At 37.3% G+C, this 72,089-nt stretch overlaps 1 protein-coding gene across 6 annotated transcripts; it reads right to left on the bottom strand.

Annotated features, from left to right (window-relative positions):
* Nucleotides 1–19,808: 19,808 nt before the first annotated feature.
* On the bottom strand, nucleotides 19,809–64,567 carry GPR174 (G protein-coupled receptor 174). Of its 6 annotated transcripts, XM_088833871.1 has the most exons (5): nucleotides 64,155–64,567; nucleotides 45,599–45,691; nucleotides 35,208–35,249; nucleotides 27,406–27,462; nucleotides 19,809–24,457 (listed from the first exon to the last, which is right to left on the bottom strand). In XM_088833871.1, exon 5 carries the CDS (start codon nucleotides 23,910–23,912, stop codon nucleotides 22,911–22,913), a length of 1,002 nt encoding a protein of 333 aa, XP_088689997.1. In that variant the 5' UTR covers nucleotides 23,913–24,457; nucleotides 27,406–27,462; nucleotides 35,208–35,249; nucleotides 45,599–45,691; nucleotides 64,155–64,567; the 3' UTR covers nucleotides 19,809–22,910. The 6 variants fall into 6 exon arrangements, with proteins under 6 accessions (XP_088689997.1, XP_088689998.1, XP_088689996.1 ...); XM_088833872.1 differs by lacking the exon at nucleotides 27,406–27,462 and having other exon boundaries at nucleotides 45,595–45,691; XM_088833870.1 differs by lacking the exon at nucleotides 27,406–27,462.
* Nucleotides 64,568–72,089: the final 7,522 nt, after the last annotated feature.

The following is a 72,089-nucleotide window of genomic DNA, read 5'->3' as shown; positions in this document are numbered from 1 at the left end:
GACTCTGTGCGGCCCCATAGACCGCAGCCCACCAGGCTCCTCCATCCCTGGGATTCTCCAGGCAAGAACACTGAAGTGGGTTGCCATTTCCTTCTCCAATGCATGAAAGTGAAAAGTGAAAGTGAAGCCACTCAGTCGTGTCCGACTTGCAGTGACCCCACGGACTGCAGCCTACCACTATGAAAAATAACATTGGTAGTTTGATAAGGATTGCATTGAACTTATAGATTGCTTTGGATAGTTAGTAATTTTCATGATATTGATTATTAAAATCCATGTTATATCTCTCCATCGGTTTGTGTAGTCTTTGACTTCTTTCATCAGTCTCAGAGGTTTCTGCATATAGATATTTTGTCTTTTTAGGTAGATTTTTTTCCTAGGCATTTGATTATTTTTATTGCACTGGCAAATGGGATTGTTTCCTTAATTTCTCTTTCTGAATTTTTAGTTACTCTATGACATGTGGGATCTTCCTGTACCAGAGACTGAACCTGTCCCCTGCATTGACAGTTGGAGTCTTTACCAATGAGCCACCAGGGAAGCCCGATATGTATTTTTGGTGTATCTGTGCAGAGGAATGTGAACTTCACCTCTTACTCTGCCATCTTGAGGGTCTCCCCTTGAGTAGATTCTTTAAAATTAAATATAATTGAAATAGAGGTAATAGTTTCTGTAATTGATTGGTGATTTGCCTTAATGTGCTTGGTAAAACACAACCTTTGTCAGTCTCATTTATTTTTTTACATTATGGAATATTTTCTGAACTACAAAATCCAAATCTTGGACAACTTTGCTGTGATGACCTATGAAAATTTGCCTGAATACTTTCTAGGGATTTGAGAAACTTTAATTGAGAAGGAAATCAAAGGCAAACATAGTAGCTCTTTGCATTATTCTCCCTAAACTGATGAAGGTAGTTATCCATTTTATCATAAGGTGATAACTATGACATAGAAACTAAATTCTGAAATGCCTGTCTGGTGAGCTATGCCCGTACTGCTAAACTTTTCCCTGTTATTTTACAATCTAGAATAATTTTGTGGTGACCTAAAGACAGGGATATTTTTACCTTCATACACCATGGCATAAGACCTTTTACTAGCATTTCTAATCATTCAGACAATACAGATAATTTCATAAAACTATAATACTTTAATAATGGAAAGATCTGTAGAAATCATAGTCCAATTACCTGAGTTTATGCATTAAAAAACAGAGGTCCCAAAGACTTTTGAACCTCCTAAGATTATAGTAGAATGCTATTGATTATAATAATAACATAATAGAGTTCAGAAACATTAATTTGTCACAGGACAAAATACTGTATGAAAGGTAACTGAACTGTAGATAATAATTTAAAGACTTATGAATTTTACTTTGCTTTTCTGTAAAGGTGATGGTAAGAGGGGAAAAAAAAAGTGGGGCCTTAACCTAATTTGTTAAAATAAGCTTGTTTCTTACTACAGTGATCCAAATAACTAGCATAAATCTCCATTTTTGCTCAGACACATGCCTATAAAAATAGAGAAATGAGCTTTTACTCCTAATGAAACTTACCTTCAGAATCAAAGAATCAATCATATATTTCAGTGATATCATTTTTAAACCTCATTTTAGACTCATGCCTCTCTTTAAAAATAATAATAATATAAAGCAGACTCATGCCCTTCTTTGCATGTGTGCGAAGTCACTTCAGTCTTGTCTGATTCTGCAACCCTATGGACTATAGCCCACCAGGCTCTTCTGTCCATGGGATTCTCCAGGCAAGATCACTGGAGTGGGTTGTCATTTCCTTCCCCAGGGGAGCTGCTCAACCCAGGGATCAAACCTTTGTCTCCTGCATTGCAGGTAGATTCTTTACCACTGAGCCATATATATGTGTGTGTGTGTGTGTATGTATATACATATATATATATATATATATTACCTTGGAAATTAAACACAGAAATTTATCTATAAATGTACATAATTTTGACCATAAGTTACCTAGATGGTAAGCTCCCAATGCACAGCGAGTACCTGACACTAGTTGCTTGTCAAAAAATATTTGTTATTGGATGGATAAATAAAAAAAATTGTGACAGAAGAAACTGGTTTAAGATGTTCTGAGAAGCAAATATGAGGTAAAAGTTGAGACAGTACCATTAAGCTAAGCTGTTGTTATTTTCTTCATATCCCTAGTGCCTAACACAAATCAAGTTGCATGGTATTAATTCAATATTTCACTGTTAAATTACTGCAAGTATTCAGTTCAGTTCAGTTCAGTCGCTCAGTCGTGTCCGACTCCTTGCGACACCATGAATCACAGCATGCCAGGCCTCCCTGTCCATCACCAAATCCCGGAGTTCACTCAAACTCATGTCCATCGAACTGGTGATGCCATCCAGCCATCTCATTCTCTGTCGTCCCCTTCTCCTCCCGCCCCCAATCTCTCCCAGCATCAGAGTCCTTTCCAGTGAGTCAACTCGTCGCATGAGGTGGCCAAAGTATTGGAGTTTCAGTTTTAGCATCAGTCCTTCCAATGAACACCCAGGATTGATCTCCTTTAGAATGGACTGGTGGGATCTCCTTGCAGTCCAAGGGACTCTCAAGAGTCTTCCCCAACACCACAGTTCAAAAGTATCAATTCTTCGGCACTCAGCTTTCTTTCTAGTGCAACTTTCACATCCACACATGACCACTGGAAAAACCATAGCCTTGACTAGACGGACCTTGGTTGGCAAAGTAATGTCTCTGCCTTTTAATATGCTATCTAGGTTGGTCATAACTTTCCTTCCAAGGAGTAAGCATTAAGACAAGTTAATTTCTACAACTTTTCTATTCTAGTTAATGTTGAAGCTACAACACATTGTAGATCACTTTACTTATCATGTCTACTAGTTTGTTTTATTTTCATAGTCATACAGGAAAAGAAAAAAAATGCTTCAAAGGAAAAAAAATTGCAAATTATTTATATTAAGTATATTATATTATTAGAAACTACTTTTCTAAATTCACATGCTTCTCCAGCAGTTCTAATGATCCTTACTTACCATCTTGTCTCCAAAACCCATATTTCTTCCCTTACCTCTTCATATTTATGGCAGCAATTTTAGAAGACACTGTTTATTAATTCCCAGAGGTATCCGAAAATAATAGAAGTAAATAAAGTTAGTGACACAGGTTGTGATGAGTCTAACCAGTAGACAGGGAAATTTAAAAGGGCTCAACCCAGATTTCCATCTCTTATTCTGGCTACATTTTATTTCCCAAACTTCTCTTTAGTTATGAACTATTTAATCATATTGCTAATTAAAATTCTAATTGTATTTCCAAGGTTATTATATACAAGCTACTGATTTGCAGTAAACTATTGAAACTGAGAAGGACCCTATGGTCTTTTCCCCTCATGTCCTCAATCTGCCTTTTGTCTGTGGAAAAAAAATTTGGCCAAAGAATGAGTTTAATCACAGAAATGAGAACACGCAGAAACAAAGAAAAACAGTTAAAGCAGACCAAATGATAATAGTTTAGTCCTTGAGCATAGTCAAGGACTTAGTTCATCTCAAGGACTATAGATAATATTCTGAGCCATATCCTGTGAGCAATCTTATAGATAATAAAACCTCACCAGGTGGAAAAAATTAACTACATAATGACCTGCCGGGAGCCAGCGAGGGAAATCCTACCCATGACAAAGGTCAATTGGGGAAGAGGCCTGACGGGCAAAGGCTAATCAGGACTCGAGGAACCCCCTGGACTTACCCGAGCATCTACCCCAAAGAAAACCGGAGTCTGACTGCCTTACTATCTTACGCCTCTTACCAAGTCCTCTAATACTTACGGGGGCTTCCCCCCAACCACCTTTCTCTGAAAACATTAATTCAGAGCTGTAGTTAAAAAGTTCTCCTCGGCTTAATAGGAGTGTTCCAATCCAAGCCCCTCTGATAGTTTTCTAACTTGCCTGACAAGATTGTTCAGGCTCTTACAACTACGAATGTGACTGTTTACAGCCTCCCAGCCATGCAAGGACAGAAAGCCTAATATTGTAAAATACAGGAATTTGTTGAAGAAGTTAAAATCATTAGAATAGTACTAAAAATGATTTCATTGTTGATTCAATGCTTGCTGCAAAGTTTCCATATTTTCTATCTATTGTATCCTTGGAAATATATTAATCACATATAGAGAAAATAAATAGTAGCCTTTGACTTAACCACATCAGATCTTAAGTTAATAAATTCTTTTCTTGTAGCTCACTACACACTTGCCTTATAGGAATGTAACCTTGTCATGTATCTTTGGAGAATAGCGCCTGATTTTAGGAAAATCACCTTGAAAGAATATAAGCCTTTTTCTAGCTGACTAGAGAGAGGGCCATAAACTGTTAGCAGGCCTCCTGGCCAGAAGATGATGTAAACCACCTAAAACTTTTGTATATCATGAGACATACAAAAATAAGCCCTGATCCTGATAAGGGTCAAGATTGCTGACCGTGCATGATTTTGGCGTGACTCTATACCTCCCTTTCTCTATTTTTTATGTGCACAACTTAGGGTATAAAAGCAGCACTGGAAAATAAAGTTTGGGGCCTTGCTCACTGAAGCTTGTTATCCCTGTGTCATTTTTTCTCCTTTTCTCCATTCTCCTTTTTCTGGTTGAGATCCTTGGAGCGCTGGGCCCTCTGCGTTTACTTATCTGTCTGGGCTTCTAAGATCCACTCGAGGGGGTGCCCAGGTGGGGTGCCTCCAGTGATTCAAAAGGGCGCCTGTGGCCTATGTAAACAGAGCAAACCCCGTGCTGGGGTTTTATTGGTTTCCTGCGTAAACCAAGGAATTATCAGCCTCTGTCTCTCTCTCTCTCTCTCTCTCTCTCTCGCTGACGCCAACACCGTTCATCCCGAGGATACCCTGGGTCCATATCGAGGGGTCCCCGATAATGACCAGACTTTAGAAATGAGATAAGCTGTCACAATACCAAAAATTAGCCTCAAGGAAATGGCAACAATCCAACCATCAAATTGAAGATTAAATGCTCCTGAAACAATCAAGTTGCTGCTGGCCAGACCACCAACGACCAATCTCAAGATACATATTTCTGCATGTAGCCACCTCCCTCAGCCTATAAATGCACTTGTTCCCTGATTGTTGGAGTGGGGGAGAAAAGTCAAACTTTTAAAAGGCATTCATCCTGCCCACTCTGGGTTGCCAGCATCCAAAATAAAGCAAACTTTCCATTCCACCATCCTGCCCTCTTTAATGGCTTTTGAGCAGTGATTAGCCGGATCCCACATTCAGTTACACTATCTCAGTTTAGAAGATTTGCTAGTAAATAACTGTCTTGCTTAACTCAGAGCCTAAATTGAGCAATGGCAGAGGTACTGATGGGAATTTCCCTACACCTATTAAGTCAAGGTCAGGCCCCAAATCCGGAACCCAATATAGTTTGTGTTATATAAGAAGGGATGATTGGAGTATTTTATACATATTCAGAAATAATAGACTAGAATTACAGTTGATAAATAGTTAGAATGTTCCATGATTCTTACCTTAAGTCCAGCAGTAATTGGATTTTTCAAAATGTTTTTTAAATACCTCTGCAAGGTCCCATGGGAGCAATTATCAGGTTGGATGGATTCACAGAGGACTAGAGAATTTCCTTCCCAGGCAACGTCTTTGAGGAAGTTCATTCTTTTTGTTTGAGTTTCTATTTAATATGGGGCTTCCCTGGTGGCTCAGTTGGTAAAGAGTCTGCTTGCGATGCAGGAGACCCGGGTTCTATCCCTGGGTTGGGAAGAGCGCTGGAGAAGGAAATGGCAACCCACTCCAGTATTCTTGCCTGGAGAATCCCGTGGACAGAGGAGCCTTCAGGCTATATAGTCTATGGGGTTGCAAGTGTCAGACACGACTGAGTGATTAAACCTAACCTAACCCTAACCCTGTTTAGTATTGTTAGGTACATTTATGATGCTCTTCTTGTCCTAATTCTCTAGAACACATTTTGCCTCAGTGTAGGCTTTACCATGCTTTTAAATCGTGTTTAAATGGATTTGGAATACAACCAAGTATGACAGCTTAAAACCAAGATGAACAGCTTGTTCTCATTGAGGAGATATTAAGTTTTTGGAGTATGCAAAATTCAAGTGTCACCCTATTTTGTAAGACTAACATTTTGATTCAGAGCTGTGTCTATTGCAAGAAAATAAATTTGGACTTTCAAAAACCACTGGGTCAACTGGTAATTTTAAGCTACTGATTACTGGTGAAACCATTGGCTTCATTTCATTTTTATTTTCTTTACTATATCTTTCAACTTAGTTACTGGAAATTATTAAATCAACTAGATCTTTCAATTTTTGTTTGCATTAGAAGGACTATTTATCTAAGAATATAGCAATTGTTCTAACAAGCTCTCTGCTAGCTGACACAAATAAGTTCATAGGGATGGTCTTGCTATTCAAAGTCGCATGTGGTTGAGAGTGAAAATATAGTAACATCTAGATTTCCAGTATTGCTCTGACACCAATTTTCTGACACAAAAAAAGTTATCCTACAGTTCAATTCTGATACAACACAAAGTTAACACAGATCCCACAAGAGCAAGTCCTTCATAAGACCACCAACACTTCAGAAGCTAATCACAAGTTTCATATATGTTCAAGTGATCCCACTTCTGTTCAACTGGCTACAAATTTGGGGCCTCCAACATTGCCCCTAGGCTAAATAATTCACTAGAATGATTTGGAATTCAGGAAAGTGTTCTGCTTACAGTTATTATTTTGTTATAAAATATACATATGTGTATCCAGATAAGGATACATGGGGCAAGGTCTGGGAGGGTTCAGAGTGCAAGAGTTTCTGTTCAAGGAGAGTCAGAGAGTGCCAGGTTCCCAGGATCTCAATATGTCCGCTAACAAGGAATCTCCTCCAAATCTCAAATTTCAGATTTTTTTTTCCAGTTTTAACTATGAAGGCATGGCTGATTAAGTTGCCAAGTTATTGAACTGAATCTGCAGCCTCTCTTCCCATCCGGAACGTTAGTCTGACTCAGAGTTCCAACGTTCTGATCATATCATTGCTCTTTTCTGGTGACCCATCCCCCATTATGAAGCTATCTAGGTACTCCTTCATAAGTTACCTTATCAGCATAACAAATATACTAGTACTACTCTGCAAACCCCAAGAGTATTTGAAGTTCTGTGCAAGGAACAAGGAGAAGAAAACCATATATATATATATATATAGTCAAATAAACACAAGAAATGCATGCAATGCAAAAAAATAAGATGAATATGTTTCCTCTTAGATAAGTTTAATGGCACCAGAAGATCTTGCAAAGCCTTTATGATAAACAATAACTCTAAACTGTTTTTGTATGCTATAAAGCAAAAATTGTCTGTTGATACAGAATTTCAAACAATAGAATATGAGAAAAAAGAGTTCAACTTATTTACCCCCATTGTCTGTTTGCGTTTTCACAATATGTATTTTTATTGAGAAATACTTGACATATAACATTATGTAAGTTTAAAGTATAAAATATAGTGATTTGATACATTTAATTGCAATGTTATTGCCACTGTAGCATTAAAAAAAAATCTATTGTATCACGTGATTAACATTTCTTCATGTAGTAGGATGAAGATGTAATCTCTTAGCAAGTTTAATGTTTATAATACAGTTTTGTTGTTTGTAACCAATATACTATGTATAGGTCTCCAGGACTTGTTTATTTACTAGTTGCACTTATGTACATTTAAAAAACTTCTTTCCTGTTCCCCCACCTTGCAGCTCCTGGTTCTACCATTTTGCTGTCTGACTTAATTATTTTCATTTCTTTTTTAGATTCCACATACAAGAGAAGTCACATAGTATCAATCTTTTTCTGTGTTACTTAACATGATGTCTTTAAGGTCCATTCACATTGTTACAAATGGCAGAATTTCCATTTTTAATACCAGAATAGAATAACATATATGTAAGTATATATGTATGCCTTGCTCATTTTCTTCAGCATATAATACATACATATATATATATATATATATGAAAGAAACAATAGCAAAATGAAAAAGCAACCTGTAGAACTGGAGAAAAATTTTACAGACAATGAATTGGATCAAGAGTTAATATCTAAAATTTATAAAGAACTCATTCAATCAATTCATTATAAAAAAAATCTGATTCAAAAATGGGAGGAGGAGATATACTTTTGTCCAAATGGCCAACAATAATACGAAATTGTTGTATATATATATATATATATATATATATATATATATATATATATACACATTCTTTATTGGCTCTTTTGTTGACAGACAAAAGTTATGTCCATATCTAGACTATAGTGAATAATGTTGCAATAAATATAAGACTGTGTATGTATCTTTGATAACCAATTATCATTTAATTTAAGTATATACCCAGTTGACACCACCCTTTTGGCAGAAAGTGAAGAGGAACTCAAGAGCCTCTTGATGAAAGTGAAAGAGGAGAGTGAAAAGGTTGGCTTAAAACTCAGCATTCAAAAAACTAAGATCATGGCATCTAGTCCCATCACTTCATGGCAAATAGATGAGGAAACAGTGGAAACAGTGACAGACGTTATTTTCTTGGGCTCCACAGAGAGTTGCTTGGACTGCAAGGCGATCCAATCAGTCCATCCTAAAGGAAATCAGTCCTGAATATTCATTAAAAGGACAGATGCTGAAGCTGAAGCTCCAATATTTTACCACCTGATGTGAATAATTGACTCTGGAAAAGACTCTGATGCTGGGAAAGAGTGAAGGCAGGAGGAAAAGGGGACAACGAGAATAAGATGGTTGGATGGCATCACCGACTCGATGGACATGAGTTTGAGTAAGCTCCAGGAATTGGTGATGGACAGGAAAGCCTGGCATGCTGCAGTCCATGGGGTCACATAGAGCTGGACACAACTGAATTACTGAACTGAACTGATATACCCAGAAGTGATCTTGCTGGATTATGTGGTAGTTCTGTTTTTAGTTTTTGAGGCATAGAAATGCTGTTCTCCATAGTAACTGAATCAGTTTAAAATCCCACCAACAGTGCACAAATATTTCCTTTTTTCCACATCCTTGATAATCAATACTTGTTTTTTCTTATCTTCATGGTAATCATTGTTTTTACAGGTCTGAGGTGATATCTCATCCTAGTTTTCATTTTCATTGCCCTCATGATTAGCAAAGCTAAGCACAATTTCATATTATTGTTGGCCATTTGGACAAAAGTATATCTCCTCCTCCCATTTTTGAATCAGATTTTTTTATAATGAATTGATTGAATGAGTTCTTTATAAATTTTAGATATTAACTCTTGATCCAATTCATTGTAAAAATTTTCTCCAGTTCTACAGGTTGCTTTTTCATTTTGCTATTGTTTCTTTCATATTGCAGAAAATTTTATTTGATGTAGTCCCATTTATTGATTTTTTTCTTTTGACTGTGATTTTGGTGCTGTACCCAAAAACATTTCCAAGACAAATGTCAAGGAGAGTCTTTCCCGTTTTCTTCTAAAATGTTTATGTTATCAGGCCTTATGTTTTAAGTCTTTGATCCATTTTGATTTAATACTTTTGAATGAGTTATATAAGGACCCAAACTCATTTTTCCTTCTGTTGGTTATCCAGTTTTCCAACCACCATTTCTTGAAGAAACTGTCCTTTCCCTATTCTATGCTCCGGGTTTCCTTATCAAATATTAGCTTACCATTTATGTAAGGGTCTAATTCTGGGCTTTTCAGGTCCATTGATTTATGTCTCTCTCTCTCTCTTTTTTTTTTTTTTTGCCAGTACCATATGACTTTAGTAGTTTATTTTTTTAATGGATATATCTTTCCTTTGCCTTTTTTAAAATTTATTTATTTTAATTGGAGGCTAATTACTTTACAATTTTGTATTGGTTTTGCCATACATTGACAGGAATCTTCCCCGGGTGTACATGTGTTCCCCATCTTGAGCACCCCTCCCACCTCCCTCCCCATGCCATCCCTCTGGTTCATCCCAGTACACCAGTCCCGAGCATCCTGTATCATGCATTGAACCTGGACTGGCAATTCATTTCACATATGATAATATACATGTTTCAATGTCATTCTCCCAAATCATCCCACCCTCGCCCTCTCCCAGAGTCCAAAAAACTCTTCTATACATCTGTGTCTCTTTTGCTGTCTCCTATACAGGTTTATCATTATCATCTTAATCAGGATGCATCATGACTTGGGTTTTCTGTTTCTTTCAGGAAGGTCTCAAATTTTTTTATTGCACAGATCTTTCACTTCCTTGGATAACTTTACTCTTAAATGTTTCATTGTGTTTGATGCTATTGTGAATAGGATATTTTTAAAACTTTATTGGAGGATAAGGAGAGGAGGGAAGGGGGAGGGGGTTTCAAGAAGGGGAACACATGTACACCCGGGGAGGATTCATGTCAATGTATGGCAAAACCAATAATATTGTAAAGTAAAATAAACAAATAAATAAAACTTTCTTTTTCTTTTTTTTTTTGATTTTTTTTTAATTGGAGGCAAATTATTTTACAATATTATATTGGTTGGTTTTGCCATATATTGACATGAATTCGCCCCGGGTTTACATAAATTCCCCCTCCTGAACCCCCCCTCCCACCTCCCTCCTCCCTTTATCCTCCCTCTGGGTCATCCCCGCATGCCAGCCCCGAGCATCCTGTAACATGCATTGACCCTGAACTAGTGATTCGTTTCACATATGACAACATACGTGTTTCAATGCCATTCTCCCAAATCATCCCACCCTCACCCTCTCCCACAGAGTATTTTTCAAATCTCTTATTGTTCACTTCAGTTCAGTTCAGTCGTTTAGTCGCATCTGACTCTTTGCGACCCCATAAATCACAGCACGCCAGGCCTCCCTGTCCATCATCAACACTCAGAGTTTTCCCAAACTCATGTCCATAGAGTTGGTGATGCTGATATCCAGCCATCTCATCCTCTGTCATCCCCTTCTCCTCCTGCCCCCAATCCCTCCCAGCATCAGGGTCTTTTCCAATGAGTCAACTCTTCACATCAGGTGGCCAAAGTATTGGAGTTTCACCTTTAGCATCAGTCCTTCCAATGAACACCCAGGACTGATCTGCTTTAGGATGGACTGGTTGGATCTCCTTGCAGTCCAAGGGACTCTCAAGAGACTTCTCCAACACCTCTGTTCAAAAGCATCAATTCTTTGGCGCTCAGATTTCTTCACAGCCCAACTCTCACATCCATAGATGACCACTGGGAAAACAATACCCTTGACTAGACTGACCTTGGTTGGCAAAGTAACGTCTCTGCTTTTTAATATGCTATCTAAGTTGGTCATAACTTTCCTTCCAAGGAGTACATGTCTTTTAATTTCATGGCTGCAATCACCATCTGCAGTGATTTTGAAGCCCCGCAAAATAAAGTCTGACACTGTTTCCACAATCACCTAATTTCTGTGTATTGATTTTACATCCTGCAAGTTTGCAAAATCCATTGATTATATCCAATATTCTTTTAGTTGATATTTGGGGATTTTCAACATAAACTCATATCATTAGCAAATAGTGACAATTTTGCTTCTTTCTTTCCATTTCAAATGCCTTTTGTAATATTTATTTATCTTAGCTGATTGCTCTAGCATGGATTTCTAGTACTATGTTGACTAAGAATGGAGAGAGAAGGCACCTTTATCTTGCTCCTCATCTTAGAGAAAATGCTTTCAATTTTTTCCACTGAATATAATGTTAGCTATGGGTCCATAGTTTATGATCTTTATTGTGTTAGGATGTGTCCTTTATCTACCCAATCTGTTGAGAATATTTATCATAAAAGAATTGTCTATTCTGTCAAATCTTTAATGCATCTATTGAGATGAACATATGAAATTTGTCTTTCATTCTAGTGATGTGGTGTATCGCATTTATTAGTCATGGTGCATAATTCTTTTAATGAGTTCTTAAATTTGGTTTGTTGATATTTTATTAAGAATTTTTTCAACTGTGTTCATCACTGATCTTGGCCTATTGTCTTCGTTTCTTGTAGTGTCATTATCTGGCTTTGTTATCTGGGTAATACTGACTCCATAGAATGAATTTGGAAGTGTTTCCTCCTCTTCAACTTTTTGGAAGATTTTGAAAAGTAGTGGTATTAATTTTTACACACATATAAAGCAACTTCCTTATCAGTATACAAACCAGTGGACACAGGTTATTTCTTTGTCACTGTTATTGTAAGTAATGCTGCTATTAACATGAGAGGGCAGATATCTTTTTGAGACACTGTTTTTATCTTCATTGGATATAGTCTAAGAAATAGAATTGCCAGGTCATATCATATCACAGTTCTGTTTTCGTGTTTTGTTTTTTTTTTCAGGCTCCTTCTACTGTTTTCTATAGTGACGGCACCAACTTACAATTTACTAATAGTGCACACGTGTTCCCTTTTCTCCACATCCATGCTAGCGTTTGTTTTCTCTTGTCCACTTAATGATAGCCATTCTAACAGGACTGAGGTGATATCTCATTGTGGTTTTAATTTGCTGTGTCCTTTTTTGGGCTCCAAAATCACTGTGGATGCTGATTGCAGCCGTGAATTTAAAAGACGCTTACTCCTTGAAAGGAAAGTTATGACCAACCTAGATAGCATATTACAAAGCAGAGACATTACTTTACCAGTCAAGGTCTGTCTAGTCAAGGCTATGGTTTTTCCAGTGGTCATGTATGGATGTGAGAGTTGGACTGTGAAGAAAGCTGATCACTGAAGAATTGGTGCTTTTGAACGTGGTGCTGGAGAAGACGCTTGAGAGTCCCTTGGACTGCAAGGAGATGCAACCAGTCCAATCTAAAAGAGATCAGTCCTGGGTGTTCATTGGAAGGACTGATGCTAAAGCTGAAACACCAATTCTTTGGCCACCTCATGCAAAGAGTTGACTCACTGGAAGAGACTCCGATGCTGGGAGGGATTGGGGGCAGGAGGAGAAGGGGACGACAGAGAATGAGATGGCTGGATGACATCACCGACTCGATGGACATGAGTTTTTGTGAACTCCCGGAGCTGGTGATGGACAGGGAGGCCTGGCGTGCTGTGATTAATGGGGTCATAAAGAGTCGGACATGACTGAGTGACTGAACTGAACTGAACTGAACTGAATGACTAGTAATGTTAAGCATCGTTTTATGTACCTAATAGCATTTCATATATCTTCTTTGGAGAAATATCTACTCAGGTTCTTAGCTCAATTTTTTTAAACTGGGATATTTCTGTCTCCTTCTTTTGCTTGTTTTTATTTGTATGTATTCTTTATATATTTTGTATATTAATCCCTTATCAGCTATGTGGTTTGCAGTTTTTTTTTTTTTCATTCTGCAGTTTCTTTTTTCAATTTGTTGGTGATCGGTTTTTCTGTGCATAATCGTTTTAGTTTAGTGTAATCCCACTTGTTTATTTTTATTTTATTGCTTCTATTTTAGGTGTCATAAAAAACATTACAAGACCCAGGTCAAAGGGCTTTATTCATGCTTTTTCAAGCAGTCTTGTTGTTTCAGGTCTTACATTTAATTCTTTTATACATTTTAGTTAATTTTTGCGAGTGCTGTAAGATATTGGTCCTGTTTCATTCTTATACATGTGAATATCCCAGGACCAATTAATAAAAAGACTATCATTTTTTCCAATGAGTATTCTCAACTTTCTTGTCAGATATCAATTGACTATATATAGTTGAATTTATTTATGTGCTTTTGATTCTCTTACACTCATCTATTTGTCTGTTTTATAATAGCACTGTATTCTTTTGATGACTATACCTTAAGAGTATAGCTTCAAATCTGTAAGTGTGATGACACCTGCCTTGTTCTTTTCTCAACATTTCCTTAGCTTTTCAGGGTTCTTTATCATTCCACATAAATTTTAGGAGATTTTTTTTCTAATTCTATAACTATTTAATTGGAATCTTGATAAGTATTGCATTGGAATCATAGATGCCTTTGGATAGTATAGGCATGTTAATAATATTAATTCCTCCAATCCCTGTACCCGGGTATCTTTCCGTTTCTTTGTTTTTTCTTCTATGTCTTGTATTTTTTAGATTAAAGATATTTTACCTCCTTAGGTAAAGATATTTCTGAGCACTCTTGGTGCTATTGTAAATATATATATATATATATATATATATATATATATATATATATATATATATCATTGCCAATAGAGATTATTTTGGTTATTTCCTTCAAATTTTAATGCCTTTTATTTCTTTTTTCTTTTGTGATTTTTCCAGCTAAGACTTTTAATACTATGTTGAATAGGTGTGGTGAGAATATTCACCTCTGTTTTGTACTTGACCTTATAGGAAAAGTTCTCAATCTTTCACCATTGAGTATGATGTTAGCTGTGCACTTGTCATATAAGGTCTTTATTCTATTGAGGTATGCTCCTTCTATGCCAAATTTATAAAGAGTCTTTATGATGAATGGTTATTAAATTTTGTTGAAATTTTTTTTTGCATCTATTGAGATTATCATATGACTCTTTCCTTTCATTCTGTTAAAGTGAGATATTACTTGATTCGCATATATATATATATATATATATATATATATTTATTTATTTATTTTTTCTATTGATTTCCTTCGCTAGACGCCAGATCTGGGATGGGCCACGTCTGTTTTCTGGCACTACTGAACTGAACTGAACTGAATTACTTTACAATATTGTGGTTTTGACCATACATTCACATGAATCAGCCATGAGTGTAAATGTGTTCCCCATCCTGACCCTCCTTCCCATCTCCTTCCCCATCTCATCCCTCAGGGTCATCCCAGTGCACCAGCCCTGGGCAGCCTGTCTCATGCATCGATCCTGGACTGGCGATCTATTTCACATATGATACTATACATATTTCAATGCTATTCTCTCAAATCATCCCACCCTCGCCTTCTCCCACAGAGTCCAGAAGTCTGTTCTTTGCATCTGTATCTCTTTTGCTGTCTCACGTATAGGGTCATCATTACCATCTTCCTAAATTCCATATATATGTGTTAATATACTGTATTGGTGTTTTTCTTTCTGACTTACTTCGCTCTGTACAATAGGCTCCAGTATCATCCACCTCATTAGAACTGATTCAAATGCATTCTTTTAAATAGCTGAGTAATATTCCATTGTGAATATGTACCACAGATATTTTATCCATCTGTCTGCCAATGGACATCCAGGCTGCTTCTATGTCCTGGCTATTGTAAACAGTGCTGCAATGAACATTGGTATACACGTCTCTTTCAATTCTGGTTTCCTTGGTGTGTATGCCTAGGAGTACAATTGTTAGGTCATATGGCAGTTCTATTTCCAGTTTCTCAAGGAATCTTCACACTCTTCTCCATAGTGTCTGTACTAGTTTGCATTCCCATCAACGTGTAAGAGGGTTCCTTTTTCTCTGCACCCTCTCCAGCATTTATTGTTTGTAGACTTTTTGATAGCAGCCATTCTGACCAGAGTACTTCATTGTGAATTTGATTTGCATTTCTCTGATAATGAGTGATACTGAGCATCTTTTCATGTGTTTGTTAGCCATCTGTATGTCTTCTTTGGAGAAATGTCTGTTTAGTTCTTTGGCCCATTTTTTGATTTGCATATATTGATGCATACTTGCATCTCTGGGATAAGTCCCATTTGATCATGGTGAATGATCTTTTTAATGCCCTACTGTTAGTATTTTATTGAAAATTTTTCCATTTATATTTTCTAGGGATATTGACCTATAATTTTTGTTTCTAGTAGTGGTCTGGTTTTGATATCAAGATAATGCTGAACTCATAAGGTGAGTTTGGGAGTGTTTCATTGTCTATGATTTTTTTTTTTAGAATAGTTTAAGAAATATTGGAGCTAATTTTTCTTTATATGTTTGTTAAAATTCATCTTTGAAGCAATATGATTCTACTCTTTTCTGAAAGACTTGTTTACTGATTCAATCTCCTTAGTAGTAAATGGTAGATCAAATTTTCTGTTTATTCTTGATTCAGTCTTATAAGTTGTATGTGTTTAAGAATTGCTTGATTTCTCCTAGGTGATCCTATTTGTTGACACATTGTTGCTCATGTTTCAAAGTTTTTGATTACTGACTCGATTCCTTGTGTTTTGGACAATCATTGTACGGTCTGTTCATATCATTTCTTTCTAGTTCAGTTTTGATGGGCTTTATGATTCTAGGAATTATCCATTTCTTCCATATTATCTACTTTTTTTTTTTACTTTGATGGCATATATCTTTTCATAGTGGTCTCATAAGCTTATGTATTTCGGTATGGTTAGCTATTGTTTCTTCTCTTTTTTATCTAATTGTATCCATTTGAGTCTTCCTTCATTTTTAGTCTCACTAAAAGTTTGTCAATTTTATTTGTTTGAAAAATCTACTCTTGGTTTCATTGACGTTCTCTCTCTTTTTTTATCTTCATTTTGTTATTTTACACTGTGATCTTTATTGTTTCCTTCTCTTTCCTAACTCTGGGCTTGCTTTGCTCTAATTTTATTAATTCCTTGAAGTGCAATTCTAGGTTGTTTGTTTGTGATACTTCTGGTTACTTAATATATGTATTTGCCACTATAAACTTTCCTCTCAGAACTGCTTTTGCGGTGTCCCATAGGTTTTGGTGATTTGTATTTCTATTTTCAAATGGTTTTAGATATTCTTTGATTTTCATTTTGATTTCTTCTTTTACCCATTGGTTGTTCTGAACTGTGTGGCTTTGTTTTCACATATTTGTAGATTTTTTCAGTTTTCCTGTTGATATCTGGTTTCATGTCAGAAATATGTGGTCAAACGAGATACTAAATATTATTATTTCTATCTTTTTACATTTGCTAAGATTTATTTTATGTCTTGTATGATCTATCCCTGAGAATGTCTTGTGTGTACTTGAGAAGAACATGCATTCTGCTGTTGTTGGATGGAATACTGTGTAGATGTCTTTTAGGTTCATTTGCTATAATGTATGGTTTAAATCCATTGTTTCTTTTCTTTTATTTTTTTATTTTAATTGGAGGCCAATTACTTTACATTATTGTATCGGTTTTGCCATACATTGACATGAATCTGCCCAAGGTGTACATGTGTTCCCCATCTTTTCTTTCTTGGTTTTCTGTCTGGATGGTTCATCCATCTTTGAAAGTGGGTTATTAGAGTTTCCTGGCTTCCCTGGTCATTCGGTGGTAAAGAATCTGCCTGCCAATGAAGGTTTGATCCCTGGGTTGGGAAGATTCCTTGGAGAAGAAAACGGCAACCCATTCCAGTATTTTTGCTTGGAAAATCCCATGGACAGAGGAGCCTGGTGGGCTACAGTCCATGGGGTCGCAAAAGAGTTGGCCATGACTTAGGGACTAAATAACAATGAATCAAATTCCCTGCTATTGTTTCATTGTTGTATGTTTCTCTCTTCAGAGCTATTGGTGTTTACTTAAAATATTTAGGTACCTCGATTTTTGGTGTGCACATATTTATGTTCACATCTTCTTGATGCATTAATTCTTTTAATGAAGCATATCTTAACTTCTCTGTCTCTTGTCCTTTCTTTACTTAAACTCAGTTTTGTCTGATATAAGTATAGCGACCCCACTTTCTTTTGGTTTCCACTTTCATATCTTTTTGCATCTCTTCATTTATTTATGTGTGTTCTTAAATCTGAAATGGGCCTCTTTTAGGCAGTATGTAGTTGGGTCTTGTTTTTCTTTTTTAAACTCATCCAGTCACTATGTGCCTTTTGATTGATAAGTTCAATCCATTTATATTTATACTAATTATTGTTAAGTAAGAACATACTTATAACATCTTATTAATAACTTTCTGACTATTTTGTGTTTCCATTGTTTTGTTTTCTCTCTGTCTCTACATACTTTCAAAAATTGGTTAGTTTCCATGGTGGTATTCTTTGTTTCCCCTTTGTTTGTCTTTTGTAGATCTATTCTAGGTTTCTGAGTAGTCCATTTTCAGTTAATAGCAACTTATCTTTGGACGACTATAATAGTTCCACCCTTTTACTCTTCTTTTTCATATAATTGATGTTACAGTTTACTTATTTTTATGCCATGTATTTGCTTATAATACAGTTTATTGTAGCTGTAGTTTTTTTTTTCTACTCTCTTTTTTTTTTAACTATAATTGAGCAATTAATGAAACATCCTAATATAGAGTTATGGTTTTCTGAATCTGGCTTTCATCTTTGCCAGTGTGTCATGTACTTTCACAGATTTTCCTGCCACTGATTAGTGTCTTTTCATTTCAGCTGGAAGAATTTTCAACATTTCTTGCAAGGCAGGTCTAGTGGTGGTGAACACCCTCAGCAATTGACTGTCTGGGGAAATATTTATTTCTTCCTCTTATCTGAAAGATACCATTGCCAGATAAAGATTTTTTGGTTGGCAATTTCTATCTTTCAGCATTTTGGATATATCATTTCACTCACTCCTGACCTTAGAGTTTCTGCTGATACTCCAGTATCTTCTTTTTTTTTTTTTTTTGCAAGAGCTTCAGAAGCAAAGCTGAGAGGAAGATACTGGGGTGAGAGTGATAGACCATATTATAGCCCACCCCTATGAAGGAGCAGTCACTCTATTATTCCTTGAAAATCTCCAAGAAGGCAAATTTAAACCCTTAAATAAGGGCTATGCCTATAGATGAATAAGAAAATTTTCAGTAAGGAGTTAGATGAAGAGAACCTAGCCAACAAAAAGTAGAAGAAATATGGTCTTGGAAAAATCAATAAGTGGTTAAGACTGAGAAAGTACTGCTAAATAAATGGTCTGTGTTCAAGAAAGTTACAGCTCCCATCCCACCCCTCAAACACACATCACATCCTTTAATTGTTGAGGAACAAATAAGTTGAAAGAGCCACACTTGAGAATTAATCTTTTACTTTTCCCCCCCTCAAAATATGGTACAGTGAAGGCAGTGGGGTCACTTCTGAATTGGCTTCAGGAAGGCACATAGGAGGAATGCACTTTATTTGAGGTAATTTAAAGTGTGGGCAAATACCATATTTAAATCCCACTATGTTCTTGAAGTCTACCAAAACGTCAGAAATTTCTTCCTAGGAAATCCTTTACCACTTCCTAGGAAAATTTTTCTGCAGCAGTCAAAATGTGTAATTTAGAACAACTTTGTTATTTCAGAAGACACTTGGGCCTCCTGAAAGCACTAGGAATATAGTGAGATGAGAGAGTTGCTAAAGTGGAAGAAAGATAACTAGGTTGAGAGGAGAGACAGAGACAATTGTCTTGACTTCACTTTTTGTTTTATTTCATTATGTTTATGGAGACAGAGACAACTGTCCTGACTTCACTTTTTGTTTTATTTCATTATGTTTATGGAAGTATGTTTTGCTAACAGCAGAAAGATACAGTGAATGATAGCTTTTCTTCTGCTAAACTATATGGAAAATCAAAATATTGGGTCTTAAAAACTCTTAAGACTAAATAGAAAACATTCCTTCTTTCCCCTCATCTTCTTTTTTTCCCAAAAGGCTATTCTATAACAAGTACAAGTATTTAAGTCATTAGAATAACTTGGTCAACAAGTGAGGATGAGGAATAATCTTAGCAGAGTGTGGATAGTAAAGATTTTGTTTATGGGAAGAGTGGAGAGCAAGTGGAGTTGGAGAAGTGGTTTATCTTTTTATTTGAGAATAGCATGCAACACTCCAGAGAGAAAGGGAGAGTAGAGCCTCAGAGAACTTACTATCCATGTAGGTGAGAACACTGACAAAGATTCTCAATTACATCAGTTTGCTGAAAAACTGGTTATATATACATGAAATTCTGGAGACAGAAATTTTTATGCAAATACAAAGATCATCTTTATTATGAAAATGTGTATTATAAATTATAAATATAAATACATTACAAAGCAACATTTTCACAGTGTATTGGGAATAAAAACAAAAAGATGACATAAAAATGAAGTTGCACAAGAGTTCCACTTATGCATCCTTTCAACCAACATAGTTTGTTCTGTTGTCCATAGGGCAGATGGTTCCTTTTCATGGAATTACAGGTTAATAGAATTAGTTGCTTAACCAAGTGACAATGAAAATGTATACACCATTTGAATATAATAATAATAACAATAATGAGAATAATAATAACATGGAAATCACTCCAGTCAGCCCCAGCTGCCTTGGAGGAGTCTGTACTGGCCTTAGAATAGTATGCCTGGAACAAAGTTGGACCAAAAGTAATTACTGAGGACTCTAGACTCTACATGCCTGGCTGCCTCTAGACCTTATTCTGGCTTGTGAATGTAGCCTGATAGTTGCCACTTAAAAGTAAAAAATAACTTGTATCTTTTTGCTCTGGCCTAAACTTAGTATAGGCCAGGTATTAGTATAATAAATAGGTATTTGTATATATGTATGTATGTATGTATATAGCATCCCCATCATGGTAAGTAAAGTAGGTGTTTACTTACCATATGTAATCTGAAAGGCACTGCTGTAAGACCCACTTTCTTCAAAATATCGTTCTTTCTAGTCTGTTTCAGTGTTTCTGCTCACTCCATTAAAACAAAATATTTACACTTTGAGATAAAATTCATCCCTAAGGCCTAGAATTCAGATATTCCTAGGCAAATTATTATTAAGCTAACATTAGTCCTTAGTAACCTTAGTGTGAATAGACTGATCAGTTACTGACTAGAACAAGGGAATAGAAGACAAAACATATTCATAGGGAAAGGGGGTTAATAAAGTAAATCACAACATTGAATACAAACTTAGATGGGCAAACCTGAAGAGAAGGTGTGGTTCTTAGCTAAGCAGCATAAGAATACTGGATACTTGTTATCTCTGTTCTTTTCTCAAATGACATAAATAATTTTCAAGGACTCCTGGACTGCTTCATAAATTGGCTTTAACCTCAACATTTCCTCTAAGAAGTTCAGTAATCTCCTGGAAATTTTTTTTTCCTCTTTAAGATTACAGGTATGTTTAGACTGAAATTAATACATTAATGAAATTAAATCACAGGTCTCCCCCAAATGACCCTAAAAGTGTAGTTCATGATAATCTAGAAACTAGTAAACACATATTATATAAACAAGTACCCACAAAATTATTACTTCTGATCCCATTACAACACTAAATTATCGTCAAACACAAATCACTTTAAAGCAAATAGACAAGACAAAGTTACAATTACTCATTTTAAAACACAATTTAACACTCTTTTTGAACTCATTTAGCACATCAAAATATGTACCTTACAATGAAAAATTAGGAGATAGATACATACACACAGTACAAAGTCAGTCTTCTAACAGGATAATATTTAATAACGAAGTACAAGCAAATCAGCACTTGTCTAGAGAAAACATTAGAAATGTTTCCATTCATCTAAGATATTAGAATTCACTTTGATTTCACTAATCCCCCCAAACATATTGCTATCATAACTGTGTGTCTAAAATAACTCCTTTCCTGTAAATATGATGGAGCTCTTCTTTGATTTTCACATTCCTTTCAGGACAGAATTATCTGTGTGTTATATACTGCACAGATTTTAATTAAAGCATGTTTTAAAAGTTAGAGCTGTTTGCCAAAATATTTTTCAAAGTATTCTAATATTTAAGACCTCAGGTTTTATTGCTACTCATATTCTGGATCTGTTTCTTGCATACTAGTTCTAAACAGGTATTAGTAGGCAAGGCATTTTAATAGGTGCCTGATGTTGCCAAAATTAATCTTCTGCACTTTTCTCAACAGGGGAAAAATAGACTTTCCCAGCTGCCTTGGAAGAGACTGTACTGGCCTTAGAATAGTATGACTGTAGCAAAGCTGGATCAAAAAAATTACTGAGGACTCTAGAGTCTACATGCCTGTCTGCCTCTAGACCTCACTCTGGCTTGTGAATGTAGTCTGATAGTTGCCACTTAAAAGTAAAAAATAACTTGTATCTTTTTCTCTTGCCTAAACTTAGTGCACTGCTTCTAGCACAGGCTCAGAAAGTGCAGTAACCTCTCAGGTACCTCAATATCACTCTAGAAGCATAGTGGACACTTTCTTTATTTGAAAGATATATACATCTTCAGAGGTTCTGTCTGGAAATAATTTAAGAGAATCAGAACTGTGATTATTACATATCTACTTTCTCCTGGACCTTTAAAGACAATGTGGGTTACATTATATGAACTTTGACAAGCTACCTGTCCTGGATGGATTAAATATGGCAATTTATACAGTCATAGAGAGTATGTGAATTAGTTTCTTGTTCTTATTTTAAACATATCAGAGGCCTGAGTTGAGATTTTCATTCTGTTAATAGGTGTGATAGATGATTTTTAATACTGATTCTTAAATGAAGGAAATAGCTATTTGAGTCTTAAAACTCAAGAGTATAATCACATATAGGAGATAAAAACAGTCCGTGTTTATAACACTGTTTCACAAAATAATACAGTGTCTATCCTACTTAAAGACAACTAAAATTTGATATTGGGATATAAACTGTGATTACTAGTATAAATAGACAACTACATTGTTTCTAAATACAAAGAAATTCAGTGTCCATTGTAACAAAACCAAGTGCTTAAAATGAGTTCAAGCTAATAGTCTCTCTGTGTCTTAGTTTCACAGATGAAACTACTGATTCCTGCTGAAAGCATGTGTATATAGTATGTCACTGAAATTTTAGAGCTTAAATCTTAAAGACAAGATGAAAATTACTACATGGGCATTTCAACATAGATGATAATGGAATATAATGCTCTAAATAGATTGTGTTATGAATACGTGAAATCTTCATATAGGTAAGATAGAGCATAACTGAAAAGCTTTGTGTGCTTGCTGTGATTACTTCCCAGTAGCTTGGAGTATTGCAAATATGTTCTAATATACTTCAGTCCATGTCCGTTTTTGTTTTTCTTTTTATAATTTAACATAATTCAGTTGACAAGATAGATGTGGTATGGTTGCTCACAAGTGATTTTGCATGGAGTTTTATGTTATCATGCAAATCTTGTCTTGAAAGCCGTCTTCTGAACTCATCAGTGGTAAAGTAGTATATGATTGGGTCAAGGCAGGAATTCAGACTAGCAAGACACAAGGCAACAGAATGAAATATTAGAATCACCCTTCTGGCTAGGCAGCTTTTAATTTCGTTGGACTTGACCAGGAAATCTAAAGGAAAACTGAAGTGATAAGGTGCAAAGCAAATTAGGAAAACTCCTGCACAGGTTAGAATCATCTTCAAGGCTTTCTTTTTCTCTCCAAGGTCTTGTGCAACAGGATATTTATCTTGCAGTGATAAAACTGTCTTCCAGGTGCAAAACAGGACGATCAGAAGAGGAGTGATAAACCCAATCAACTCGCCAATGGTCATCATGATAATAGACTGAGCTAGATTGACATTCCTAGTAGGAAGATCCACAAAGCATTTGGTTCTGTGGCTAGGGGTGTCATCATTGCTTCTGAGGAGAGGAAATAGCAGACAGGCAAGGCAGATTATCAACCAGCCAGAAATGCTGATGTATAGGTCATATTTCTGTTTACAGTCATGGAAGCGAAAGGGGTACAGAAGAAACCAAAATCTTCTCACACTGATGCAAACCAAGAAGTAGATGCTTGCATACATGTTGACATACTTTAGATAGAAACAAAACATGCAGAGGCCAGACCCGAATGGCCAGTCATGATTCAAATAGTAAAAGATCCTCAGGGGCAAGGAGAGGACTTGTAGCAAGTCAGCAATGGCCAGGTTTATCATGAATATCACAGCCCGTTTTGTTTCTTTCATATAGCCATAAAATACCCACAAGGCTAATATGTTCCCTATGAGACCTGGCACAAGAATGACAGTGTATGTCACAGCATAGATGAAGTATCGGAAATCTGTATTGTCTCTATTGATCCCAGCACATGTGTCATTAGCAGTCATGTTTGTTTCTAGAGAAGCTGCCTTTGCTAAATGGTGTTTAAAAATCTAAATTTACAATCTCATGCTGCTCTTTCTAAAAGATTGATCATAGATGGGCTAGAGAAACTGAATATAGAATAACCCCCTTTTATTGCATTGGTCAGAGCCTCTAGACATGATTTGGGGGCTTTTCAAAGAACTATCTGGAAGTTTGCTTTGAATTTGTCTGCATTAACTACATGGAAGTCTAATGTACAAGCACAGATGCAAAGCTGTTATAATTTCCCCTTCTTGTTACTCAGTTAAAAGGCTTTCTGAGACATCATGACTGTTGATCCTCTCCCATTTGGATCATGAATGTGCCATATAGAAGCTTTTCAAATTCCCATATGATGATGGTCATCTCTTTACTGGTATTTGGCAGGTTGTTTTTCTCTTTTTTTGGCTCACATAGAAGAAAGATTTACTCTAGTACTTAGTGTGTCTACAAATCTTCGGAGATGATTGACTTGGATGGGTCAGCTTCCTGGAGCTTTCTCAGTTATATGTTGAAAACAAAGTCAGAACTGCAAATGAAAAAAAAGTAAGTCAATTAGTGTCTTGGAAAAGTAATAAATTTTTAAAAAATAATTAAAATTTTAATCAGTTTTTAAATTTAATTAAAATTTAATTTAAAAAATCTCATTTTTACAAAAACAAAAAAGCTTATGTGTAGAAAAATCAATGGAAAGTTCTAACATGAGTAAGGGTGATAGATACAAGTTCCATAAGGCACTTTAGAATCACAAGAGAGTATAGCTAGAAGGAATCTGAAAGGTAGCCTAGCTCCTTACTACTCAAAATATGACACATGAAATCAGCATTACTTAAGAGTTTATTAGAAATGCAGAAGAATCTCAGGTCCCACCTGGGACCTGCTGCATAACAATCAGCAATTTAAGAAGAATCACAAGTGATTTTTAGGCATGTTAACATTTGAGAGGCTTGCATGTAGAACACAAATATCACTGATTGTCAGACTCACCTGGGGAAGTTAAAAAAAAAAATTGTATCTTTCCTTAGAATTCCTGGTGTCTCCCCCAGAAATTCTGAGTCAGTATTTAAGGCCTGACATTTGCATTTTTAAAAGGTCTTTATACGATTAAGATATAGCCAACCCAGCATTTGTCCTTGAGCCATCATTTAGGGGCCATTGATTTGGTTCAAATATTTCCCAGATGTCTGAAAATAAGTGGGCAACTAGCCTCTCTTTAAATACTTCCATTAACATGGGTTATTAAGACACTTTTCAATTATGCAAGACAACACCAGTATAAAGATTCAAAATTTCCAGAAAGTTGACCCAGTTAGGCCCACGACCTTTGTTACAAATTTTAACTTAGGGGCCTGAATAGTTACCTCAAGGCTGCTGAAATCCAGGAGGACGTAACTGACTTTAAAGATATGAGGGAAGAACAAAAATGAAATAGGAATTATGAAACATCCTGTTTTGGATTATCAAATCCATGTGACTTAAAGTAGGCTTGATTCAGCCCCTGAAGGAATTATTATTGTTATTATTTTGCCTCAGTTGCCTGGTAAGTAGAACAGCACATTTTGTTCAAGATATGGTGCATACTTTAATTAAACATCCTGATGAATGATATGAACTAGGCATTCAGATTGATGAGGTTAAATACTTCAGATTTCTCATATAAGGAAATAGAGAGATGGTGTCATAAAATACTGAGAAGGATAACTGTAAAAATAAAAGTTGATGCTGAAAGAGTGGTTAAAATTAGATTGTTTAGCCCCCAAACTGAAATATATATTTGAAATATTTTCACAAGTAGTGACTTTGATTATGTGGCAGGTGAAATTAGGTGGGAGACCAAAAAATCACAAATCCTGGTTCTTCAACCTCGTTTTAACTATTTATGTATAAAAGTCATGTGTGCGTGTATGCTTAATTGTGTCCAACTCTGCAACCCTATGGACTGTATCCAATCAGGCTCCTCTATCCATGGGATTCTACAGACAAGAATACTGGAGTGGCTTGCCATGCCCTTCTCCAGGGGATCTTCCCAACCCAGGAGTTTAACTTGCATCTCCTGTGTCAATGCATTGAAAATGGGTTCTTTATTCACTGAGCTACTGGAGAAGCCCATATATAGAAATCATCACCTGCTAATGCCACTGATTACAAATCAGAAGTCAAAAAATATATATCCAGTAACCTCTAAGGAACATTCAGCTTTCCTATCACAGTCAATGGCTTTTAAATCTACATGTCAATCCTGAGCAGTAGCTCTCTTCCCAAATATACAACACCTCTTCTTTTGGACATTTTGTCATCATCTCAGAATTCAACTTATGAAAATGAAGCAATAGGTCTTATTTATACAAAATCCATTTCCTTCAAGGATGTGTACAAATGCACTATTTCATACATTGCTAATGAACATTTTAGCTTCCAAGTGTGGAAAATTCGGAAAGAGATGGGAATACCAGACCACCTGACATGCCTCTTGAGAAACCTGTATGCAGGTCAGGAAGCAACAGTCAGAACTGTACGTGGAGCAACAGACTGGTTCCAAATAGGAAAAGAAGTACTTAAAGGCTGTATATTGTCACCTTGCTTATTTAACTTATATGCAGAGTACATCATGAAGAACGCTGGGCTGGAAGAAGCACAAGCTGGAGTCAAGATTGCTGGGAGAAATATCAATAATCTCAGATATGCAGATGACACCACCCTTATGGCAGAAAGTGAAGAGGAACTCAAAAGCCTCTTGATGAAAGGGAAAGAGGAGAGTGAAAAGGTTGGCTTGAAGCTCAACATTCAGAAAACAAAGATCATGGCATCTGGTCCCATCACTTCATGGGAAATAGATGGGGAAACAGTGGAAACCGTGTCAGACTTTATTTTTTTGGGCTCTGAAATCACTGCAGATGGTGACTGCAGCCATGAAATTAAAAGACGCTTACTCTTTGGAAGGAAAGTTATGGCCAACCTTGATAGTATATTAAAAAGCAGAGACATTACTTTGCCAACCAAGGTCCGTCTAGTCAAGGCTATGGTTTTTCCCGTGGTCATGTATGGATGTGAGAGTTGGACTGTGAAGAAAGCTGATCACCGAAGAATTGATGCTTTTGAACTGTGGTGCTGGAGAAGACTCTTGAGAGTCCCTTGTACCGCAAGGAGATCCAACCAGTCCATTCTAAAGGAGATCAATCCTGGGTGTTCATTGGAAGGACTGATGCTAAAGCTGAAACTGCAATACTTTGGCCACCTCATGTGACGAGTTGACTCACTGGAAAAGACTCTGATGCTGGGAAAGGTTGGGGGCGGGAGGAGAAGGGGACGACAGAGAATGAGATGGCTGGATGGCATCACCGACTCTGTGGACATGAGTTTGAGTGAGCTCCGCGAGTTGGTGATAGACAGAGAGGCCTGGCGTGCTGTGATTCATGGGGTCGCGGAGAGTCGGACACGACTGAGCAACTGAACTGAACTGAACTGAATTATACTTACCATCTTAAAATGTTGACAGATTTTTGCTCTTGAAGCTCTTATTTCTGGGAATTGATCCTGGATGAGGACATAAAGATAGATCCTCTTATAGGACCTATAGGTGCTATTATAGACTTTTGCATAATGTCTACAATAAACATTATATACATACTAAAATAAAATGAAATATGGCATATCTTGTCAGATCATGTTGTTGCTACATGATACATCTCCTAATGTATTTTCATCTCACTCAGAGAAAAAATAAAAGTTCTTACAACAAACAGCCTATGTCACCTATACGATCTGGCCCCTGGTCACTCTTCTGACCTCACCTTCTATGATTCTCCCCTTTAAACTTTGCTGCAGGAACTTTATCATTTTTGCTGTGAGGTGAACAGACCAATAATATTTTCGTCTCAAAGCATTTGAATTGGCAGTTTCCTGTGCCTAAAATGTTTTAACTTAGTTATGTATGTGCTTTACTTCCTTGCCTCATTCAGATATTTACCCAAGTAGAACATTTTCATGAGGCTTTCTTTCTCTTCTCATTTAAAACTACAGCTCACCTCTAACACTTCCTATCTCCCTTTAGTATTTATTTTACCCATTTCCAGGCATAACTAACATAGTCTTTGATTATCACTTATTTTGTTTTCATATATTTTCCCTACTAAAATGCAAAGTCCAAGAGAGCAAGGATTCTTGTATATTTTGTTTACTTGCCTTAAAACAGCACCAAGGACCGTGGAAAACACAAGTAAGTGCTCAGTATTTATTCAATGAAATACTTTCAGTAAATAAAATCATTTGACTATAAACATCAATGTATCTTATACAAAAATCATCATCCCTCAAAACTTCAAACCAGTTTTTACTCCTGACTTCTTCATTGCTGTTAAGCTCATCCATATTTTCCCAGGTTGTTTCAAAGTCTTGGAGGCATTGACTCTTTGTCATTTATTTTCCACTTCCAAACTGGTTCCTAAGGGGAAGATAGTGTACTATGGGGGGAAATAACTTATGTTTAGGAGTCAGAATTACTTGAGTTTAAATTCTTGCTCTTTCAATTAATAGCTGTGCAACTGTGGGTGTATCATTAAACTTCTCCAATTCTTTAATTTCTCATTGATAAATGAGAATAATCATAGTACCTAACTTAGAGAGTCAGTGTGAGAATTAAGCCACCTTATATAATTTATTTAGCATAGTGTATAGTACATAAGTGCTTAAAAACCAACATTCTTATTGTTACTACTTTCTTCAACTGCATTATTTTTCATGATCATATTATTCTTTAAATTGCATTGTTTTTACTCTAGTTCAGGGGCTTATTACTTAATTTACCTCTCTATCTCTTCCTTTATCTTTTTCCTTTAAATGAGATCTTTAAAAAGCACTAATGGCTTCCTTTTTCCCAACAAATTACAAAATACATAATCTGGCAATCAGTGGCTTCCTTAAATAGAGTGCCATCAACATTTAAAATTTTGTCTTCCAGTGTTCTCATGTGCCAAGAACTCCAGTCAAAGTGAGTTCCATACCTTTCAAATTGACTTTTTCTTCCTCAACAAATAGCTTTTGCTCATTCTGTTGCTTCAGCTTGGAGTATCTTTTTGTTTTTTTGTTTGTTTTGCATAGCAGTCCTACTTATTTATGAAGACCTCTCTCAAATTTCCAGCTCTTCGTGGAAACTTTAGTGTTTAACTCAACAATGTTATCCTAACTCCTTTTAAAATCCCCATTTATACTTCCATTAAAGCACATCCTTCTGCTTTTTGGTTAGTAACTCGTTTTATTTATGCCTCTGCTCCCCTTTTCTCCCCACTCTACCACAACAAGGCCAGAAAATTTTTGAAGTTTGGGGTTGAGTCTTATGTACTTCTGTATTTTCTGGAACACTTAGAACTATGACTTGAATGTATTGGGTTCATCCAGTATTTATTAAGCAAATAGCTATTCAGCATTTATCATTTGCCAGGCAATGTGCTAGCTACTTTCACTTTTGAAAATCTTCAAATAGCTTACAATATTTCCAGGAAACCTGTCCAGCAACTGTATCTAAGAGTTGACTACAGTTCAGTAAGCAAATACTTTTAGAAAGTCTTTACTTGGTTAATTCTTCTAGAGAGAATATTCCATCAGAATTTTTATTTTAGAAAGAAGTATTCTGTATACATACCATATCTAACCATGTTCCTAACTTCTCTTATCTCTGGCATCTATGACTTCCCAATAGGCCAGATACATGAAGGGAGAAAATATCTTTGTGTGGACAGACAAAGCAGTTATCTACAGTTACTATTTTACCAGAAAGTTTCACTTAGCCAAGTCTAAGTATTTCTTTTGAGATCTGAAGCACAGTTCCTCTTCAGCCGATTGTGCATCTTGTTCCTCTGCTCCAAGTAGTGCACTTTTAATTACTTGGAGAAAGAGGAAAGGTCATTACTCAATTTCACATCACCAGTTATAATGCCCAGTCATGTTGCTTTTTCTCAGATATCCTAGTTCAAAAACACTTCTCATCCTAGAGATCAGGGCATACCAACTGATATTTGGATTGGGGGACTGCAGAAAGTGTTGAAATCTGTACTGATAATTAAAACTTAATTTAGCCACTATCGACTTTCTTGTTTCCACCATTCATTAAAAATTGTATATTTTTCTTACACAGCTCTCATGTCTTAGAGTCTTGCTCTTATCCACATGATTTATAGGTGTCTATGTTTAGTCTTTACTTTTTTCCTAAGCAAATCTCAAAATATGGTCCCTGGGCAAACATGGTGTATATAACTTTTTATTTAAAATACAAGCAACCATTTTACAAAGTTCAATTCTACACATTACATTTAAAATATTTTCAGTTTTATAGAAGTGATGAGAAGATCACAAGCTTTTATGGTGGGAAAACTGTACGTATTTCCTGTTCTCAGTGCTGAAGTGCTGTGGGGATTTTTCTCAGCTCTTTTGAATGTTCACCTTGTGTCTCAGACCAGACATGAGCATTTGGGCAAGAAGGCTTTTTTTTTTTTTAAGTAAAGTTATAAGCTTCCAAGCTTCCACAAAATAAACTATGGTCCAAGATAATCAAGTCTTTCTGGCCCTTTTTTTTTTTTTTTTTCTTGTAGCTCTTTCTTTCAATTTTCTACTTGAGAATGTATCCAAACAAAGTATCCAATGCTTCACATGATTAATAGTCTGTGAAAATGGAGGAGTAAACAAACTTTATGAGTTCTAGTAAAAAGGGCAAGCATGAAGTGGAAAATTAAACCATTCTCCAGGACCTCACTCCAGGGTTGGCTTTGCTTGAGATGTAGGTAACTACCTACTGTGATGTAAATTCGTGAATTGCCAAAACTCCTTCCTTATACAGAGAGTTTTGGCTTGGGATATCAGCCTCCCACCTTTAAAAATAGAATCCTGTAATTTAAACCTAGTAACTTTTCTTGAGGAATGTCACTACCTCATACAAACTCAGAATTTCTGGAGTATGATGTAATAGACCTCAGAATTTTTTCATCCTTTGCCTTTCTGCTCAGTGTATCTGATGTTTTTGGTCTTGGTACTTCGTAATTTCAACTTTCCACCATTACTTGTGTTTTACTTGTAATTTGGAGCCATTTCTCCACACTATATTATTCAAAGTGTATAGCATTTTGTTTATTAAAAGGAAAGCAAATGTGGAAGCTTCTCAGAAGACACTGGGGTCTTCAGAAACTTCATAAAGCATCCTGATGGAAAATTATTTAGAATTAAATTTTAAATACTAAAGTGCAAATGGCAAAAAGAATTAGTTAGCCCTCAGTAAAAAGCCCTAAAAAGTACTCATAGAAACTTCAGTAACTACTCTGAAAGACTACCAGGGAACATTAGATATCCCAAGAACAAGGCAATTAATCTGACAAAGGACAATCTTAATTTTGAATTTTAAATGGCAGAAAATGTATACTGTCCAAGAAGTGACAACAAACCAGGAACCATTACTGTGGTCCTACACTTCTCCTTTCAGCATTAACAAACTGAGTCTTCTGGAAACTCTTGGCTCTTAGAGATATCTTTCTAATTACTGACACTGAAGTGTCACTGAAGAAGAAGATTATTGGATTCCTTGACTAATTTTCTAACAGTGACAGAAATGCTATTACAGGTACATGTCCCTTGGCTTTAGAAGGAAGCAGAGAGTGTGGCTCATAACTGCTAATGCATCTTCTTTCCATATTCTTCTTTTATAAGCCACCACATTTGAGAAAAGAGTTATGAATATAAAATGTTAGTAAAGTAGGTATATGTTTCCTTGGCACCGTCTCCAAAAGGAGGGGTATGGGAGTGGGGCAAGTCCCAAACTAAACTCATAGACTCTTGTGTCAAATCTACTCTACTCATGATCTAAGAACAAGGTAATGACATATTCACCTGGAGGTCACTCTAGCACAAATCTGGAATAAGGATGCCCCAGGTACAAAATATCAAATATCAAATTATTCTGTAGGTCCTCACCAGAACTGTTGTCATATATGTTGGAGACGGCATCACATATATGTTGATGGAAAAGAGATAGTGAAAATTGAATAATATAGGACCCTTTTATATGACACTCTTTTCATCCTACACCAGTCTTTAAAGTACTAAATTCACAAATATCCAGACATTTTACTCTTCTCTAAGACAGGGCTGAGGTGTCCTAGAAGGATCACAGACTCCAACTGAAGTTAAGCCTGGGATTATGTCAGCCCCTGGAGGTTGACACATAGCCAGTAGTTGATTGGAATTTTGTATATTTGTTTTCACTGCATAATGCTCTGTTAGTAAATAAGGGTAATTTTTCAGTGAGTGGCAATATTTGTAAGATTGGTATATAATGAAGAACAAGTCAATGTCCTTCATTAATCTTGTTCTTTGGCTTTAAAAGCAGATCTATAGCATTCACTGTTTTCTAGCAGTCTGTAGTATGAGTTGAAAAGCATAAAAAAGAAACCCTGAAAATCCCTTCTTCCAAGTCTTTTGCAGGTGTTATTACAGAAAGATAATGAGATTTTATTCTGTCTTGACTCAAAACATAGTGTTCATACCTAAAACGAATAGGTGAGCAAATAAAGAATACCCACCAGCAACTGCCAACTTTTTGCACCTTTCTAGCATAGTATCAGTAGTACTTAACAATATTTCAGGAGGAACAAACATTCATATTTTATCTCTGCTTACAACATTTTAGCATGAGCAATAGCCCCACTTCCTTTTTATTATGTCAAATAGCACACCTTTCTTATTTTAGATGAACATATTTCTACAGATATCTTTATCAGATACAGGATAAAGCAAATCATGAACTTATGAAAAATCTTTCAGATATTCACGCTTTGATGGTTTAAAATATCTGACATTCAAAGCTCTATTCTGTCTCCTTAGCATGATCTCTTATTATACTCTTCCAAATGCCCTAGGTTTCCACCATGTCAGACTGACCTTGAACATATCATGTACTTTTAATGTCTCTCTCTCTCTTTCTTTTAATTTAGTCTGAAAGTTTTTAAGGTCCAGTCCCCCATCCTTACTTTCCCACTTTGATAAAAAAAAGTCTTGATCGAAAGGAGAATTCTGATAATTTCATTTCTTCCAACAAGACTCTGAGCCATTCAGATTGGAATTAGCTCTCCTTCCCAGGTGGCACTAGTGGTAAAGAACACTCCTGCCAATGCAGGAGACACAGGAGGCTCGAGTTCGACCCCATCTCTGGATTGGGAAGATCCTTTGGAGTAGCAAATGGCAACTCACTCTGGTATTCTTGCCTGGAGAATCCCATGGACAGATTAGCCTGGTGGGCTACAGTCCATAGGGTCACAAAGAGTTGGACATGACTGAAGCAACTTAGCATGCATACAAACCTTCCTTTGACTTCCCATAGCATACTGCTTGTACCTCTATTATAGTCTAATGGGGCCTGACTAATAGTATAGTTAATTGTCTATATAACTGCTAAATTGTAAGCTTTTTGAGAACAGGAACTCTGTCTTAATCATCCACATATCTCTCACAACACTTCAGTCAGTTCAGTCACTCAGTTATGTCTGACTCCTTGAAACATGAACTGCAGCATGCCAGGCTTCCCTGTCATCACCACCTCTCAGAACTTGCTCAAACTCATGTTCATCGAGTCTGTGATGCCATCCAACCATCTCATCCTCTGTCATCCCCTTCTCCTCCTGCCTTCAATATTTCTCAGCATCAGGGTCTTTTCAAATGTGTCAATTCTTCACATAAGTTGTCCAAAGTATTGGTGCTTCAGCATCAGTTCTTCCAATGAATATTCAGGGCTGATTTCCTTTAGGATTGATCGGTTTGATCTCCTTGCAGTCCAAGGGACTCTCAAAAGTCTTCTCCAACACCACAATTCAAAAGCGTCAATTCTTTGGCACTCAGCTTTCTTTATGTTCCAACTCTCACAACACTTAGACCAGTACTAAATGCTCATTGGCAGACCTTTAGTAGATGCCTACTAAGTTTGAATACAAATTCCCTTGCATGGCTGTAGGATATTTTTTCCAATTATCCAGTTTTATATAATTTTTGAAGTATGTCACTTAAAGGCTCTTGAAATTATAAAATCTAAAAAATATATTTAGTAATTTCCAGCTATTGTTTTAATAATTGATATTGGCTACTGCAAAGCATTTGAAGATGACCAAACTTCTTTTTAAAGAATTTCCTTTTTTTTTATTTACTGAGGATCACATCTGAATTTTTTAATAGCAGGAAAATTTGCTCTTCCTTCTTAGTCATCTCTCAATGGATAAAATAAGTGCTCTGGATGCCATACCATTGAACTGATTATGATTTCATCCACGGTTTCCTCAGAACAAACTAGATTCATATGCTGCTGCTGCTAAGTCACTTCAGTTGTGTCCGACTCTGTGTGACCCCAGAGATGGAAGCCCACCAGGCTCCCCCATCCCTGGGATTCTCCAGGCAAGAACACTGGAGTGGGCTGCCGTTTCCTTCTCCAATGTGTGAAAGTGAAAAGTGAAAGTGAACTCGCTCAGTCGTGTCCGACCCTTAGCGACACCACGGACTGCAGCCTACCAGGCTCCTCCATCCATGGGATTTTCTAGACAAGAGTACTGGAGTGGCTTGTTTGGAAATCAAACTGAAGAAATTTCAAAAACAATCAAAAAGAAAATTCCTCTTTCATGGCAACAGTGACCCCAATAATCCTCCATGCTCAGTTAACATTTAAAAAATAATTCAGCTACAATGTTACCATATTTACCTGCAAGCTCTGAACTAAGGCAGAATTGTTGTTATGTAGTTACTAAGTCACATCTGACTTTTTTGCTACTCCATGGACTGTAGCCTGCCAGGCTCCTCTATCCATGGGATTTCCCATGCAAGAATATTGGAGTTGGATTGCCATTCCCTTTTCCAGCGAATCTTCCTGATCGAGAGATTGAAAGCACATCTCCTGCATTAGCAGGCAGATTCTTTACCGCGGAACCACAAGGGAAGCCCCGAAGCAGAGTACAGAACTCAAAACAAACTTATTGCCTTTTTAAAAAATCTCAACTTTCAGTATACATTTAAACAGCCAAATTGTATTACCATTAAAGGAAGTGCAAATAAAAGCAAGTCAGATTTAAAAATATTACCCTCCTACCACACACAAACACACACACACACACACACACACACACACACACACACCCCTCACAGAATGGAAGAGCACACTTCTTTGTGGTAATGTGGTGCTATTTTTTTTTTAAACCACCACCTGCTGCCTTCTTTTGGCAGGAAATGACAACTCCCTCCCCCACTATACCCAGGGGACTTACCAAGTACTGAAACTGTGTTGAACAAGCACTTGTTCCCAAAACCTGCAGTTAAGAAAAGATTATATTTTTCCCTATTACATTTACCTGCTGGCTTGCTCACTTTTATTTCTGACATAAGTCAATTTCTTACCTTTCTGTCATTACCTAATCAGAGTACAGCTGGATTTTTGGATACCTATAGGCCTTGGGGATTAATTTGGCCTAGAGTGAGTTTAGAAGAAATTTAGGCAGAAGCTTGCTATTTGTTTGTTTCTTATATCTTTCCCTTAAGTGTGTCTTATGGAAGGCTAAAGAGAGAAGGTACTTCTAAATCAAAACTGGTGACAGTAAATAAAAGGATTATTTCCAGTGAATGGTATTATTTGCAGTGTTAGGTTGTTTTGAGATGACTCTTTATATCACTGGATTGAAAACTAAGTGACTCGCCACTTCTTGATATTCATTTAAATTTAATCATTTCATTTTCTTCCTGATTTCTTTGAAACATTTTAACAATTGTTTGTTTCAGAGTGATTGACTTCAGTGACAGAGAACTGCAAATATGGGAAGTATGATTCTTTTCATTTTAAGATGTTCATCAAGTGGTAATGTGCTTTCATCATTAGTTCTATGACTGGCCTCTTATATAACTGCCCATAGATTATTTCAATAAGACTTCACAGATAGGCTAAGAGGAAGGTTGAAACAAATGGCTAGTAATCCTAAATAGCAGATTTATCTAAAACTGGAACCCTTCTTTTTCCTTGTCCTTCTCAATACCAGGCAGATCATTGATAGCATTAATAACTCAAAATTTAAACTTTAAAGTTTTCTTTAATCCTCTTCTTCACTCTGTTCTCTTTCTCTTCTCTGCCCCCTGTTTAGACTGCAACTTACTTCATCTGACCTTCTCTGTCAAATTGTTATTTTGTTTTTTCTTATTTCTAGTTCTATCTGACTTTCTTATTACTTTCAAAACATCTTCAACTGTGTTATCAACATATCCTGCATACCACACACCAATATATTCATCTCTAGTAAATTTCCTTTGCCTGGGAGCATGAGGGGTATTCTCCATTTGAACTTATTTATCTGGGAAAAGTCACCCAAGAAACACAATGCAGCACATGCATGCTTTTAACATTTAAGAGTTTGGATTCCTTACAGTGGTAATATATTTAAAAAGTAAAATTATCACAAAGTGTAACTATATTCAATATCTTATAATAACCTATAATGGAAAATAATTTGAAAACACACACACACACATAGTCATTTTGCTTTACACCAAAAACTAATACAACATTGTAAACCAATTATGTTTCAATAAAAATAAAAAATAAGTAAAGGACATCTAGGAACATCCTACAGCTAAAATCTTATTTAATGGTGAAAGACTAAATTGTTTCCTCCTAAGAATCAGAGTAAGTAAATAATGTCTGCTCTCTTTCCTTCTATACAAAACTGTACAACTTGCAAATGCAACAAGGCAAGATAAAATAAAATAATGCATTCAGACTAGAATGGAAGAATCAAAATAATCTTTGTTTTTAAATGACATGATTGTCTATTTAAAAATACAATTAAAAAAAAATAGAACTGCCAGTTAAAAAAATGAATAAAACAAGGTTTCCAGAAACCATGTCAATAAAGAGATAACCATTTATATTTATGTACTATTAACAAAGAGTTGGACATTGAAACTTAGAAAAAATAATGTTTATAATACCATCAAATTATGAAATACTTAGAAATATATCTGGCAAGTTATGTGAAAAAAACTGTACACTAATATTTACAAAATGTTGCTGAGAAATTAAAATGCTTAAATAGATGGAACAATATGTTTCAAAACAAACAAATTTATCGGTAAGCAAGCAGCCAATTGAATTTGTCTTTCCTAGGCTGTCACTTTGAAAAGTTATATGCTTATTGCAATTACATTCCAATTGCTCAGGAAAATTTTGGAACTCTCTTTTAGAATTACACTGAGAGTCTGCCCAGCATACTTTAGAATAATTCCTGTGGTGAAAAGTCTTTGTCTTTTAATGGTAGTTGAATTTTGGAAACAGTTAAAAGCTTTTCAGAAATAAGTTTGAATAATGAAGTTTAAGGATCAAGTTAAAAATGCCTTTTTTGGACAAAAACAAGATATGATGAGATATGATCACAGTGTATTAAAACTCAATTTTCTTAGTTAGCTCAACTCAGTCTCAAAGATAATTTCAAAGAATAAGTTATAAGACTATTTGGTGAAACATACATCACTATTATAAGCATATAGCTTTGAAAAATGATCTGAAGGTGATGTTCATTAAAAATATTGGTACATATACACAATGGAGTATTACTCAGCCATTAAAAAGAATGCATTTGAATCAGTTCTAATGAGGTGGATGAAACTAGAGCCTATTATACAGAGTGAAGTAAGCCAGAAAGAAAAACACCAATAAAATATACTAACGCATATATACAGAATTTAGAAAGATGCAAATGATAACCCTGTATAAGAGACAGCAAAAGAGACACAGATGTATAGAACAGTCTTTGGGACTCTGTGGGAGAGGGTGAGGGTGGGATGGTTTGGGAGAATGGCATTGAAACATGTATATTATCAAATGTGAAACGAATCGCCAGTTCAGGGTCGATGCATGTTACAGGATGCTCAGGGCTGGTATGCAGGGATGACACAGAGGGAGGATAAGGGGAGGAGGGAGGTGGGAGGGGGGTTCGGGAGGGGGAACTAATGTACACCCGGGGCAGATTCATGTCAATGTATGGCAAAACCAACCAATACAATATTGTAAAATAATTAGCCTCCAATAAAAATAAATATATATATATATATATATATATAAACAATGATATATTACCTTAAATTAATAATAGCAAAGGTAACTTAGTGCAATGAAAATAATATCAGATTGAGAGTGAGAAAACATCAGTCTTGTTTCACTTCTGCCATTGAATAGCTGTGTGACCTTGCTGCTGCTCCTGTCCCTGGGATTCTCGAGGCAAGAATACTGGAGTTGGTTGCCATTTCCTTCTCCAGGGCATGAAAGTGAAAACTGAATGTGAAGTCGCTCAGTTGTGTCCTATTCTTCGTGACCCCATAGACTGCAGCCCACCAGGCTCCTCCATCCATGGGATTTCCTAGGCAAGAGTACTGGAGTGGGCTGCCAATGCGTTCTCCGTGTGACCTTGAGCAAGTCAGTTTATCTGGGCTTCCATTTTTTTTTTTGAAATATGTAGGTTAAGCCAAATAATGTTTAACAGCACTTCTAGCTCTAGTATTGTGTCCTTTTATTTCTGAATTTTATTTTATTATTATTATTACTTTTGGCTGCACCACATGGCTTTTGGGATCTTCAGTTCAGTTCAGTCGCTCAGTCGTGTCTGACTCTCCACGACCCCATGAATCATAGCACACCAGGCCTCCCTGTCCATCACCAACTCCCGGAGTACACACAAACTCATGTCCACAGAGTCGGTGATGCCATGCAGCCATCTCATTCTCCGTCGTCCCCTTCTCCTCCAGCCCCCAACCTTTCCCAGCATCAGAGTCTTTTCCAGTGAGTCAACTCGTCTCATGAGGTGGCCAAAGTATTGCAATTTCAGCTTTATCATCCGTCCCTCCAATGAACACCCAGGATTGATCTCCTTTAGAATGGACTGGTTGGATCTCCTTGCAGTCCACGGGACTCTCAAGAGTCTTCTCCAGCACCACAGTTCAAAAGCATCGATTCTTCGGCGATCAGCTTTCTTCACAGTCCAACTCTCACATCCATACATGACCACGGGAAAAACCATTGCCTTGACTAGACGGACCTTGGTTGGCAAAGTAATGTCTCTGCTTTTTAATATACTATCAAGGTTGGTCATAACTTTCCTTCCAAGGAGCAAGCGTCTTTTAATTTCATGGCTGAAATCAGCATCTGCAGTGATTTTGGAGCCCCCCAAAATAAAGTCTGACACTGTTTCCACTGTTTTTCCATCTATTTCCCATGAAGTAATGAGACCAGATGCCATGATCTTTGTTTTCTGAATGTTGAGCTTTAAGCCAACCTTTTCACTCTCCTCTTTCACTTTCATCAAGAGGCTTTTGAGTTCCTCTTCACTTTCTGCCATAAGGGTAGTGTCATCTGCATATCTGAGATTATTGATATTTCTCCCAGTATTCTTGATTCCAGCTTGTGCTTCTTCCAGCCCAGCGTTCCTCATGATGTACTCTGCATATAAGTTAAATAAGCAAGGTGACAATGTACAACCTTGACGTACACCTTTTCCTATTTGGAACCAGTCTGTTGTTCCATGTACAGTTCTGACTGTTGCTTCCTGACCTGCATACAGGTTTCTCAAGAGGCAGGTCAGGTGGTCTGGGATTCCCATCTCTTTCAGAATGTTCCGCAGTTTATTGTGATCCACACAGTCAAAGGCTTTGGCATAGTCAATGAAGCAGAAATAGATGTTTTGCTGGAACTCTCTTGCTTTCTCCATGATCCAGTAGATGTTGGCAATTTGATCTCTGGCGCCTCTGCCTTTTCTAAAACCTTCTTGAACATCTGGGAGTTCACGGTTCACATACTGCTGAAGCCTGGCTTGGATAATTTTGAGCATGACTTTACTAGCGTGTGAGATGAGTGCAATTGTGCGGTAGTTTGAGCATTCTTTGGCATTGCCTGTCTTTGGGATTAGAATGAAGACTGACCTCTTCCAGTCCTGTGGCCACTGCTGAGTTTTCCAAATCTGCTGGCATATTGAGTGCAGCACTTTCACAGCATCATCTTTCAAGACTTGAAATAGCTCAACTGGAATTCCATCACCTCCACTAACTTTGTTCGTAGTGATGCTTTCTAAGGCCCACTTGACTTCACAGTCCAAGATGTCTGGCTCTAGGTCAGTGATCGCGTTATTGTGACTATCTTGGTCGTGAAGATCTTTTTTGTACAAATCTTAGTTCCCTGAAAAGGGCTTGAACCCATGCCTGTTGCTTTGGAAGCACAGTGGCCTAACCAGTGGACCACCAGAGAATTCCCTTACTTCTGGGTTTTAAATAGCCTTGGCATTCTGTGCCATATATATATGTTTTCATGTTAGTGTTACTCATATCACTCAGCCATGTCTGACTCTTAGTGACCCCGTGAACTGTAGCCTGCCAGGCTCCTCTGTCCATGGAATTCTCCAGGGCAGAATATTGGAGTCAGTAACCATTCCCTTCTCCAGGGGATCTTCCCAATCCAGGGATTGAACTCATGTCTCCCGTATTGCAGGCAGATTCTTTACCATCTGAGCCACCAGGGAAGCCCAAGAATGCTAGAGTGGGTAGCCTATCCCTTCTCCAGCAGATCTTCCCAATCCAAGAATCGAACTCAGATCTCCTGCATTGCAGGCAGATTCTTTACTGGCTGAGTTGTGTTTTCATGCACATGTATATATAATTATGGCACAATATGTAAATATTTTACAAGTAATGAGACATCATTTGTAGTTGACAAGAAAATGGACTCTGGAGCCCGTCTTCGTGTTTTCAAACTGAGGCACTGCAACTGACTAGCTGTTGAATTTGGGCAAGTAACACCAACATTTCTACTTCTCAATTGCCTCATCTGTAAAATGAGATGATGACAGTGCCTTTCTCTATGGGTATGAGGAGTTGATATTTCTAAGATTCTATAACAAGTGCTGTATAAATATATTAAGTAAAATAAACAAATTCTTAGCATTATACAGTGTAAAATATTTATAAATATGCATAAATGTGAGGCCAAAGACTGAATGCTAGCTAATATCTCCAGGAAGAAATCATTTAAACAAATTACATAAATTATAAGTTGCATACCTATTAACACAAATTGCAAACTACATACCTATTAATACAAAGAATTTATTGTTATTTGTCTTATTTAGCTTTTTGTTTGTTTGCTAACTGTAGTAGTTGAGTATTTCTCTTTTTCTCTCTTAAGCCTGAGGTTGTATCTTGATTATGAACTTTTATGTTTATTAAGAAATGAAAATGCATTTGAATTGTCCCTAGTTAGTTTGAATTTTATATCATGACTGGAATTCAGGCTAAACCAGCACTTTCATTTTTAATACTTCTGACGGAAGTATGGTCCATTAATTGAGTCAACAGATATTTATTTCACAAAAGACAATAGAAATATATCAGTAGCGGTGTAACCTGCTCAACCTATAACTACTCACTGATTTATGACTGTTACAAACATTTTTCATTTTGGAGAGTTGCCTAAATTTTTCTCTTTGTCTTAGTGAGCTCTCCAGTTATACTCATCACCTCAGGGGAAAAGTCTCAAGTAATCTTGAGAAGAGGCTCTTCCACCTTTTATGAGAAAGTGCAACAAGAAAGCAAGGATGGAGTGGCTTCAGGCTGCATTTCACATATCCATAAACCCATACACTAAATAATTAAGTTAGCCATGCACGCATTAACATACAAATGATACGTTCACTGCAAAGTATTGTATTATTTATTAAAATACTGACCTCATGGTTAGGAATATAACTGAAAGTGACCATATTTATGTTTTTTTTATGCATGTTTAAGTGATCTATGTAGTCATTTTGCTCATGATTTTTTGTTATATAAGGTTCAGGTATATGACGTTATAATCAAACATTTGGATAACTCCAAAATGTTCATCACTACAAGTCTAGTTATCTTCCTTCACAATAAAGTTGACCTTCTTCATCCATTTCAACCATTCCCCAAACCTCCTTCCCTTCTTATAACCATTAATGTTTGCTGTATCTACAAGGTACAAGAATTGAACATAGACCATAGGAACATGCATACAAAGCCACTTCAGTAATGTCTAACTCTTTTTGACCCTATGGACAGTAGCCCACCAAGCTCTTCTGTCCATGGGCTTCTCCAGTCAAGAACACTGGAGTGGGTTGCCATGTCCTCCTCCAGGGGATCTTCGTGACCCAGGGATTGAACCCACATCTCTTATGTCTTTTGTATATGGTAGGCAAGTTCTTTACCACTAGGGCCACCTAGAAAGCCCATATATTTTGGATTTAGTTCAGTTCTGTCACTCAATCATGTCTGACGCTTTGCAACCCCATGAACTACAGCATGCCAGGCTTCCCTGTCATTACCAACTCCCAGAGCTTGCTCAAACTCATATCCATCAAATTGGTGATACCATCCAACCATCTCAACCTCTGTCATCCCCTTCTCCTCCTACCTTCAATCTTTCCCAGCATCAGAGTCTTTTCCAATGAGTCAGTTCTTTGCATCATGGGGCCAAAGTATTGGAGCTTCAGCTTCAGCCTCAGTCATTCCAATGAATATTCAGGACTGATTTCCTTTAGGATTGGCTGGTTTGATCTCCTTGCTATCCAAGGGACTCTCAAGTGTCTTCTCCAACACCACAGTTCAAAAGCATCAATTTTTCAGTGCTCAGCCTTCTTTACGGTCCAATTCTCACATCCATTCATGACAGTGGGAAAACCATAGCTTTAACTATATCGATCTTTGTCAGCAAAATATTTTGTATATTAACCCCTTATCAGATATACTGTTTGAGAATATATTCCCCCATATAGTAGGCTACTTTTTTGTTTTGAGAATGGTTTCTTTAGCTGTACAGAAGCTTGTAAGCTTGATGCCGTTCCATTTGTTTACTTTTGCTTTTGTTTCCTTTGTCTTTTGGTGTCAATCAACAAAAATATTGCTAAGACTGATGTCAATGAGATTACCACCTATGCTTTCTTCTAGGAATTTAATGATTTTAGATCTTATATTCAAATTTTTAATTCATTTAGGGTTAATTTTGTATGTTGTGTAAGCTGGTTTCATTTGTTTGCATGTGAAAGTCCAATTTTCCTACCACCATTTATTGAAGAGACTGTCATTTCTCCATTGTTTTGCTCATTTGTTGTGAATTAATTGTCCATATGTGTGAGCTTATATCTGAGCTCTCAGTTCTGTTTCATTGATCTGTGTGGCTGTTTTTACACCAGTACCATACAATTTCAACCACTATAAATTTGTAGTACAGTTTGAAATCAAGGAGCATATTCCCTCCAGTTTTCTTCTTTTTCAAGGTTATTTTGGCTATTCAGAATCTTCTGTTATTTGATACAAATTTTAGTATTAGTTGTAGTTATGTATTGTGCTGCATTGTTTTAGTTCTATGAGGTATGCCATTGGAATTTCTACAGGCATTGCATTGAAGCTGTAGACTGCTTTGGACAGTGTGCACAGTTTAACAATATTAATTCCTCCATTCCATGAGCATAGAATATCTTTTCACTTGGTTATGTCTTCTTCCACTTCTTTCATCCGTGTCTTATAATTTTCAGTGTATGGATCTTTTAAGTCCTTGGCTAATTTTATTCCTAGTTTTTTTTATGCAATAATAAATGAGATTGTTTTCTTAATTTCTCTTTTTGATAGGTCATTAATAGTATGTAGAAACACCACAGATTTCTTTATATTGATTTTGTATCCTGTGACTTTTGTGAATTCACTTATTTCCAAGAATTTTAGGGTGCAGTCTTTAGGGTTTTCTATATGCAGTATAATTTCTTCTGAAAATATTAACAGCTCTAATTCTTCTTTTCCAATTTGGTCACATTTAATTTATTTTTCTTGCCTAATTGATGTGACTAGGACTTCTAATACTACATTGAATAAAAGTGACGAGAATGGAATCCTCATTTTGTTCCTAATCTTAGAATAAAAACTTTCAACATTGAATATGATTTTACTTGTGGGTTTGTCATACATGACCTTCATTGTGTTGCATTATCTTCCTTTTTTAACTATTTTGTTGAGATTTTAACCACAAACGTATGTGGATTTTTTTTTCAAATGACTCATATGTCTATTGAGCTGATCATGTGATTTTTATCCTTCATTTTGTTAATGCAATGTATTGCATTGATTGATTTGTATGTGTTGAGACATCCCTAAATCTCTAGTATAAATCCTACTCAATTGTGGTATATAATCCTTTTAGTATATTATTGAATTAGATTCACCAATATTTTGTTGAGTTTTGCATCTATGCTTATCAAGGATATTTTCCTGCAGTCTTCTTTTTCTCTTGTATCCTTGTCTGGTTGTCATATCAGGGTATTGTTCAGTTCATTAAACACATTTGGAAGGATTTCTTCTTCTTCAGTTTGTTGGAAAAGTTTGAGAAGGATAGGTATTAAACCTTCTTTTCATGCTTTGTAGAATTCACGATTAAAGGTATCTAATCTTAGACCTTTGTTGGGAGATTTTTTGTAACTTTTTATTTTATGTTGGAGTATAGTTGATTAACAATGTCATGTTAATTTCAGGTGTGCAGAACAGTGATTCTGTTATACATATACATGCATCCATTCTTTTTCAAATTATTTTCCCATTTAGGTTGTTACATATATTAAGCAGAGTTCCCTCTGGTATACAGTAGGTCTTTGTTGGTTATATATTTTAATATAGCAGTGTGTACATGTCAATCCCAATGTCCTTAACTAACCCTTCCTTTTCAGAGATTTTTTAATTAATCTTTCAATCTCCTTATTAGTAATATGTTTATACAGATTTTCTATTTTCTCATGATTCAGTCTTGAAAGATTATATTTTTTCTAGGAATTTACTATTTGTTCTCAGTTGTCCAATATTTTGACATATAATTTTTCATAGTAGTCCTTTATGGTACTTTGTTTTTCTGTGCCATCTGTTATAACTTCTCTTTCATATATTTTGAGTCCTCTCTCTTTTCTCTTGATATGTCTAGCTTAAGGTTTGTCAATTTGGTTTATACTCATGATATTTTAGAGTAAGCTTAAGTATTAGATATTTTCACTTCTGATTGTTAGATATCTAGGCTGATTTTTTCAGTAATACTCTTCTTTTAAGAATATACATCAAGACAAAGAATCTTAGCCTAAGATTTATTGACTTTTAAGCTTACCAATCAGTGAATAGATGCTTGCCTAATATGTATGTGAGTCACCTATAGCTACCGTAATCTTCCTTTCCAGTAAATGGCATACCCTTTCTCAACCACACATATTATCATCTATTGTATGACTAGTGTGACCAATGTGTGCTGAGTAATACTAGATAAATATTTATATATGTATGTATGTATGTATATAATTTAAACTTATTCTTCCCTTGTCTCAGATTCCAATATGACTCATTGGGACACTATTAAAAAAATAACATTCTACCAAATACTCCATAAGGTGTGGTCTTTCATGTTCTACAAGATTACATTTATTGTCTGAGATAAATGTAATTTACCTGATCATCACCTGGTAATCTGTCAAGTGGACTAGAAAATTTAGGACAGGCTCTTAGTGCCTTTCCAGGGTCCACAAAGTGAAAGCACACTCTTTTAAGGATGATAAAAAAAGAGAAGTCAAGGTAGTGTTTGAATACCTACTGTTTTCTCCAGTGCCATTAAAATTCTTTAATCAGAGCAACAGGGTCTCTTGAGGAAGCCATGGGGAATCTGGCTGCTTTAACTCATTCATGCCTGAAAGAACATAGAAGAACCATGGTTAAGAACAGTGGGAACAGCATTCCCACAGAAGGCAGGTAAATTTCAGAAAATGGATGCTTAGAACCCAGAAATAGATTACCATGGGCAAGTAAGAACATGAAAAGAGTTACCTTAGCCCTTAGTGATAGTAAAATACAGTGAGCAGGAATCCATTTACTACCATCTGACATCTCTTTTTGACTTAGTAGCTTTTTGAAAGGGTATAAGTGGATAGGGATGTCAGTGCTGGGTTCACAGTCCTTCCTTGGTCATAAGGAGCTCTTCATTTTAATGAGCTCCCTAGGAAAATCTCAACAACTTGTAGTCAAACTCACAGCACACTGGAATGTAGAAACTGACCTCTTCTCAGTTAGTGATTTTTCTGAGTTCTTGTGACCACAACTGTTTAATTAGTGAATACACATACGAGGAGACCAAGCTGGCCACTAGCTGTTAGCACAACTGGTGCTAAAAAGAGAGACTAACTTATATCCAAAACTACCTTACAGGTATCCTTGCAATGATTATAGGTGACTTCCTACCTGGGGTGATTTAGGGGCATCAGAAAACCACACTCCATATCTGCTCATTTCTGCTCTACTTTACCCAGTGATCTCTTGCCCAGACTTACCACTTTGCCTTAAATACACCATTATAAATTCAATCCTTTAGGGCAGTTTGTCTCCAACAATCTCCTATTAAAATAAAAATGCTACAAGGAGGATTTTCACATTAACCTGTTAACTATAATCAATCAGATAAGCTAGTTTTCACCATAAAAGGTGAATTGGATGAAATACAAAGATATATTTTTTTTTTTACTTGGTAGAAGAAGGAAAGTAAGTGAATGCAGAGGCAGATAACCTTACATGGTGTGATATAGCAGGATTACCTGAGAAGCCAGATTGCAGAAGATTTAGCAGAGATTTCTACAATAGGGAGGAGAGAGCAGGAAAGACAAGAGGTAGGCAATAAACATAGCAGCTGCCACCTAAACAAGTTTGATTCAAGCTAGTCTTTTCTCATCAGATTGCCAGTTCCTTCAGGAAGGGGATCCTTTCAAAGAGACTAAATATTAGAGTTCAAACACCAGGGTCAGTTGGGGAATATCTCTCACTTTCTTTCTTTCTCCCTCTCTTTATCTCTTGCCCTCTTTCTCCTTTCTATAAACTGAGTATAATAAATAATGCCTGTTCCTGGGGTATATTATTAAGATTACATGAGGTATCCCAAGTAAAAGTCAGTAAGATATGCTTGACACACACAGCTAGCCAATGCATGTTGTTTGTCCTTCTCTTCTTGTCTTTAAGACATAGTAATTAGGATGTTGGGCACACAGAAACCCCTCAATATAAGCTTTAAAATGTCCTGATGAAGAAAATTAATAGTGTAGGTAAAGTAGACTAAAGTTCTTTCTAAACTGCTTTGTCATTAAAAGAAGGTAACAGTGTGAGAGAAATAGACATGAGAAGACAATAAGTAAGCTGAATGCATTCTCAGATGCCCCAGAATCCACAGAAGTCTGTCATGGTGGCTACAAACCAAAGCCCAGACAGGAAGTTACAAAGATATGATCTCTAATGGTACTTTGTTAGAAGGTAAAACAAGAGCTATCCAACTTCAACTATACCACCGAAGTGGGGCAGATATCTGAGGACAAACTATAGGGACAGAATTCAGTGACTGAGCAGAGTCACAGATTACTCATAAACTCTACCAAGCAAATCCAGCTGGCTAGAAGTAGATTCTAGATGGTAAATATTCTCAAGAACTATTTTTTAAGTCATTTAACTTATTGTATTTCATGGACAGGAGTCAGGCAATGTATCCACAAGTGGATTTTGACTTTGGAGTCACTTCATCGATTACTTCTAAAAGAGCCATATACTACAGAAGTATTCTGCTTTACTTGCTGGATTTTTGAACTCCCAGAAAAGGTTACTTAAGCTGAGAGAAAGCAAGATGTAGGGGAATGAACACCGGCCAGGCACTGGATTCCTAACTTCTAGTTTTGGCTGTGTCAGTAATAAAAGGTATAATCTTAGGAAAGTTCCTTCCATCTCTGTGACTCATCTTTTTGTGTGTGTAAAATGAGAGACTGAATTATCCCTAAGGTTCTGATATAAGTCTAGTAGAAAATTGGATTTCGCAGATAGGTTCAATTCTAAATAAAAATTCGAAAAATATGAAGAAATTTTGTGTTCTTGCTTTCCAATACTTCATCACCTCTGGTCTGATCAAGAGGCCTCATATCACAAGCCTACCTGCCTGGATTCCATATCCAATCCAAGATATACAATCTTACTGATTTGCACAAACTTATTCCCATCGAGCAGAGAAGGCAGTACTACTCCAGTACTCTTGCCTGGAAAATCCCATGGACAGAGGAGCCTGGAAGGCTGCAGTCCATGGGGTCGCTGAGGATGGGACACGACTGAGCGACTTCACTTTCACTTTTCACTTTCATGCATTGGAGAAGGAAATGTCAACCCACTCCAGTGTTCTTGCCTGGAGAATCCCAGGGACGGGGGAGCTTGGTGGGCTGCCATCTATGGGGTCACACAGAGTCGGACACGACTGAAGTGACTTAGCAGCAGCAGCATTCCCATCGAGGTGCTTCCCTGGTGGCTCAGTGATAAAAAGTGCACCTGTCAATGCAAGATATGTGGGTTCAATTCCTGGATTGGGAAGATCCCCTGGAGAAGGAAATGACAACCTACTCCAATATTCTTGCTTGGGAAACCCCACTGGCAGAGGAGACTGGTGGGCTACAGTCTATGGGGTCATAAAGAATCGGACACAAGTTAGCAGCTAAAAACCAAATTTCTGTTATGGAGTCCTCCTCATCAAAACATTTTAGGGTCACTGTCTCTGCTTTTAAGCTGAGAAAATAAGATTTAAGCTACTGCATTAATGACCGAGAACTAGAAGACATTATCCAAGACCTTCACAAAAAGCATGAAGACATTTTCCTAGTAGTTTATTATTAAATAATTCATGGAAATTATGGCAGAACTAAGCAAAAACAGCATGGTACCATAGGTGGAGAGTAAGGGAAAGGTTTTTTTTTTAATTTATTTATTTTAATTGGAGGCTAATTACTTTACATTATTGTATTGGTTTTGCCATACATTGACATGAATCTGCCCCGGGTGTACATGTGTTCCCCATCTTGAACCCCCTCCCACCTCTCTCCCGATCCCATCCCTCTGGTCCATACATATACACAAAGGGAGAGGTTTTAATTAGACTATTTTTGTTTAGTAGCTAAGTCGTCTCCAACTCTTTGTGTAACCACGGACAGTAGCCCACCAGGTTGCTCTCCTAAGAATCTGGCAGGCAGATTCTTAACCACTGAGCCAACAGGGAAGCCTGTTAATCAGGTTAGAGCCCTTATTTCCTACACTGACACCTGTTCAGTAGCCTACACATGGAGTAAGTCAACAATTTCAGACAGCAAATACTTATTGAGCACTTGGGGCGACATGCTGTTTACATCAATACATCCAAAGATGACATAATGATTCAGTGAGCCTTATTATAATTTTTAAATTGCTGTCACGCTGAGCATTTAAAATAAAGATTAGAGTACTAATATTTATTAAATCTCTATTAATAACCTAATAATCCCTATTGATGATCTAGCTATTACAAGCAAGGTAACTGAGGGCTGGGGAAAGTAGGGGATTCTTCCTGAGTTACATAGCAAGATAATAACTAAGCCAAGACTAGAGCTTAAGTTTTAATTCAAAATCCTTATACTTTTTTTTTTAATCTGCATCACATTTTCTCCCAATTGTGTATTCTCTAATATGTGTGTATCCACACGTATTTCTCTTCTCTTCATACAGTCCAACCATTTGCATGAAAACTTTGTTTATATTATTAAGATTGCCAACTTAATAACTAATGGTGAGTGTAAAAATCAGCAGAAATAAATGTCTTTCATTTTTCTTTCTGCAATGACATGGAAACCAGAGATCTTTACTATTTGCAAAAACTCAACATCTATTCTTTCCTCTCTCATCTCTCTTCCTACCCCACCCCTCACACATACAGGAACACAGACACTCAGACATCCATTTCTGCTGACATGCAAGACTGGAAGAAATTAACCAAAATGAGACAATTGTTATTTTTTTCCTCTTCAGCTCCTTTCTTGATGCTATAATTTGCTAAATTATCAGTCTAAGAGAAAGGAATTAAGTGATGAGATGAGCAATACCATAAAGTAAATCAAATCACCATGCTAGATGTCACTGGAGATAAAAAGAAAGGAGACACCGTCTCTCTCCTCAAAAGCTTGTAGACTGGTAGCAGTGACATGATAAACCAAACAAGAGAAATGAGTAAAATAAAATACTAAATTGAGCAATTCAAATGTCAAGCTATGTAAAATCTGCCATATATTCAGGATACAAACCCACAAAAGTTTTTAGCATGGTTAGGTCATTCCATAAGGTATTCCTCTACATCCGTGTCTCTATTTCTGATATCACAAGTAAGTAAGTAAGTGTTAGTCGCTCAGTTGTATCCAACTCTTTATGACCCCATGGACTGCAGCCCTCCAGGTTCCTCTGTCCATGAGATCTTCCAGGCAAGGATACTGGAGTGGGTTGCCATTTCCTTCTCCATGGGATCTTCCCAACCCAGGGATTAAACCTGGGTCTCCTGCACTGCAAGCATATTCTTTACTGACTGAGCTACAACGGAAGCCCAAGGCATTTCTAAAAGCAGTGATTTCACTAATGTGTAAAACTCATACAGTAAGTCTCCTACATATGAATCTTCATGTTGTGAACTTTCAAAGATGCAAACATGTGTTCCAACATCAGGCATGAGTGGAATTGTGGTTTGCCCTCCATCTTCTATTGCTGAAGGTCTTCAGCTCTGTCATCTTCCACTTTATCTCCCTCCTCCAGTCAGTAACTCTTCTTACCTGTTCTCTTGATGGCAGCCCCTGTATGACAGTTACTGTACTGTCCTACTGTACTTTCCAAGGTACTGTATTGTAAGATTGAAAACGTCTTCTCTATCTTTTGGGTTTGTTTTTTATGTATTATTTGTGGGGAAAGTATTATAAATTTATTACAGTAAAGTACTATATAGCTAGCTGATTCTGTTAGTTGGATACCTAGGTTAAATTTGTTGGATGTACAAACAAATTGGATTTACGAACGTGCTTTCAGAAAATAACTTGTTTGTATATACGGGACTTACTACACTTCTCTTTCTCATTTATTCTGCTCTAATGTGTATAGCTAGTATCCTTCTTACAAGCATTTCAAACTGCAAACTTGACCAAATGTAATGCTCTCAATGTGCTGAAGGAAATCTGTCAGTTGAAAGACAGGTGCAACCTAATTTTCCCAGTGTGATTTCAATCCAAGCACACATGGCATTTTTACAAATTATGTAGAGGAACTCTGACCAGAGGAATGCAAAGTATCTATTAAGCATTAGCATGATGATTCATACCCTATAGAAAGAGGTAACCTTAATCACACTGCTTTTACAGGCAGAGAAACTAAAAATGGGAAGTCTTGATGCTTTGTTCAGGTTATACCCCAAACCAGTCCCAAAGGAGCACATCTTGAAGCTCATGTCTGTAACTGGTACCTGCTGAAAGTATGATTTAGAGATCTAAATCAGGTGTAGATGTCTCAAGTTCTTTCTTTTGTTTCTTCTTGAATAAAGAAACATAGACATGGGTGGGGGGTGAGGGGCATTGCAGAGATAAGGAAGACATGAGGGGATAACCAACATTATCAGATGAACTATCTTAAAACTTTGTTCCTCTGATTTTGGTTTGTTTTTTGTTGTTGTTGTTGTTGTTTATTTTAAACTTTTTACACCGAGTTCTGTAACCAGGTGGGTCAGATGGTATATATACCACTAAGTTTCTAAAATTACATGTTAGATTACAACTAATTCTTTCTGTAATATAGCCATAGATAGTGCTCTGAATCTGGGACATACATCCTGTAACACCAAAGCCTTGGTCTTAAGGGGAAAAAATGATTCACTAATATAAATATAGCTCTACTTTCTCTTCTGATGGTTGGTGCATGCATGCACAGTTGCTCCAGTCATGTCCAACTCTTTGCAACCCTATGGATGTAGCCTGCCAGACCCATCTGTCTATGAGATTCTCCAGGCAAGAATACTGGAGTGGGTTGCCATTTCCTTCTCCAGGGGATTTTTTCCCCCTAGGAAAGACTCAGACACACAGGAATGGCCTAACCAGGCTAAAATACTTTTTGTGTCACATCAGCTTAAATGTAGATGTGGATAGTGATTCTCTGTTTAATGCAAAACATGTCATGAAGCAATGTATTTTCTAAATCGGTTTTGTATATTCAGGTTTAGTATGTGCTATTTTATCTCCCTCAAGTAAATAAGCCCCATGAGGGCTGAAGTTTATCGTATGTGACTCCTATCATTATCCATACTACACTGAAAAAGTAGTCATCACACCATATAGATTGGTTAAATAGAGTTAAAGTACTTCATCTATACTTTCTATGATCTCTTTTTTTAAATCCATTTTTTATTTCTAATTTTATTTGTTATACTCTCTTATTTCCTAGTTTACTCAGCCCAGACCTAATAAAAGGACAACCTATTTGAAATTGGTACAACTTGACTCCTTCTGTTATAAACTCTGTTGATTTCAAATGGAAAGGGTCAGAATAGTGCGATGTGACTTTATCATATAGAGACAGAATCATGTAATAGAAAAGCCTTTGACAACCAACAGAATTTGGTTTGAAATTTGAACAAGACAGTTGTAAAACTTTGAGTAAGTTATTTAATTTCTTTCACATTGCTTTTCCCCATCTATAAGATGGGGGGAATAATAAAGTTATTATTAAGAAGTAAAAGTTATTACCCAATGCTTAGTGCACATCGTAAGTACACAATAAATAATAATCATTTTTATTTTTGATAGTTCAGTTCAGTCTCTCAGTCATGTCCGACTCTCCACGACCCCATGAATCACAGCACGCCAGGCCTCCCTGTCCATCACCAACTCCCGGAGTTCACTCAAACTCATGTCCACAGAGTCGGTGATGCCATCCAGCCATCTCATTCTCGGTCGTCCCCTTCTCTTCCCACCCCCAACCTTTCCCAGCATCATTGCCTTTTCCAGTGAGTCAACTCGTCGCATGAGGTGGCCAAAGTATTCCAGTTTCAGCTTTAGCATCAGTCCTTCCAATGAACACCCAGGATCGATCTCCCTTAGAATGGACTGGTTGGATCCCCTTGTGGTACAAGGGACTCTCAAGAGTCTTCTCCAACACCACAGTTCAAAAGCATCAATTCTTTGGCGATCAGCTTTCTTCGCAGTCCAACTCTCACATCCATACATGACCACGGGAAAAACCATAGCCTTGATTAGACGGACCTTTGTTGGCAAAGTAATGTCTCTGCTTTTTAATATATTATCAAGGTTGGTCATAACTTTCCTTCCAAGGAGTAAGCGTCTTTTAATTTCATGGCTGCAATCAGCATCCGCAGTGATTTTGGAGCCCCAAAAAATAAAGTCTGACACTATTTCCACTGTTTTTCCATCTATTTCCCATGACGTGATGGGACCAAATGCCATGATCTTTGTTTTCTGAATGTTGAGCTTCAAGCCAACCTTTTCACTCCCCTCTTTCACTTTCATCAAGAGGCTTTTGAGTTCCTCTTCACTTTCTGCCATAAGGATAGTGTCATCTGCATATCTGAGATGATTGATATTTCTCCCAGCAATCTTGATTCCAGCTTGTGCTTCTTCCAGCCCAGCATTCCTCATGATGTACTCTGCATATAAGTTAAATAAGCAGGGTAACAATATACAGCCATGACGCACTCCTTTTCCTATTTGGAACCAGTCTGTTGTTCCATGTCCAGTTCTAACTGTTGCTTCCTGACCTGCATACAGGTTTCTCAAGACGCAGGTCAGGTGGTCTGGTATTCCCATCTCTTTCAGAATTTTCCACAGTTCATTGTGTTCCACACAGTCAAAGGCTTTGGCATAGAGAACTCAAAACCAAAGTTAGGGCTTGTAGTATATAGGCTTAAAAAATTGGTTAATCCTAGACTATAGGTAGCTTATTAATTATTTAGTAGTTTTTTCTGGAGTCATTACTAGGAAGATACATGATTTTGAATAGGCATTAGTTCTTTGAGGAGAAAACAGCTCAAGGATAGCCTGAATTTGATGTTGACCCTTAGACCACAGAGTTCACAGCTTGAGCTTTGAGGAGGATTTTGGAACCACTAAATGTATATCTAAACTCATAAATCATATTGGAAAATTCTAATTATTTTTCCTTTCTTATAAAAAGTAGACTGTTCTCTCAGAATTGTAATAATAGAGGAAGGAGAAAGACTCAGAATTTTTCATGAGGATAATGAAATCAACATGCTTGAGAGTGAGATTGAGCAAATAAAAATTAATTTATAGTCCAAAATGAAACTTTCAAATCTAAAAAAGGGTAATGTGAAATTAAAATCTTATTTTGAAAACACACTATTAGGCAATCCATATTTTTAATAAAAATGTTAAAACTTCATGGGAAAAGAGAATAAATTGATTATCATTACATAAAAGTATTGTCCATTCTTTGGCCCAATATGACAAAAGGGTTAATGAACAAATTCATTATTAGATTAGAATTAAAATTTCCAAGCCAGTATCCTAAGTCTTTGGAGATGAGTTTGATTCACCTTTCATTTTCATTTCATATAAAAATATTTGCTTCAAGTTCACAAATAAGTGACTAAATGTAAAGGCTGGGGAAAAGACTGTATCTCTATCCAATGCATCCTGTATATTGGAGATCACACTGTATTTGGATAGGAGCCAGCATGATTAACCATAATGCCATATTTTCCAGATACTTGTTTAGCATAAGTTTTTATTCTGGCTCTATATGTTTTTCCCAAGTCCCAGCCAAGGAGCAACTTATAACCCAGGTTAATCAACCTTAACATCTCTTCTTTATTGAATGATCTCACAGGGATTTTCAATTTACTGATTCCCAGAGGTCAAGCAGCTTTAAATTTCCTCAGTGATTTTTTTCCCCTAGAAAAGACTCAGACACACAGGTGACATTTCTTAATGTACAATTATTACAACTTTAATTTTGATTCAAGATGCTTATTAACAAGTAATTCTATGTAAAATATATTCCAGTCCATCCTATGTGAATTCTGAGAAACAGCACTCTTGTCTCTGCTGATTGCAAAATGTCTTTACAGTGCTTTGCTTAATAAAATTTATGGTCCAAAATTGAATGAAATTTACACTATTTTATGTGACCAAAAGGATCTTCCAGTAAATAGCCGGAGAAAAGCTGAACAACTCAAAATCCAGAGTATGATCACACACTCTGGATAACTCAGCCCCAAAAATCTACTTTCCCTAATTAACCTGTATTGGTTATCTAGACTGACAGCTTCACAGTATGTCATATTCCTATTGTGCTTCAGCTAAGTAGAGCATCAACAGAGTGAATTTATCATATCCATTGACGTGAAATTAAAACAATTCATTTTTTTAGTCCTGATAAGATTTGGAAGGCATAGACTTTCAGAGGGAAGGGCATTCCTGTACCTGATGTCTTGACAAGGACTGTGCTTGATTTTGATAATCAAACCGGGTATTTCTGTCATCAGTGGCTCTTCCGCAGAGAGATTAATGCTAGGTCAAGTGGCTGAAATTTCCCTTACTAAATTGAATTAGTTTTATGAAGTATTGAAAATTAGTACTACCTAGTTTTAAGCCTCGGAGAAGGCATGGAACCCCACTCCAGTACCCTTGCCTGGAAAATACCATGGACGGAGGAGCCTGGTAGGCTGCGGTCCATGGGGTCGCGAAGAGTCGGACACAACTGAGCAAATTCACTTTCACTTTTCACTTTCATGCATTGAAGAAAGAAATGGCAACCCACTCAAGTGTTCTTGCCTGCATAATCCCAGGGAAGGGGGAGCCTGCTGGGCTGCCCTCTATGGGGTCGCACAGAGTCGGACAAGACTGAAGCGACTTAGCAGCAGCAGCAGCAGCAGTTTTAAGCCTAGCATTCTTAGATAAAAGAGGTCTAATTGTACTTTTACAGTTAAAAAATATTAAGATGAAAGGAAAAAATGATTAAGCAACAACAACAAAACAAGAAAAAACTTAGATACCAATCAAAATTGAATCAAAAGAGATATAAACAGACATTATTAATATTATTTATGTGGAAATATGGAGAAAATGACAAATATATCTTTAGAATATTAAATCAGTAAAAATTCTTGGTTATAAAAATTAATAAGGAGAAGGATAATATAGATTTAAAAATCCCCTCTGCACATCCCTACCACCCAAGAAAAAATAGAGATTTCTAAATTATTTTTATACTTACAAATTTAAACTAACCAAGTATATTGGACAAAAACAGTAAGAGAACAACATCGTGTCTGCTAAAGAAAACTTTGCTTATTGGAGCCAAGTTATACTCTTCCTTCAGTTCAGTTAAGTTCAGTTCAGTCGCTCAGTCGTGTCCGACTCTTTGCGACCCCATGAATCACAGCACGCCAGGCATCCCTGTCCATCACCAACACCCGGAGTTCACTCAAACTCATGTCCACAGAGTCGGTGATGCCATCCAGGCATCTCATTCTCTGTCGTCCCCTTCCCCTCCCGCCCCCAACCTTTCCCAGCATCAGAGTCTTTTCCAGTGAGTCAACTCTTCGCATGAGGTGGCCAAAGTGTTGGAGTTTCAGCTTTAGCATCAGTCCTTCCAATGAACATCCAGGATTGATCTCCTTTAGAATGGACTGGTTGGTAATTGAATTATACAGATAATTATTTAAATTTCCACTGTGAGAGGCATGTATAAGCATAACTTTATATCTTAGAGTACCTCTGATAGAATTTTTAATAAAAGTTATCTAACTTTGTCATACATCGTGTTTAAAGATAACACCAGTCTTTTGTTTCAGATTCTTTACAAGAATGTCTAGTACATATCCTTGATTCACTAATATCAAAATATATTAATTTCAAGTTGCCAAGAATGTTCATTAGTTTCAACAACTTCATTTTTCCAAGAAGAAAAGAGAGAAAGAGATTTTCAACTTGTTATAGTAACTTTAGAACACAAATTGTTTCTATAGTTTGGAGCCACTGTCTTACTCACCTTTGTAATCAAGGTGGTTTAATTATATCCAGTGATATGACCTTAATTACAAATATCAGGAAAACATGTCTTTCTGCAGTTTTGAAATTGATTTTTAAAAAATGAAACAAATTGGATAAATAATAAATCAGTCCATATTGTGCATGCCATTCGTTTTCAAACATAACATTGGGCAGACACTTCAAATTAGAGTAGCCACTCAGGATAACAAATTTTTTAAAGATCCAATACATAGGTCACTTTGTGTTATTAAAAATAGATTTAATACTCCAAACAGCAAATCAAAATCACACTGTTATCCTATAAATAGCTTGGAAGAATTATTTTATAATATAAAGCAAGTCATTAGCTTTTAAGAAATACCTGGTACCATCTTGTTAGCTTATGAGAAATACATGAATCTGATCTGCCAAGTAAAGCTGAAAGGAATTTTTGCTAAGTAATTATAAATATAACAATATTAAAACATTTCTTCTGCTGCTAACAATAAGGACAAAACCTTGTCATTGTCACCTATAAAGAGTATCTATTGTATTCAGTAAAAGCTCTTGGAAGAAACAAATATACTGTCAATTATTAAGACACGGATTTAGGGACTTTTGACTTGGTGGCAGATATTTGCATATATTTTAGGTACCTATTCCAAAGAAAGGCAATGCCAAAGAATGCTCAAACTACTGCACAATTGCACTCATCCCCCATGCTAGTATAGTCATGCTCAAAATTCTCCAAGCCAGGCTTCAGCAATATGTGAACCGTGAACTCCCAGATGTTCAAGCAGGTTTTAGAAAAGGCAGAGGCACCAGACATCAAATAGCCAACATCCTCTGGATCATGGAGAAAGCAAGAGAGTTCCAGAAAAACATCTATTTCTGCTTCATGACTATGCCAAAGGCTTTGACTGTGTGGATCACAATAAACTGTGGAAAATTCTTCAAGAGATGGGAATACCAGACCACCTGACCTGCCTCTTGAGAAACCTGTATGCAGGTCAAGAAGCAACAGTCAGAACTGTACATGGAACAGACTGGTTCCAAATAGGAAAAGGAGTACGTCAAGACTGTATATTATTACTCTGCTTATTTAACTTCTATGCAGAGTACATCATGAGGAACGCTGGGCTGGAAGAAGCACAAGCTGGAATCAAGATTGCCGGGAGAAATATCAATAACCTCAGATATGCAGATGACACCACCTTTATGGAAAGCAGTGAAGAGGAACTCAAAAGCCTCTTGATGAAAGTGAAAGAGGAGAGTGAAAATGTTGTCTTGAAGCTCAACATTCAGAAAACAAAGATCATGGCATCTGGTCCCATCACTTCATGGGAAATAGATAGGGAAAGAATGGAAAAAGTGTCAGACTTTCTTTTTGGGGGCTCCAAAATCACAGCGGATGCTGATTGCAGCCAGGAAATTAAAAGACGCTTACTCCTTGGAAGGAAAGTTATGACCAACCTAGATAGTATATTAAAAAGCAGAGACATTACTTTGCCAACCAAGGTCCATCTAGTCAAGTCTATGGTTTTTCCTGTGGTCATGTATGGATGTGAGAGTTGGACTGTGAAGAAACCTGATCGCCGAAGAATTGATGCTTTTGAACTGTGGTGTTGGAGAAGACTCTTGAGAGTCCCTTGGACTGCAAGGAGATCCAACCAGTTCATTCTAAAGGACATCAGTCCTGGGTGTTCATTGGAGGGACAGATGCTAAAGCTGAAACTGCAACACTTCGGCCACCTCATGCGATGAGTTGACTCACTGGAAAAGACTCTGATGCTGGGAAAGATTGGGGGCGGGAGGAGAAGGGGACGACAGAGAGAGATGGCTGGATGGCATCACCCACTCGATGGACATGAGTTTGAGTGTACTCCGGGTGTTGGTGATGGACAGGGAGGCCTGGTGTTCTGTGATTCATGGGGTCGCAAAGAGTCGGACACGGCTGAGTGACTGAACTGAACTGAATAAAACAGTAATCATGCTGTTTGAGATACAATTGAGCCTAAATGGGCAGCCTTAGTTTATGCTCTGGACATAAGTCATGCTTCTAGGTGACCCATATACTGATTATAGCCAATAATTTAAACTTTGGTTTCCTTACTAGATAATCAGTTAATGAAGTTCCTTTTTTAAATTTATTTATTTTCATTGGAGGCTAATTATTTTACAGTATTGTATTTTTGGGGGGGGGGCATACAGTGACATGACTCTGCCCCGGGTGTACATGTGTTCCCCATCTTGAACACCCCTCCCACCTCCCTCCCCATCCCATCCCTCTGGGTCATCCCACTACACCAGCCCCGAGCATCCTGTATCATGCATTGAACCTGGACTGGCGATTCATTTCACATATGATAATATACATGTTTCAATGTCATTCTCCCAAGTCATCCCACCCTCGCCCTCTGCCACAGAGTCCAAAAGACTGTTCTATACATCTGTGTCTCTTTTGCTGTCTCTCATACAGGGTTATTGTTACCATCTTTCTAAATTCCATGTATATGTGTTAGTATACTGTATTGGTGTTTTTGTTTCTGACTTATTTCACTCTGTATAACAGGCTCCAGTTTCATCCACCTCATTAGGACTGGTTCAAATGTACCCTTTTTAATGGCTGAGTAATACTCCATTGTGTACGTGTAAAACATCTTTCATATCTATTCGTCTGCAGATGGACATCTAGGTTGCTTCCATGTCCTGGCTATTATAAACAGTGCTGCGATGAACATTGTGGTACGTTTGTCTCTTTCAATTCTGATTTCCTCGGTATGTATGCCCAGGAGTGCGATTGCTAGGTCGTATGGCAGTTCTATTTCCAGTTTTTGAGGAATCTCCACATTGTTCTCCATAGTGTTGGTTGTTCAGTCCTGTCTGACTCTTTGCTACTTCATGGACTGTAGCCTGCCAGGCTCCACTGTCCATGGAATTCTCCAGGCAAAAATACTGGAGTGGGTTGTCATGCCTACCATCAAGGAATCTTCCTGACCCAGGGATTGAACCTGGGTCTCCTGCATTGCAGGCAGATCACCATCTGAGCCACAAGGTGCATACCCAAATCTCCAGAGTCTATACAGATGGTTTTGTTTAAGATTATGCACATCTGATTATTTCTCAAGAAGTTTATCTGCGTCTAGCTAATGCAGCTGTTGCTATAAATGAAAGTAATGTCTATCAAGTACACTTTCTACTCCTAATCATTTTTCAATGACTATACCAAGATAGCCCACTTTAATTTTCATATCTCAGATATCACCCTCTTATATGATAAACATTAGTTATAGCCAAGCCATTAACAATTTTATCCTCTTTGGGATTCAAATACCAACAATTAGTATAATATTTAGCTTCCTCACACTTTATCCTAAGCCCCATATACCTGTTTTTGCCAGGTGGATACCCTGTAATCTTAATTTTCTTCTCAAATATGGAATCTCCTAGACCTCGAGGCTTTCTTAATACTCTCTCATGACTTTAGCATGGCCAAATTTATGCCAACCACCCTTATGGCAGAAAGTGAAGAAGAACTAAAGAGCCTCTTGATGAAAGTGAAAAAAGGCAGTGAAAAAGTTGGCTTAAGAAAAACTAAGATCATGGCATCTGGTCCCATCACTTCATGGCAAATAGATGGGGAAACAATGGAAACATTGGCTGACTATATTTTTCTGGGAGTCAAAATCACTACAGATGGTGATTGCAGCCAGGAAATTAAAAGACGCTTACTCCTTGGAAGGAAAGTTATGACCAACCCAGACAGCATGTTGGAAAGCAGAGACATTACTTTGCCAACAAAGATCCGTCTAGTCAAGGCTATAGTTTTTCCAGTGGTCATGTATGGATGTAAGAGTTGGACTATAAAGAAAGCTGAGTGCAGAATTGATGCTTTTGAACTGTGGTGTTGAAGAAGACTCTTGAGAGTCCCTTGGACTGCAAGGAGAGCCAACCAGTACATCCTAAAGAAGATCAGTCCTGGGTGTTCATTGGTAGGGCTGATGCTAAAGCTGAAACTCCAATAATTTGGACACCTGATGTGAAGAGCTGACTCATTTGAAAAGACCCTGATGCTGGGAAAGATTGAGGGCGGGAGGAGAAAGGGATGACAAAGGATGAGATGGTTGGATGGCATCACCGACTCGATGGACATGGGTTTGGGTGGACTCCGGGAGCCAGTGATGGACAGGGAGGCCTGGCATGCTGTGGTTCCTGGGGTCGCAAAGAGTTAGACACAACTGAGCAACTGAACTGAACTGAACTCAATATAGCACAGAAGCATTCAGTCCATGGCCAGGTCTGTGGTAGTGTTATGTCATGGCACTTAGCGTATATCAATTTGCATTTTGAGATTTTTTTTCCCTCAGCACAGTAGGAAACAGTGGTAAACCCCATCAAATTAAGGTTTGCTACATTATCAGCGCCCTTTGGAGAAGCCTGAATTGTGATCCAAGTATTGAGAGTTCATGATTGATTTCAAAATTACATCTTTTTAACATTTCCCAATGAAAAATGCATGTGTCTATTAATCTTCAATCCTTGATAGGCAGTAAAGTGAAATGAGCACTGGACAAAGTGTCACAAGACCTAGAATCCAGCATTTTCTCTGTTACAAACTCACAGTGGTACTTAACCCATTCACTTCAACTATTTGGGCCTCCGTCCGTTCCATCGCTCAGTCGTGTCCGACTCTTTGCAACCCCGTGGACTGTAGCCTACCAGGCTTCTCCGTCCATGGGATTCTCCAGGTAACAATACTGGAGTGGGTTACCATTTCCTTCTCCAGGGGATCTTCCCGACCCAGGGATCGAACCCGGGTATCCCGCATTGGAGGCAGACGCTTTAACCTCTGAGCCACCAGTTTTTCCATTTGTAAAATGCAAACTGACAATCTATGTCACTTCTCAAAGCATAAAACAGTCTTGATGTTCGGCACTGATTCTGTGAATGACACGATTAAAGTATGCCTCTAATAATTCCATGTTCTCTGACTAGGGTTCTGGTGACTGATTCTTGTGACCTATGGCATAAGAGGAAGCCTTTGGGGATGTCACTTTAATGAGCAAGGGAAATAAGACTACCTACGGTCGCTCTTCCAGGACTAAGTAAAGGGTCAGAAGAAGAATTTAAATTCTCTTCCCAGGTTTAGGCATCTGATTGGTGCCAAAAGTGTCTATCAGAGAAAGACAAAAAGCATGCTTGTTTCTCCTTTTAATTTCAGCTATCTAGTGCAAGGAGGTCAAACCAGTTAATCCTAAAGGAAATCAGTCCTGAATATTCGTTGGAAGGACTGATGCTGAAGCTGAAGCTCCAATACTTTGGCCACCTGATACGAGGAACTGACTCATTAGAAAAGACCCTGATGCTTGAAAAGATTGAAGGCAGGAGGAGAAGGGGAAGACAAAGGATGAGATGTTTGGATGGCATCACCAACTCGGTGGACATGCATTTGAGCAAGCTCCAGAAGTTGATGATGGACAGGGGAGCCTGGCATGACTGCAGTACATGGGGTTGCCAAAAGTCGGACACAATTGAGTGACTGAACTGAACTGAACATAGTGTTAAGGGGGATAATTGAGTTCATTCATTCCTAAGAATCCCTATGTGGAAATTCAGTGAACTTTTTGGAAGAGTTGATGACCCTCATGTGTTTATTCACCTTTACAATGTTCTGTACTATATTATGCTGGCCCCAACAGAATAGATACACTAGATGGTTCTTGTCTCACAGAAATGGTACTGTAAACATTAGCAAGGCAGAGTAGTACATGTGTTCACAAGTGCAAAGAAAATTTTGGTAATTAAAAAAATTTATCCCTCTGGCACAGACTTCTTGGAGGATGGCATTTATGTATTCCAAATATCCATTAGTATGGAATCTTTCCCTGAGCTAAAAAACTTAAATCCCAACTGTAAGATTGGTGCTTTTTCCACCATATCTGAGATTTACAGCAACTAAAACATTCAGAAACACATACCCCTTGCTGAATGACACAGAGCTTTCTAACAAATAAATGTAGCATTGCTAGTTGAATAAAATTGTAACTTTTTTCTTTCTTGGAAATACTATAGCATTATAATATGAAGTCCTTGCACACCACTGTCAACAGCAGAGAAAGGAGAAGGAAAATCATTTGGAATTTAATCTTGGGTCTTGTTGCACCATAAAAATCTATCATTTCCTTTCTTTTAATCTTGGGATGCAGTTTCTAGTGGTTACATGCTATTGATAGGCTCATCACTTAAAATTTGAGTGTGAGTGTATTAGTTGCTCATTCGTGTCCAATTCTTTGTGACCTCATGGATTGGGGCCCGCCAGGCTCCTCCATCCATGGGATTTTCCAGGCAAGGATACTGGTTTGGGTTGATATTCCCTTATCCAGGGGATCTTCCCAACCCAGGGAGTTTGAAATTTTGAAGGTAACTTCATTAATATTTTCTCTTTAAGCACAAAAGAAAAAACAACATGCAAACCAGAAAATAATTTCACTTACATTTTGTCAAAACAAGTAGTCAATTATAAATGTATAACAACCAAATTTAATTTAAAATTAGTTTATCCATTTTTGACTTTATAAATATACCAATTATTTATTCTGATAGATACAGCTTATCTATGAGCAACTGTGTCTGTTATCTTCTTATTTCCCCTATCATTAGAAACATGGTTTTTCTTACTGAAATGTTTTATTTGAAAGATAATTATCTATAGCTAACATTTATTATAATTTAAATTATAATTTAGAGTGAAAATATGTAACTTATACAAGCTAATAGTAACACACATTCATGTTGGTAAGGGCCCTCTTGTTTTCTTAATTATAGCTCATTTTGAAAATGTCACAAATTTAATATTTTGGCAGGTAAAAAATAATCCCCAAAGAGTTATAACAAAAAGTAGATAAAAATAATCCTGCACATTCATATAAGCAACTCTACTTAATACAGAGTTGATTAAATCATGAATGTTTATAAGGCTATTTTTATTCAATATCAACTGATGGAAACACATTATGAAAAACCTCTCTCTGTCAAACTTATATTTCTCCAAGTTCAAAGATTCTTCCTCCCTCCCACCTCAGGTAGCCAACTGTACAATTATTTTTGTTTGTGTAAATACCAAAAAAATGACATACAAAGATGGTCCAAGTTTACTACATCCATGCCACCCTTAGATCTGACAGTTTGCCCAGAATCTGGTGTGAAGAGGTCAATCGAACACATCAAAGGTGTCTTCGACCTTCAAAAGACATCAAAGCACGGATAACAGCTAATATGAACTTAAAAACTGGAGCTTACCATTTCAACTTCTTTCTGTTTTCTCCAGAGATATCCAAATAATTCATGTGAGAGCCACTCCAACACAGATGCTACTGATCTGTGCAACAAATTAAGCTCTTTGTTCTGAGAAAAACTAATCCAATCTCTCTTCACTGCAAATCCACACCCCCCAAAAAAAAAAAAAATGAAGAAGAAGAAGATACAAGAGAAAGAAAGGAAAAGAGGCTGGAAGCAAAAAGGAAATAGAAAATAAAATAAAAGAAAGCCAAAAGAAAAATGAAGAAAGCAAGAGAAAAAAGAAGAAAAATTATCTGCACTGCCTAACCACTATCGTATTGAAAAACATAGTGAGATGTCAAAGTGAAATATGCAAGCCACTCTGAACACCAAACATTTCCGTTTTCCACGGGCAGCTTGAAGTAACACTTGTGCATATAATCTCCCTCTCTGATTAATGATGCAGGGCTAACACTATGGGCTGTACATACAGTCTGCAAACCTTCACACTTAACAAAGAAATTCTCATTTCTATTTATAGGACCACAGTGCACTGTCTTTCAATCTTGTGGTTGCACTCAGCTTTGAGATAGTGGTAATACACAGCCTATTTGGAAATGCAGCCTCTTTCTGAAACTAAGCTTCATTTGGCCGAATGCATAGATAGTGGATAACTGCATCTTTACTGTTATCTTTTCTCCGTTCCGTTCCGTTCCGTTCAGTCGCTCAGTCGTGTCCGACTCTTTGCGACCCCGTGGACTGTAGCCTACCAGGCTTCTCCGTCCATGGGATTCTCCAGGCAAGAATACTGGAGTGGGTTACCATTTCCTTCTATCTTTTCTCACAGACCCTCAATTACTGTGTTCAAACACCAAAGTGGACACACACTGTCTAAGGATGTCCCCTCAGTTCAGTCACGTAGTCATGTTCCACTCTTTGCGACCCCATGAACCGCAGCACGCCAGTCCTCCCTGTCCATCACCAACACCCTGAGTCCATCCAAACCCATGTCAATTGAGTCGGTGATGCCATCCAACCATCTCATCCTCTGTCATCCCCTTCTCCTCCTGCCCTCAATCTTTCCCAGCATCAGGGTCTTTTCAAATGAGTCAGGTCTTCACATCAGGTGGCCAAAGTTTTGGAGTTTCAGCTTCAACATCAGTCCTTCCAGTGAACACCCAGGACTGATCTTTAGGATGGACTGGTTGGATCTCCTTGCAGTCCAAGGGACTCTCAAGAGTCTTCTCCAACACCACATTTCAAAAGCATCAATTCTTTGGCACTCAGCTTTCTTTATAGTCCAACTCTCACATCCATACATGACTCTGAGAAAAACCATAACCTTGACTAGACAGACCTTTGTTGGCAAAGTAATTTCTCTGATCTTTAATATTCTGTCTAGGTTGGTCAAAACTTTCCTCCTAAGGATCAAGCATCTTTTAATTTCATGGCTGAATCACCATCTGCTGTGATTTTGGAGCCCAGAAAAATAAAGTCAGCCAATGTTGCCACTGTTTCCCCATCTATTTCCAATCAAGTGATGGGACCGGATGCCATGATCTTAGTTTTCTGAATGTTGAGCTTTAAGCCAACTTTTTCACTCTCTTCTTTCACTTTAATCAAGAGGCTCTTTAGTTCTTCTTCACTTTCTGCCATAAGGGTGGTGTAGTCTGCATATCTGAGGTTATTGATATTTCTCCCGGCAATCTTGATTCCACTTGTGCTTCCTCCAGTCCAGCATTTCTCATGATGTACTCTGCATATAAGTTAAATAACAGGGTGACACTATACAGCCTTGACGTTCTCCTTTTCCTATTTGGAACCAGTCTGTTGTTCCATGTCCAGTTCTAACTGTTGCTTCCTCACCTGCATACAGGTTTCTTAAGAGGCAAGGTTAGGGTTAGTACTTGGATGCAGTGTGAAAAATGACAGAATGATCTCTGTTCATTTCCAAGGCAAACCATTCAATATCATGGTAATCCAAGTCTATGCCCCAAACAGTAATGCTGAAGAAGCTGAAGTTGAACGTTTCTATGAAGATCTACAAGACCTACTGGAACTAACACTCAAAAAAGATGTCCTTTTCATTATAGGGGACTGGAATGCAAAAGTAGGAAGTCAAGAAACACCTGGAATAAGAGGCAAATTTAGCCTTGGAGTACAGAATGAAGCATGGCAAAGGCTAACAGAGTTTTGCCAAGAGAACACACTGGTCATAGCAAACACTCTCTTCCAACAACAGAGGAGAAGACTCTACACATGTACATCACCAGATGGTCAACACCAAAATCAGATTAATTATATCCTTACAGCCAAAGATTGAGAAGCTCTATACAGTCAGCAAAAACAAGACCAGAAGCAGACTGTGGCTCAGATCTTGAACTTATTATTGCCAAATTCAGACTTAAATTGAAGAAAGTGGGGAAAACCACTAGACCATTCTGATATGACCTAAGTCAAATCCCTTATGATTATACAGTCGAAGTGAGAAATAGATTTAAGGAACTAGATCTGATAGATAGAGTGCCTGATGAACTCTGGAAGGAGGTTCATGACATTGCACAGGAGACAGGGAGCAAGACCATCCCCAAGAAAAGAAATGCAAAAAAGCAAAATGGCTTTCTGAGGAGGCCTTACAAATAGCTGTGAAAAGAAAAGCAGTGAGAAGCAAAGGAGAAAAGGAAAGATATACCCATTTGAATGCAGAGTTCCAAAGAATAGCAAAGAGAGATAAGAAAGCCTTCCTCAGCGATCATTGCAAGGAAATAGAGGAAAACAATAGAATGGGAAATACTAGAGATCTCTTCAAAAGGATGTCCCTTAGGTAGCTCCAAATAGGAGAGGTCAAGCTAGGGATGACCTTTGCCTAGAGTATTATTTTCTGTTTAAATCTTCATAAGTCTTAACAATGAAACAAATACCCTACTACTTAAGAGGTTTGGAGATACTTAACTCACCATATCCTGTCCACCCACTCCCCATTTCCCTCAGAACTCTTGTGACGAGGAAGTGTAGGTAAGCACTCATTTCCTCTCTGTTTAGGGAGGATTGAGTGAAAAGAGGCTTGTTTCCTGTAATCAGTATTCATAACCACCCACAACCTCTTGAAGATGGAACCTTGGAGCCCCAGAGCTTATCACCATATTGTATTAGGCACCTAATACTCTGCCACTGGGCTTCCCCAGGGACTCAGTTGTAAAGAATCTACCTGCCAGTGAATGAGACGTAGGACATGTGGGTTTATCCCTGGGTTGGGAAGATCCCCTAGAGGAGGAAATGGCAACCCACACCAGTATTCTTGCCTGGAGAATGCATGGACAGAAGAGCCTGTCAAGCTGCAGTTCATAGGGTTGCAAAGAATTGGACATGACGTGAATGAACATACACACATACCCTACAACATTACCAACATCAGAACCACTGGAAGATGAACAAGAGACAGCTAAAAGCATTTCCCAAGACTTGATCTTTAGATCAGAGAGAAGGAATTTTTCTTGTAGGCCATAGGAGAAAGAAGTATGCTAGTGCAGTTCCAGTCTTACACCAGGACATATCTGTGTGATATACTATATGGAGAACTTGTAAGGTTCTACTTTAAAATGCTTCCTTCACTAATGTCTGAAACACCAGCCCTTTGGAGGTAAGCATTTCTTCTTTTTAAAGTTGATTTTCCAATCCTGATGCTCACTTAGAAATGTACTTACTTAAAATTTTAGTGTAAATGAGTCAATTAGAATTGAAAAGACAGAAGTAGATGGTGGGAACAAGTCATAAAGAAAAACGGAAGAGATTTCAGGATGGGAAAACTAAGTTGCCCAAAATAGTCCTTAATGACTTTGCACTAGGATAGCTATGGTAAGAATAGTCCTGAACTAGTTGGGGAAAAATAAGGGGGGGAGCAGAGAGTAAATTAATCTAAATTTGCCTTAAGTCAGGTATGCTGACAATAGACCAAAATATATTACCCCTGCTTTGATTTTTTATTCTGTACTCCAAGGTCTGGCAGAATATGGGGGTAATGCTTTGTTTATTTTAAGAAAAGTTTCTATTTGCTTTGGGTTTCTCTAGAGTTTATTACGATGCTCTTTTCCTCTCACACTCCACTCAGCAAATATTTATTTCAAAAATGCTAAATGAAGACCAGTGGATCAAATGCAGTTTGGGAGGAGAGAATGAGGGGGGAAGTGTGGGAAGAGAGTGATAGCAAAGAGCAGGACACCACCTCTGAGCACATTTTTAGCATCTAGTTAGCCAGATGAAACATTATGCATTTGCCACAAATATGAAGCAACATATATGTGATAAGGGTCTAATAATGTCACATTTAAGGTTGCAAGATTTCCCAGAAAAAGTCGGGTAATGACTGAAGTGAGAAGTAGAAATTCAGGATGGAATTCAGGAAAGCATTACAGGAGAGAGTAGGCTGAGTTCGCTAAGAATGGCAGGATTTCAGTAAGTAAATGACCAGTTCAGTTCAGCCGCTCAGTCGAGTCTGACTCTTTGTGATCCCATGGACTGCAGCACACCAGGCCTCCCTGTCTATCACCAACTACCGAAGTTTACTCAAATTCATGTCCATTGAGTCAGTGATGCCATACAACCATCTCATCCTCTGTTGCCCCCTTCTCCTCCTGCCCTCAATCTTTCCCAGTATCAGGGTCTTTTCAAATGAGTCAGCTCTTCATATCAGGTGGCGAAGTTTGGAGTTTCAGCTTCAACATCAGTCCTTCCAGTGAACACCCAAGACTTCTCTCCTTTAGGATGGACTGGTTGGCTCTCCTTGCAGTCCAAGGGACTCTCAAGAGTCTTCCAAAGTACCACAGCTCAAAAGCATAATTTCTTCGGCGCTCAGCTTTCTTTACAGTTCAATTCTCACATCCATACATGACTACTGGAAAAACCATAGACTTTAGTAATGTCTCTGCTTTTTAATATGTTGTCTAGGTTGGTCATAACTTTCCTTCAAAGGAGTAAGTGTATTTAAATTCATGGCGGCAGCCACAATCTACAATGATTTTGGAGCCCTCAAAAATAAAGTCAGCCACTGTTTCCACTGTTTCCCCATCTATTTGCCATGAAGTGATGGAACCGGGTGCCATGATCTTAGTTTTCTAAATATTGAGCTTTCAGCCAACTTTTTCACTCTCTTCTTTCACTTTCATCAAGAGGCTCTTTAGTTCTTCTTCACTTTCTGCCATAAGAGTGGTGTCATCTGCATATCTGAGGTTACTGATATTTCTCCTGGCAATCTTGATTCCAGCTTCTGCTTCATCCAGTCCAGCATTTCTCATGATGTACTCTGCATGTAAGTTAAATAAGAAGGGTGAAGATATACAGCCTTGACGTACTCCTTTCCCGATTTGGAATCATTCTGTTGTTTCACATCCAGTTCTAACTGTTGCTTCTTTACCTGCATACAGATTTCTCAGGAGACAGGTTAGGAGGTCTGGAATTCCCATCTCTTTCAGGATTTTCCAGTTTGTTTGATCCACACAGTCAAAGGCTTTGGCATAGTCAATAAAACAGAAGTAGACTTTTTTCTGGAACTCTCTTGGTTTTTCCATGAGCCAACAGATGTTGGCAATTTGATCTTTAGCTTCTCTGACTTTTCTAAATCCAGCTTGAATATCTGGAAGTTCACTGTTCATGTACTGTTGAAACCTGGCTTGGAGAATTTTCAGCATAACTTTGCTAGAGTGTGAGATGAGTGCAATTGTGCAGTAGTTTGAGCATTTTGGGCAATGCATTTCTTTGAGATTTGAATGAAAACACATTTTTCAGTCCTGTGGCCACTGCTGAGTTTTCCAAATTTGTTGGCTTATTGAGTGCAGCATTTTCACAGCATCATCTTTTAGGATTTGCAGTAGCTCAACCGGAATTCCATCACCTCCACTAGCTTTGTTTATAGCGATGCTTCCTAAGGCCCACTTGACTTCATATTCCAGGATGCCCGGCTCTAGGTGAGTGATAACAACATCGTGATTATCTGGGTAGTTAAAATCTTTTTTGTACAGTTCTTCTGTGCATTCTTGCCACCTCTTCTTAATATATTCTGCTTCTCTTAGGTCCATACTATTTCTGTTCTTTATTGTCCACATTTTTGCATGAAATGTTCCCTTGGTATCTCTAATTTTCTTGAAGAGATCTCTAGTCTTTCCCATTCTGTTGTTTTCCTCTATTTCTTTGCATTGGTCACTGAGGAAGGCTTTCCTATCTCTTCTTGCTATTCTTTGGAACTCTGCATTCAGATGGGTATATCTTTCTTTTTCTCCTTTGCCTCTCGCTTCTCTTCTTTTCATAGCAATTTGTAAGGCCTCCTCAGATGAACATTTTGCTTTACTTTTTCTTGAGGATGGTCTTGATCACCATTTCCTGTACAATGTCACAAACCTCCATCCACAGTTCTTCATGCACTCTATCAGATCTATTCACTTGAATCTATTTGTCACTTCCTGTGTATAGTCGTGAGATATTTGATTTAGGTCATACCTGAATGGTCTAGTGGTTTTCCCCACTTTCTTCAATTTAAGTCTGAATTTGGCGATAGGGAATTCATGATCTGAGCTATAGCCAGCTCTTGGTCTTGTTTTAGTTGACTGTATAGGGCTTCTCTATCTTTGGCTGCAAATAATATAATCAATCTGATTTTGGCATTGACCATCTGGTGATGTCCATGTGTAGAGTCTTCTCTTGTGTGTTGGAAAAGGGTATTTACTATTACCAGTGCCTTCTCTTGGCAAAACTCTGTTAGGCTTTGCCCTGCTTCATTCTGTACTCCAAGGCCAAATTCTCCTCTTACTCCAGGTATGGAGGAGGAAATGTCAAACTACTCCAGTATTCTTCCCAAGAGAACCCCATGAACTGTATAAAAAGGACCAAAAAAAAAAAAAGACACTGAAAGTTGTGCCTCCCAGATAGGAAGGTGTCCAATAGGCTACCTGGAAAGAGCAGAGGACAATTACTAAAAGCTCCAGAAAGGATTAAGCAGTTGGGCCAAAGTGGAAACAATGCTCTGTTGTAGATGTGACTGATGATAAAAGTTAAATTCAATGCTGTAAGAACAGGATTGTATAGGAATTTGTAATGTTAGGTTCATGAATCAAGGTAAATTGGACATAGTCAAGCAGGAGATGATAAGAGTAAACATCAACATCTTAGTAATCAGTGAACTAAAATGGATGGGAATGGGTGATTTTAATTCAGATGACCATTATACCTACTACTGTGGGCAAGAATTCCTCAGACGAAATGGAGGAGCCCTCATAATCAACAAACAATCTGACATACAGTACTTGGATGTAATCTTGAAAACGACAGAATAATCTCTGTTCATTTCCAAGGCAAATCATTCGATATCACAGTAATCCAAGCCTATACCCCAACCATGGATGCTGAAGAAACTGAAGTTGATCAGTTCTATGAAGACCTACAAAACATCCTGGAACTAACAAGAAAAAAGATGTCCCATTCATCATAGAGAATTTGAAAGGAAAATAAGGAATTCAAAAGATATCTGGAATAACAGGGAAGTTTGGCCATGGAGTGTAAAATGAGACAGGGGAAAGACTAAGGGAATTCTGCTAAGAGAACACACTGGTGATATAAAACACCCTTTTTCAACAACACAAGAAATGACTCTACACACGGCCATAACCAAACGGTCAATACTAAAATCAGATCTATTGCATTCTCTGTAGACAAAGATGGAGAAGCTGTATACAGTCAGTAAAAACAAGACCTGGAGCTGACTGTGGCTCAGATTATCAGCTCCTTATAACAAAATTCAGGGTTAAATTAGAGAAAGCAGGGGAAAAAAAAAACCCGGCCAGTCAGATATGACCTAAATCACATCCCCTGTGAATACACAGTGGAGGTGACAAATACATTCAAGGGATTAGAACTAAACAGAGTGCCAGAAGAACAATGGAAATAGATTCATACTATTGAACAAGAGGT

Source organism: Moschus berezovskii, chromosome X (genome assembly GCF_049115385.1).
Source record: "Moschus berezovskii isolate FMDL1 chromosome X, NW_MosBer_1.0, whole genome shotgun sequence".
NCBI lineage: Eukaryota > Metazoa > Chordata > Mammalia > Artiodactyla > Moschidae > Moschus > Moschus berezovskii.
The sequence above is the reverse complement of the archived record's forward strand: the minus strand, read 5'-3'. Positions and strand labels throughout refer to the sequence as shown.

Coding starts and splice junctions, on each gene's coding strand:
- GPR174 (XM_088833872.1), bottom strand. CDS start 23,912: ATGACTGCTAATGACACATGTGCTGGGATCAATAGAGACAATACAGAT.